Raw genomic sequence first — 72089 nt, forward strand, 5'->3', positions numbered from 1 at the left:
TTTTAATCTTATGGGAGAGGAAATGAGTTAACGCTTTCAACCTGACCGTCAGAAAGCAAAGCAAAGGTAGTTTCAGTCATCTGGGATTGAGGGACAGATTGCGGGCGCGGATGAAACGCGCGCTGGAGAAAGGGGGGAGCGCGCGGCTCGCACACAAAGGCGAGGAGTTCCCAGGCCTCCCGCGGCCCTGCCCGGGGACACCGCAGCGGCGCGCCAGCTGCCTGGCCCCTCTGCTGGAGGCTGGGAGAAGTTAGTCACCCGAAACCCTAGCCTAGCGGGCATCCGAAAGCGACAGCGAAGAGTCTGGGGAATGTGGAGGGAGGAGATTGGTACCGGGAGCGCAGGGAGAGGGGGTGCACGGGAAGCCGAAAGCCCTCGGCTGGTGGATGCTGCTGCAAGGTCTGCGAGGCCGGCGCGCACCGGCCTGCAAAGAGAGGGGGGAAAAAACTTGCGGCAGGAACTTCCTACCGAGGGAAAGAAAAGCAGGCGAGAAGGAGGCAGGGAGAGACTTGAAACGTCTCAGTAACTTGAAAAGCACACCAAAAACACCCTTTCTGGAGATGAGGTAAGCCGAGGTTAGCCAACCCCATTGGTTGTGAAATATCAGACAAACCCCGAGCCGCTGTGGCTTTAAATGAAGCCAAAGAAATCTGTTTTGCTTCCTCAAATACTTTTTTCTCCTCCTTCGCCCTTGCTCTCTCCCTCCCTTCTTCCACCTCGCCGGGTGCCTTCCTCCTCCGCGGTCGCCCTTTCCTCGATTAACTCCCCCACCCCACCCCAGGCCCGCCCTCCCCCATCTGATTAGGCGCGGACCAGGAAGGGTGGGAGTGGTGGGGGAAGCTCTCCCTTTAAGAGGCAGCTTGCAATGACGAATTGTTGAAATTGCCATTGCAGGATGGCATGCCGCTATAAATTCATTGTTCCACCTCCTCGCATCTTCACAGCGCTCGCGCTGCTCTCGGCGCTCGCAGCGGCAGACTGGGGATGACGGCGGGCAGGAAGACACTGCATCCGAAGGGACCCAGACACGCCGCTTCGCTGGCTTGCCGCAGGCCGCCCCTGGCATTTTTGTTTTAGTTTTTCTGCCTTTTTTTCCTCTTCTTCCCTTCCGGCCGGTTCCAGTAGAGTCAAGGAGACCCCCAAATAAGAAAGGAAGCCGGTTCCGGACCTGGGAACCCCGCGGCTGGCGGGTCGGGAGCAGCAAGGAGCCTGGAGGAAAGCATGCACCAGTCGCCCGCATGGTGCGCGGCACCTTCCTGACTTTTCTTGGTGCCCCGATCCTGGTCGTGTTTGGGTTTTCCCCCCTTTTCTAGTACTTGCTGAATATCCGCAACCCGGCTTTTTTTTTTTTTTTTTCCCCCTTTTCTTTCCTCTTCTTTCCGGAGCCCGAATCCAAACATTTTCCAAAGCAACAAAGAAAAGTTCGCACGCTGGCATCGTGGCCGGGACAGGCTGGCGCTGCTACCGGGTTCCCCCTCCCTCCGACACTAGACTCAACCTTGCAAGCAAGTGTATGTGTATCCCCACCTCCCGCCCCGGTAACTTCCTGAGCTATTAACAAATAACCCACCAAGTGTCCCCTGGCGCGCAGCCCCTCCCCGCGGGCAGCGCACTATGCTGCTCGGGTGGGCGTCCCTGATGCTGTGCGCGCTCCGCCTGCCCCCGGTGGCCGCCGGCCCCGCCGCGGCACCTGCCCAGGATAAAGCTGGGCAGCCTCGGGCTGCTGCTGTGGCTGCGGCCGCCCAGCCCCGCGGGTGGCGGGGGGAGGAGGCGCAGGAGCCGGCCGAGCCTCCGGGCCACCCGCACCCCCTGGCGCCGCAGCGCGGGAGCCGCGGGCTCGTGCAGAACATCGACCAGCTCTACTCCGGCGGCGGCAAGGTGGGCTACCTCGTCTACGTGGGAGGTCGGCGGTTCCTCTTGGACTTAGAGAGGGACGATTCGGTGGGCGCCGCTGGCCTGGTGCCCGCAGGAGGCGGACCGAACGCGACCCGGCGCCACCGGGGCCACTGCTTCTATCGGGGCACGGTGGACGGCAGCTCGCGCTCGCTGGCGGTCTTTGACCTCTGCGGCGGACTCGACGGCTTCTTCGCGGTCAAGCGCGCGCGCTACACCCTGCAGCCGCTGCTGCGCGGTCCCTGGGCAGAGGCGGAGGACGATGCGCGCGTCTACGGGGACGGGTCCCCGCGGATCCTGCACGTCTATACCCGCGAGGGTTTCAGCTTTGAGGCTCTGCCTCCTCGCACCAGCTGCGAGACCCACGCGTCCCCGCCAGGCGCCCGCGAGCGCCCCCCGGCGCCCCGCCGCCAGGACGGACGCTGGGCTCTGGCCCCGCAGCAGCTCCCGGGCCAGTCGGCTCCCTCGTCCGACGGGAGTCAGGGACCACGGACGTGGTGGCGGCGGCGGCGCCGCTCCATCTCCCGGGCCCGCCAGGTGGAGTTGCTCCTGGTGGCCGACGCATCCATGGCGCGGATGTATGGCCGGGGCCTCCAGCATTACCTACTGACCCTGGCCTCCATCGCCAACAAGCTGTACAGCCACGCCAGCATCGAGAACCACATTCGCCTGGTCGTGGTGAAGGTGGTGGTGCTGGGCGACAAGGACAAGAGCCTGGAGGTGAGCAAGAACGCGGCCACCACGCTCAAGAACTTCTGCAAGTGGCAGCACCAGCACAACCAGCTAGGGGATGATCACGAGGAGCACTATGACGCGGCCATCCTGTTTACTCGGGAGGTAGGTCCCGCCTGGGTGAGTGGTTCAAGCCCTGCAGTAAGGAGGTAGGTCAAATGGACGGCCTTGTTGACAGCCTTCTTTCTCCCACGAACCGCCTGGCCCCGTGGGTTTGCTGATCTGCCCTTGCAGGAAACCCATGACAGCCTCCCACTGTGCTCGTGTTTTCAGAGTATAGAGTCAGCAACAAGTCAAACCTTAAACGGCCAAGTCGGGTTTAGACCTCAATCCATCAGGTTGGATGTCTCCAATCTGAGATCTGGTACCACAGAGGTGCAAATAGGATAAAATGGGCTGGGCTAGCATGCTTGGGGAAATGTGCACTGTTCCGTGGGGAGAAGGGGAAAGCTGAGTCTGTCTTTGGAATCAGGAGTCATCTACTTTCCAGTGAACCCAGAGGTAGAACTTTGGCTAACCTGGTGGAAAGGGCTATGATGGGTGATTCACTGTAGTCACTCTTATCCACCATCTTCCTCTGTAAATGCCCGACCTTCTTCCTTGAACCTCTTTTGGGACATAAGTCAAAGGAAGACTTTCTAAAGGAAGAATTCATTTTCTCATCTGGCTTTCTAATGGAGTTCTTACATATCCACCTTGGTGGAAACTTGGTTCCTTGGATGGAAGAGACAGGGAGGGCCAGCAGGATATAGAAACCAGTCTTGGAGGTTCCTTAGCAACGCCTTTGCCTGGTTCTTCAGTGCACAGCAAGCACTGCTAGGTTGTCCACAGCTGCCCGTCAAGGGTCACATCCAACTCGCATGTTTGGGTTTTGGATGAATGTTTCTGAAGTCCCGGAGCGGAAAGATCTGGGCAGAGAGTCAAGACATGAAGGAATGTTTTTCCAGGATTTCCCTCTTTTAAGGACAGAGGTAATGGGAGGGGAAAAAATGATCTTTATAGACACAAAGGTTCTGGGAGTAACCCAGTACCTATGTAGACCACCACAGAAGTGTGACATTCGTATACAGAGTCTGAGCTGGTTTTCTGCTGGTTTTGCTAGGAGCTCTGAGCCTCCGTTTTCACAGCTGTCCTCTGATTGGCAGTTTTGAGTCATGCTCTCCGATGTCTGGTAAGAATGGACCTTGATAGCACATTCTTTAAGTGCTTGAGATCCATCCAGGATAGAGGAAGGATTAGAAACTTTGGAATATTATGCAAAATCATGGTACAAAAGGGAACGAACAGAAATAGGACAGGAAATTCAATGACGGCTTGCAGGATGTTTCAGAATCACACAGCTCCACCACCTTATTCTCCTATTTTTACTAAGGCACTCCTGGTATGAAGGAAAAGTGTTGATAAATTTGGAGTGAAGAAACACTTGTGGTTCATGGGGTGGACATAAATGTAAACCACATGTAAATAAAGACGCTGGAGGGCAGCAGTTAGGGAGACGCCGCCAGTACAGGGTGCTTTGCAAGATGGAAAATCTTTCTCTTCATTAAGTGATCTCCTGGACACCATCCTTTAATTTTTCTGCACAACATTAATCTTTAAAACGGAAGAACATTCACTTTTGTAGCCTTCCATATGAAGTGAAGTTCTCCTGTAAAACTATCCCTTTCTTATTTGGTTTCCAGGTCTTTTTTTTTTTTTTTTTGGTAAGCAACTTTCCGTGTCTGGATTTCTTGCTTTGCTACATCACTAGAGGCTGCCAAGAAGGAGGCTTCAGAGAGTTTATGGAAGGAAGTTCTCCAAAGACAGAAGAAAAAATACTTTTGTAGGCATAATACTCCAAAGTGTTCCCATTGAACATAGTCATGGTGCACTTTCATTTTTAATACAAATGCAGATTCCATAATTTTTTTTAAACAAACATAAATAGAAGACCCCATGTCTCCCTAGTTCCTGCCCTATGATTTTCCTAATTGCGTCTTAGAATAAAAAGAAAAAAAGTAAAACTAGTCAGTGATTCTAAATGATTTGTCTGTTGCCTTTTCTGGATTTGATTTGAGTAGTTAACAATTCCTATTTTCCAAGCTTTGGAATATATCAGTACCTTTTAATAGATAAGGAAGGAATAAATTAACATCTATCTTCATTTTAATAAGTACTAGAAGGACTTTCATTTTTCAAGCTAGTCTACACATGGAAAATATTTTACATGGGCCCTCCCTGGCCTCCTTGCCAAGCAGAAGCAGTAAAGTAAATCTCATTTAGCTGGTGGCTGGCTCTCTGGTATATACATATAAGTTGATGAGAACCAAATATTTGAAAAGCATATTATCATGATTATATGCATCTAATTTTAAAAAGCACAATTAATTAAGGGGCTGAGAAGAATATTGCAAGATTCTCACATAGCATTCACTGGGGAGTACTTTAAAATACAATGTCAGTCTCTGGTTAATACTTCAGAGTATGGAAACCAAGGGGAACTAAAGGAGAAATGATCTAAGATCTTCAGTTTCATGGAAATCAGATATCTGGGATCTAAAGAAAAACTTTCATGCCTGTTTTTTTTCAATGAGAAATACCCAGAGTTGGCAACAGGATCCCACTTTTACAACTCTGTTTTGAATGTAAGAAGTACGTTGCTTAGCAGCCAGACGCCAAGCCATGAAATCCATGTTTTGATGGGCTCTGAGCACTGTTCAAATTCTGTGTCCAGATGTCTTCTCCTAAATTGCTTGTTTTTCAGGCATGAAGCAAATGTGTGAGGATATGTTTTCCACCCCTGTTGACTAGCCGAGGCCACTTTAAATGCTGTGTCTAGGAGTCAGCAGAATACTGCTGGTAATTCATTTATCAAACTAACAGACTTCACTGTTAGGACTGTACCCCAGCACTTGGTGCTGTCCTAATTAGAGAAACTTAGCACCAGTCACTTTTTTCTTTTTTTCTTTTTTCTTTTTTTTTTTTTTTGCAAGAGGAGCAATTTTCATCCCGGAGTGGCACTTACACTGGAATTCACACCACTTCTTCCATCAAACAGTAGAAATCCGATCACCCTAGGATTTATTTTTGCCTTCCAGAATCCTTTTCTGGTTCTTGACTTCCTTTTTTTTTTTTTTTTTTTTTAAGATAGTTTCTTTAAAGACTAACTCCTAAACCCATTTTGGGGGCCATGCAATTTTTTTTTAGAGATTAAACACCTGCTTGCTTGAGAACAAAGTGAGAAATTGTTTGTTTAATATTTTCTGCCCTCTGCACCACATCAGTGAAAGCTTGACTTTTTCACGGATTGGAAGAGTTGGATTGAAACTGAACCAACTATCAGACTATGCAATAGAAACAGTTCATTCATTTTCATGAATCATCAGTGTGCCAGTTAACAGGTAATTGTCTGTCAGTTAACACCTTGCTCCTATAATTGGTCTTATTTTTTAAGTATTTTTTATATTGGTGTTAGTTTCAGGTATACAGCAAAGTGATTCAATTATGCAAATACATCTATCTATTCTTTTTCAAATTTTTTTCCCATTCAGTCTATTACATGGTGTTGAACAGAGTTCCCTGTGCTACACAGTGGGTCCTTGTTGGTTATCTGTTTCAAACATAGCAGTATGTACATGTCAATCCCAAATTGCCAGTCTACATTCTGCCTTATAATGCTGTGAGGCATTATAAGGGGGATTTTTACATTGTAATGGGGACTCCACTCAGAATTACTAGCTAGCTTCTTGCAAGGTTATCATAATAAGGGGCCCTAAAAGAAGATTGGGAGCTTGGAAGAGGGAGAAGGATGAGCTTTTTCTTATTTGCTTGTAGGCTAGATTAACTGATTCTATCACACATTTGAGTTCAAATCCCATTTAAACTGACAAGGGAATCATTCTCAAAGAATCATAGCCAATAGGTCAATTCTAACTGGTAGAAAGCTAAATAACTCAGAAATGGGAAGACAGGGAGCGGCTTCAGCTGCTCAAGTTGACATTTAAATAATAAATTATGAATTGAAAATTGCTGAGAGTAGGTCTTAAAAGTTCTACATCACAAGAGACAAACTTTGTGATGGGTGTTAAGTAGACTTACTATAGCGATCAGTTTGCAATATATGTGTCTATTGAATCATTAGTTTGCACACCTGAAGCTAACATAATGTTGTAAATAAATTATGTGCAAATTAAGTAGTTGTGAAGAATATTCCACAAAATCAAAAGCCATTAGATCAGAGACAATAAACCATGACACAGAGGATATATTTCACTGTCGTCTCTCTTAGATTCAGCTCATGCATCTGAGCACCTCCTATTTGTGAGACACGTATTTAGGGAGTTGAAAGGAGCAAGAAAATATCTCATCCCTGCCCACTCTGGCTTGTCACCAAGGGAGAGGAAGCAGATATATGCCTGTTGTTGTCATTTAGTTGCTAAGTCATGTCCAGCTCTCTGTGACTCCATGGACTGCAGCATGCCAGGCTCCCCTGTCCTCCACCATCTCCCGTCATCCACCATTTGAGTTTGCTCAGATTCATATCCATTGAGTCAGTGATGCTGTCTAACCATCTCATCCTCTGCTGCCCTCTTTTCCTCCTGCCTTCAATCTTTCCCAACAACAGGGTCTTTTCCAATGAGTCAGCTCTTCGCATTAGGTGGTCGAAGTATTGGAGCTTCAGCTTCAGAATCAGTCCTTTCAATGAATATTCAGGACTGATTTCCTTTAGGATGAACTGGTTGGATCTCCTTGTAGTTCAAGGGACTCTCAAGAGTCTTCTCCAGCACCATAATTCAAAAGCATCAATTCTTCCAGCACTCAGCCTTCTTCATGGTCCACATCCCACCTCTGTACATGAGTACTGGAAAAAACATTGCTATGACTATATGGACCTTTGTGGCTTACGTGTATATGTATGTGCTGTGCCTGCAAGCTAAGTTGTTTCAGTTGATGCAGTGGATTATAGCCTGTCCATGGGACTCTCCAAGCAAGAATGCTGGAGTGAGTTGCCTCACCCTCCTCCAGGGGATCTTTTCAATCCAGGGATCAAATGCACCTCTCCTACATTGGCAAGCTTGTGCTTTACCACTGGTGCTCCCTGGGAAGTTCACATGTATGCATATATCACTCTACTATTAGGAAAGCTCTAATAATTGCTGCACCTGAGCTATAAACAAAAGCCGAGAAAGGAAAGAGAAGGGATCTTTATACAGGCTTTATTGTAAATGAAGAATTGAATTGGTCCTCAAAGGATGGATAGATTTTATTTGGATTCAACCAGCTTTTGTTGAGCATTTCATAAGATGCTATTCATAGTCATAAATCATTTAAAAGTTAATTCTTTCAACAATCTGCATGCATCTGATCCTGTTATCATTTGACAGATAAGGACATGCATAGAAAGAGAAACAGAGATAAACTTCTCCCAGTAACAGCTGACAAATGGCTGAGAGGGAAGTTGTCCTATTAAGTAGTCTCTAACATAAAAATATTACAATGAATTTATGCAAACATTCAATATATTTCCAATAGGCAAAGAGGGATTCAGAGGTTTGAAAAGTGGCCCTTTTCCTAAGAATCCTAATGTAGGAAACAGAAAAGGAAGTAGATGATTGTTGTACAGTGTGATGATGTTTTAATAAATGTGGTCATTAAATGTCATGGGAGTACATTAGAAGGTAGCCTAACCCATCTGAGTTCAGTTTGTAAGAAAGAGGAGAATTAACCAGATCCATAAGGAGGATATAGGCATTGTAGAAACACCACATTAATTCTTGGAGTTGCCCACAGGCAGCATGGCAATCCCAGGAAATATGATAAGGTTTAGGTATGAAAGAAAGGACAGGGGCTTCCCAGGTGGCGCTCATGGTAAAGAACCCGCCTGCCAATTCAAGAGACACAGGAGACACAAGAGACTCAGGTTTGATCCCTGAGTCAGGAAGATGCCTTGGAGGAGGGAGTAGCAACCCACTCCAGTATTCTTGCCTGAAAAATCCTATGGACAGAGGAGCTTGGCTGGCTACAGTCCATAAGATCACAGAGAGTTGGACAGGACTGAAGCTACTTAGCACCCAGCACGACATCAGGATGCTAAAAGGTAACTTACTGTAGCCTATAGGTAGGGATCTCACAGGAGACAAAGGACCCTTTAAAAGCCTTAAGTGATAGGAAGGAACAATGAAAGGAGTGAGAAAGAGAGGACAGCTACTTGAGACATTTGGGACTCACTATGACCAATCTGATGTGGCAGTGAGAGACAGGCAAGTTAATGAGGTCACCAGGTGTCTTATCCATCACTTTCAGCTTCTTTTCTGGAATATCAGTGTTTCGTATGTATTGCACTGCACCTGTAGGTTATTGAATCTCACCAGACATGCCATAGAGATAAAGACTATGCTTCCCAGGTGGCTCAGTGGTAAAGGATCACCTGCCAATACAGGGACTGCAGGAGACATGAGTTGATCCCTTGCTTGGAAAGATCCCCTGGAGGAGGAAATAGTAACCCACTCCAATATTCTTGCCAGGAAAATTCCAAAACAGAGTAGCCTGGTGAGCTCTAGTCCATGGGGTCACAAAGAGTCAGACATGACCAAGAGACTAACACTTTCACTTTTTTTTTTTTTTTTAACATTGTCAGACATCTTTTCATCCCTCAAGATCCAGTGACCTCCTTTGAGACACCTTCATTGATTTCCCCAAGGAGAGTGTGTCATTCCTCTTCTGAAATCCCTCAATAGTCTGTTCAGTCTGCCCCCCTCTTGACATGTCTAAATCATGTCACGTTTCTTAACCGTTGAGATCAGATCTTGTTTCATTTATTTGCTATACTGTCAGCACTTAGTACAGTGTCTGGCAGGTTGTGACCACACAGTAATTGTTTTAGGAATAAGTGTACCCAGGTCCCTTGGTCCCTAATCCCGCAGGGCTCGCTGTGTTTTGTGTCACCTAGCTATGTCCAGAAGCGCAGATGGAGATTGCATAACATGGGACATCGTCTTGTTCGGCTTAACAGACCTAAATAATGTAGTCTCTGCTGAGGTCCACATAAGACCCTCTGTTATTGGGGGATGCCATTTAGATAGCCAGAGAGGGGACACCTCAAGAATCAGATCCAGGGAAACTTCCCCGGCGGTCTAGTGGTTAAGACCTCACCTTCCAAGGCAGGGGGTGTCGGTTCGATCCCTGGCCAGGGAACTAAGATCCCACATTCGTAGAGGCCAAAATACCAAAACATAAAACAAAAGCAGTGTTATAACAAATTCAATAAAGACTTTAAAAAGGCTCCACATCAAAAACATCTCAAAAGAATAGGATCCCACAGGAAAAATATGAATTATGATGAATAAGCATGTATCTGAGTTATACTGATGGCCATAATATGTACCACACCCCTTTCTCCTATCAATAATTCTCCTTCATTAAGAACTGGGCAGGCAGATAGGCAGACACGCAAGGCTGCATAAACCCTCTTCTCTGCCCTTGCCTTGAGCTCCAGGCTTGTCCTCATGTGTGCGCTCAGTGGCTCAGTTGTGTCCAACTCTTTGCAACCCCATGGACTATAGCCGGTCAGGCTTCTCTGTCTATGGCATTCTCCAGGCAAGAATACTGGAGTGGGCTGCCATTCCCTCCTCCAGAGGATCTTCCTGACCCAGGGATCGAACCTTCATCTCCTGCATTGGCAGGCAGATTCTTTACCACAGAGCCCCCAGGGAAGCCCAAGCTTTTCCTTATCAGAGGTAATATCTGTATAAATATTTAATAGAAAGTACTTTTACAAACACTGGAAGAAGCAAAGCTGAGCATCTCTTCACCACGACTGTCAAGCACTTCAACAGCAACGACCAGCCGATCAACAATAGGTAGGGGTCTAGCTGAAAAGCCATGAGAAACCCAGACAGCGCATTACAAAGCAGAGACGTTACTCTGCTGGTCTTTCCAGTAGTCCTGTATGGATGTGAGAGTTGGACTATAAAGAAAGCTGAGTGCTGAAGAATTGATGCTTTTGAACTGTGGTGTTGGAGAAGACTCTTGAAAGTCCCTTGGACTGCAAGGAGATCAACCAGTCCATTCTAAAGGAGCTCAGTCCTGATTATTCATTGGAAGGACTGATGCTGAAGCTGAAACTTCAATACTTTGGCCACATGATGTGAAGAACTGACTCATTTGGAAAAGACCGTGATGCTGGGAAAGATTGAGGGCAGGAGGAGAAGAGGGTGACAGAGGATGAGATGGTTGGATGGCATCACCAACTCGATAGACATGAGTTTTTGTAAACTCTGGGAGTTGGTGATGGACAGGGAGGCCTGGTGTGCTGCAGTCCATGGGGTCGCAAAGAGTCAGACGTGACAGAGCGACTGAACTGAACTGAGCTGAAGTTAACTGAGTTAGTTAACTCCAGATTTCCCCTTACAAAGCACTCTGCCTTCATTCTGGCTGCTGTTCTGCTGATGTGATCAAATCCGCTCTTCTCTGCCTCCATGTTGCCTTCCTTCCCTCAGCTCGTTTGTGCTGCCTGAGAGACCAGTCTCCCCTACATCGCTTGCTGTTACTTGCAGTTTGCACATTCATGTCTGCTTCGTTCCTTTTCCCCACCCAGTACCAATCACTTTGATTTTCCAGGTTGTATTAGCCTCTAGGCACCTGCATTTCAAGGTAGCATCTTTGCTGGCTCCCTTCTCCCCGCTCCGTCTGCAAGTATAGGTCTGGGACACTGTGAGTCCTTCTAAACTCCATGATGAATCACAGATACTGCCATATTCATGATATTGTAAATGGCCACCCCTAGTCACCATGTCAGTGACCTCTCTGTCAAGCTTTCCCTGGTCTTGCTGACCATTTCAGCTCTATTTTAGGTACAGTGTCCCAGTCCTGTCCCCCAGCCAGGGACACCCCAGAAGCCCACTGGTTAAATCTCTGCATGCTCTTGCAACCCTTACATTGTATTAAATTTTCCAGTGCATCATTGTCTATACATATCAATATCATGAAATCAATACTGTTTAAAAAGAGCCAGATGTCCAATCAGCAGATGAATGTATAACAAAGCTGTGGTACATATACACAATGGAGTATTACTCAGCCGTTAAAAAGAATTCATTTGAATCAGTTCTGATGAGATGGATGAAACTGGAGCCGATTATACAGAGTGAAGTAAGCCAGAAAGAAAAACACCAATACAGTATACTAACACATACATATGGAATTTAGAAAGATGGCAATGACGACCCTGTATGCAAGACAGGAAAAAAGACACAGCTGTGTATAACGGACTTTTGGACTCAGAGGGAGAGGGAGAGGGTGGGATGATTTGGGACAATGGCATTCTATCATGTATACTATCATGTAAGAATTGAATCGCCAGTCTATGTCTGACGCACGATACAGCATGCTTGGGGCTGGTGCATGGGGATGACCCACAGAGATGTTATGGGGAGGGAGGTGGGAGGGGGGTTCATGTTTGGAACGCATGTAAGAATTAAAGATTTAATTATTTTTTTAAAAAAAAAGAAAAGAAACCAAGATCTTGGGAATAAAATGCGCTCAGAGATAAAAATAAAATAAAATAAAATAAAATAAAATGAATCTAAATGAAAGAGTAAAACTAACCATTCAATAAGTCATTAAAAATCTATCAGATTTAAAAAAAAATAAAATAAAAAAATAAAAAGAGCCATCTTTAACATAACAGATATAACTTATCTTCAGATTTATACTGACTAAGCAGAAAAATCCTTGTCAGCACTCTAATTCATTTGACTCTTATGTGGATACCTTTTGTGATTTTCATTCCTTTAGTACCTCCTACCTCCAGTTTTGAAAGATAGATGAATGGATGAACAGACAGGTTGATAGGTAGATATGCTATTGTCTCACTAGAATACTTAATCCTGCTCTGAATTAAAAAAAAACAAAAACACCTATAAACATCAAATAAGCTTTGGACCTGTAAATGTTGTTATAAATTATCATCAGAAAATAGAGTCGAGTTTGATGTGTTATATTCTTAATAATTTGATGCACAAGTTCAGTTTTAGTGGATTGGAGTGAACGTTGGTTCACAGAGAAGTACAGGCATTCATTGTCAGTCTTGAGGAAGACACCATTACTGGGCTGCCATGATTTGAAACTGCGTAAGTAAAATGGAAAGGTTGACAGTTCACATAATTACAGTTACAGAAATAAAGACTGTGGCTATGCAGTCAAGGGGTTTAATCAATGTGATTTTAAAAAAAAAAAACTGCTTTTGTTCATAATTTTGTCACATGTACAAATTTCCATGGCAAAGGGCCAAATGCATTTAATGCAATTCAAGGATGACAAGGAGGGTTGATGGGCTCTAATGAGCAATTGATTATCAGTAAACAGAGAGAGATGAAGAATCCACAATAAACTCTGTGTAGAACAAGAGGTCATTTCCATTAGCTGTGATTCTTCATCCAAGCTTATTAATGAAATAAAGTGTAAGAAGGGGAAACATTTCTTAGATTTTGTCATTTGAAGATAATAACTCCAAACTTTGAAGGTAAACATAAATCCTGGTTTAAAAAAATTTGCATGTGCAGAAATAACCTACAGTGTCCAGCAATTCACTTAAACCATGACCCGGGTCTTTGGTCTTAAAGCTACTAAAATGACCAGAGGAAAAAAATGGATTAAAACATGCATTCTACTATACAATTATCTTAAAGACCGATTGTTATGCAAACGTGTGTTCTAATTTCAATTTTAAAAACTACTAATTTGTTCTCAACAGTAGTAATTTGACATCCCACAGGATGGCATATGAGGATATCCAGCAGACTTTGGGAGGCTATTGTTGGTTTGGTGACTCGATTCACCAAAACTACTTGGCTGAGATTTCCACTGTCTGAAGTTGTAATGACATGGCTGCCACAGTACAGTTCATCACAGCTGGGATCTCATGTGGAAGACAATAAGGATCTGAAAAAGTACTAGGGAGATTGTAGCGTATATCTTTTAAATATTATTCACCTTGGCTGGACTTCCATGCAGCAAAATAGAGAAGAGTTGGAAGAGTGTGTAGACATTAACTAGGCGGCATTGGTTATATAGTAGTAACATCTCCTGTTGGCTTCCTGGAGTCTGTTGCAGTCTTGTTAGCATACAGCATATTAAACATGTGTGACAATGTTCAGTAAGGCAAAAACCCACATAAGATAAACATCCTTTCTCTTCGTCCTGGTAGAATAAAAATATTAGCTTATGTCATCAAAATATAAATGAACAAAAAATAAAGGTGTGTGAGGTCTACATTGCATCTGACTATATGTCAGAATTCACCTTCGATTAGGCAAATGTTTGTTGAGTTACCATTGAAAGTCAGACATTGTGGTAGTTCAAGACACAAAGATAATAACTGCAATAGAAAGAACAATTTCAATTAGTAAACAGTCATCTTTCATAGTAATCAGTATTTTATAAAACTCTTCTGCTGTTATTCACTTATGGCTTCTTTGATAGAAATATACACACTCTCAATTCATTTTCGTTGAAAACAGGAGTCAAATACAAGAAAAGCTAATGTCCATTAATATTCAAATAACATTTAGTGGAAAGTTTATCATTACAAATCTATATCATACATTTTGGCTTCTATTTTCTGTTTATGCTTCATAATTTAAAATTGTCTTGTTGGTGTCTCTTTCATCTAATTTGACCATCTTAACCATTAGTAATGGGCTTCCCTTGTAGCTCAGCTGGTAAAGAATCCTGCAGTGTGGGAGACCTGGGTTGGGAAGATCCTCTGGAGAAAGGAAGGGCCACCCACTCCAGTATTCTGGCCTGGAGACAGTCCATGGGGTCGCAAAGAGTCAGACACGACTGAGCGACTTTCACAACCATTAGTGAGATGTGATCATGTTCTCCTCTGAGAAACTCTTGTAAGCTATACAACTTCTTACCAGACAAATGCATACATTCATTTGTGTAAATACAATATATTACAGGGGCTTCCCAGATGGCACTAGTGGTAAAATTCTGGCTGCCAATTCAGGAGACTCAAAAGACTTGGGTTCAATCCCTCGGTTGGGAAGATCCCCTGGAGGAGGAAATGGTAACCCACTCCAGTATTCTTGTCTGGAAAATTCCATGGACAGGGGAGCCTGGTGGGCTACAGTCCATGGGGCCACAAAGAGGCAGGCATGACTGAGTAACTGAGCACCCACAATATGTTACCTATATTTTCTGAGGATTGATCGGATTGAGAAACACTACATTAAACGCTATGGGAAAGATTGTATACATTTCTGAAGAAACAATCTATGAAATTACCACTGGATTTGAAAATTGAGATGATCTTTTGAGGAATTACCCTCATACCTTAAAACTTAGTTTCCTATCCAAATGACTGAGAAATTTATATTCTTCCATAAATAGGTGGCAGAATTGCAGTGTTGCCCCTGTGATGGAAAATAAATTATTACGTTTGACTTCTGATACATTTAACATGAATTTAGGTCAGAATATTAAGACTTTCTTAAGCATGACCCTATGTGAAAATGATTCATAACATACGTGCCTACATTTACATGATACAGCTTTGTTAAGACTGTGGCTACTTTTGTACCGGACAAGCCACAGTCCTGGACATCTTTTAAAATGTAATTGAGTCCCATCATCTTTCTGTGTTTCTGGGGCCCGGAGAAGCTTAGCAGAGTCAATGCCATTAGTTTGTCTTTGGACCATTTCCAGAGCTGAGCAGGTGATACCATAAACAAATCCCAGTGTTGACATTTGGAGTGAGCAAGTGGTTCTACAAGGTGGCTCCTTCTGGATGTAAATTGACTTTAATGATTTCTTTCTTTCTCCTGGGCAGGATTTATGTGGGCATCATTCATGCGACACCCTGGGAATGGCAGACGTTGGGACCATATGCTCTCCTGAGCGCAGCTGTGCGGTGATTGAAGACGATGGCCTCCATGCAGCCTTCACCGTGGCTCACGAAATTGGTATGCAGCGTCTTTTCTCTTCCCTGGCCAAATCAAACACTTGTAACAGCTGCAACAGGAACCAGCATACTTGGCAATTAATTCCAGATTTCTCCTGGTTCGGATAACCCTTGGGGATTATATTTGTTTATATTTGCCCTTTTAGGGTTAACTCCTAAGAGGGACGGAAACCAAAGTTAGGCACACGTGGTGGAGACTTCCTTTCTGTTGGTGCCATTTAAAAGTTTAAGAGAAACTTACTACTGCCACTGTCTTGTAAAGTGTCCACCCAGGACCTGATGAGATAAAATCTGTCACAGTTGACAATGGAATGCAGAGATGTTTGTCTTAGAAATTACTCTGTGGACTCATCCAAGGCAAATCAATTTACACAGAAATTCGTCAGGTTTTATTCCACTGTCAGTGATACATCGACTCCTGGCAAAGGTAATCAATAGCTTATGGTCACCATTCCAGTCTTGTTTTTAAGAAGGAAAGCAAATGAAACAAAACCTGTCACCAGGGTTGATTGTAAAGTGTTCCTTACCTGGTGACATTAAGAAACTCATTTCAATCCTGAAACTGGAAATGTTAGACTAAATATGACAAATATCCCAGCAATTAGGAATATGTGTTTTGTAATCACTGACCGAGGCTACTAGACATATGAGAAGTTAATTCACTATTTAGGATTAGATTTTAGAATTAGATACATCTGGGCTCAGTTCTTGCCAAAGTACTTTCTGCCTGTGTCCTGTTGGTCTGATGATTTAAACTCTGAGCTTCAGTTTTCATATCTGAAATATAGAAATAATAGTGCCTGTTTCATTGAATTAGTTCAGGGACCAAGTTGGGTAAATTATAGATACCAGCTGTTATTTGTATTCATATGCACTTCTGTTTGCTTTTTAATTAACTAATTGATTTACTTTTTAAATGTATCACCTTTTAGCATTGTCTTTTTGGGGACAAAGTATGGTGCAAATTATTGTACATTTTGCTGTATTTTATTAAACAGATGTAGTTTTCTTAAGCTAACACAGTAATTTTAAAGTAGAAATTAAAACTTTTCTTGCACTTTAGTAGGCAAAGAACATTTCACAATGTGCTGATTTTTGGCCACTATGTTTTCTTTGGGGACTTAATTTCACATCAAAAGTGCAATCGCATAAGTCCATTTATTAGAGCAGTAAAATAAAAATCAGTAGTTAAGTTCCAATTAATATGTATTAATCATGATCTTAATTTTCTTAACTGATACTCTTCTTACCACCTAAGCAAAAAAAATAATAATAATAATAACATCTTAATGTAAATAACTGTCCAATAGCATCACTGATCACAATCCGATTTAACACTTTGTTAATTGAGCCTCTTTAGCTTCGAGATGGACTCCCAGCTCCATCTCCATGTTCTCAGTTTTATCTCAGACAAGAGATTCAGACAACGAGTCCCCATTTTTTCTCTAGAAGGTAGACCAATAATGAATGAGACGGCTCTCTGGTGACTGCACTGCTGTTGCTGCTGCTCAGTCGCTGGAAGACCTCATATGGCTGCAAATATTTTTAAAACACAGCTGCCATTTGAACTTCAGGACTGAGATTGTGCCTTCACCTATGTCTCACTCTTGCCTATTAAACTGATTGATAAAAATACAGCCTAACATCAGTCTTTCATCAATATTTATTACATATATATTTATGTGCACAAGCGAGGAAGTGGGAGAAACACAAGAGCCACTCAAGGCAATATTCTGATTTTTCAGCAAAGCTAAGAAGAATTAATTCAAATGCTCAGAAGCATTGTAGTTACCCAGAGATGATTTTAAAAGTACACCTGTATTTAATCACCATTATTCGGAATTGGAGAAGTTCCATAAGGAAAGTTCTAAGCCCTGGCAGGCAGATGCTGGTTAAGGAATGATGAGGGATAAGCAACAAAGTGGAATTGTGGCATCAACCACCATAAGCCCTAATACTGACCTTCTAAAAAAGAGAGTTCAGATTCCACGAAGGATGGGCTTTCTTCCTTCAATCCTCTTGTTGTTGTTCAGTTGCTAAGTTGTGTCCAACTCTTTGGACCCCATGAACTGCAGCACGCCAGGCTTCCATGTCCTTCAGTATCTTCCAGAGTTTGCACAAACTCATGTCCACTGAGGCAGTGTTGCCATCCAGCCATCTCGTCCTCTATCACCCCCTTCTCCTCTTGCCTTCAATCTTTCCCAGCATTGGGATCTTTTCCAATGAGTCAGCTCTTTGCATCAGGTGGTCAAAGTATTGGAATTTCAGCTTCAGCGTCAGTCCTTCCAATGAATATTCAGGGCTGAGTTCCTTTCAGATTGACTGGTTAGATCTCCTTGCTGTCCAAGGGCCTCTCAAAATTCTTCTCCAGCACTGCAGTTCGAAAGCATCAATTCTTTGGCGCTCAGCCTTCTTTATGGTCCAACTAGTGATCTATTTTCACACATTGACAGCATCTGGGAGGTTTCTTTGTAAGAGAACCACAGTGGCAGTAAATGCAGCTTCTTTGAAGTTTCATGGACCCTCAAAGCAACCGAATTGGAATGAAGAACCTTCTAACACCACCTTTCTCAGCCCTCCTGAGTTCCTACACCAAGGGATTACACGGGCAGATACAGCAGAGAGGTAGGAAGCCAGATGCTAACGAGAACAGGTGTTTTATTAAAACTGCTTACGTACAATAAGAACATTTCTTTCCTTAAGGGGACATGGTTCTACAAGAGAATAATGTGGGAGAAATGTGGGTTTCTCTGCCAAAAAATCACACCTAAATCTTTGCTGTCTGACTACACTCCATGTTCCTTTTAATTTCTTGATTGGACCATTTCTATGTACTTCTTTAGAATTCTCTGTAATTTATTCTCCAATAAAACAGTGCCTACTTCATTTCTCTTTATGTGTCACATATGGCCTAATCTGAGAAATGTAAGGTCTGGGGATAGGGGAATATGGGTTTAATTTCCCTTTCATAAGGAATCTGGCTTTCATTCATTTTGTTTTCTAATTGCTTTATTATTCTTTAATTTCACTTTTCACCTAAATATTGCGAACACGTGTTATAAAGTATGAGCCTTAAAAATTGTAGCAAAGATAACCTTACAAAATGTTTCCTAATCATCTGTATACAATTACAGAGCTTTGCCTTTGCAGCCAGTGTGCTCTTGGGTCATGGAGTTCCCTGTTCTGTTTCCAGCGCTTTATTTTTAGGTTGTTGTTTTTAGCCATCAGCCTGAGTTTACTATGCTCTGGATTCTAATTCTACTCTGTTCTTCTATGTAATTTCCTCCCTTTTTACTAGACATTTACTACTTTCCAGATCTGGAGGTTATATCCAGGCTACATATGGTGATAAAGTGCCGCTGTGAAACCTCAGTTTTGCCAGAGTGTTTTGAATTTGCTTGAGTCTATTCCAAAATGAACAATTTGCTTCGTCTGTATGGTAAATATGTTTCTGTGCACAATACATAAGCTGTGGAGAAAATTTCCAGGATGTTCCCATGATTTTTCTACTTTATTTCATCTATCAGCAATGAAAGGTATAATTAAGAATCAGTTCAGTTCAGTCGCTCAGTTGTGTCCACTTCTTTGTGACCCCATAGACTGCAGCATGCCAGGCCTCCCTGTCCATCACCAACTTCCAGAGCTTGCTCAAATTGATGTTTATCAAGTCAGTGATGCCATACAACCATCTCATCTTCTGTCATCCCCTTCTCCTCCTCCCGTCAATCTTGCCCAGCATCAGAGTCTTTTCCAATGAATCAGTTAGTTCTTTACATCAGGTGGCCAAAGTATTGGAGCTTTAGCTTCAGCATCAGTCCTTCCAGTGAATAATCAGACCAATTTCCTTTAGAATTCACTGGCTTGATCTCCTTGCAGGCCAAGGGACTCGCAAGAGTCTTCTCCAGCACCACAGTTCAAAAGCATCAATTCGTCAGCACTCAGCTTTCTTTGTGGTCCAACTCTCACATCCCCACATGACTACTGGAAAAACCATAGCTTTGACTAGATGGACTTTTGTTGGCAAAGTAATGTCTCTGGTTTTTAATATGCTCTCTAGGTTGGTCATAGTTTTTCTTCCAAGGAGCAAGTGTCATTTAATTTCATGACTTCAGTCACCATCTGCAATGATTTTGGAGCCCAAGAAAATAGTCTGTCACAGTTTCCACTGTTTTCCCATCTATTTGCCATGAAGTGATGGGACTGGATGCCACTATCTTAGTTTTTTGCATGTTGAGTTTTAAGCCAGCTTTTTCACTCTCCTCTTTCATCAAGAGGCTTTTTAGTTCCTCTTTACTTTCTGCTATAAGAGTGGTGTCATCTGCATACCTGAGGTTATTGATGTTTCTCCCAGCAATCTTGATTCCAGCTTGTGCTTCATCCAGCCTGGCATTTAGCATGATATACTCTGCATGTAAGTTCACTTTTATTAACTGGTTTAGCTTCTCATGGTATTCTCTAGTCACTTCCTCTTTCTATACAATAAGGGTTTAAAACACAGTCTTGAGAGTTGAACATAAAATTTTTTTGTTCTTTTTTAATAATTTATTTACTTGGGTCTTAGTTTCTTGGTGCAGGATCTTTCATCAGGGTCCACAGGCTATGAAGTGTGCAGGCTCAGTAGCTCTGCAGACATGTGGGATCACAGTTTCCCAGACCAGGGATCCAACCCACATCCCTTGCATTGTAATGTGGATTCTTTAACCACTGGGTAATCAGCAAAGTCCCCCAAAGGTTTTGTTGTTGTTGTTCTTTTACTCACTTTTACTTGCTCTTTCACTCAGTCCATTGAAACATGTCCCTACATTGAAAATTATCATGTAAGACAGAGGCAAGCCTTAAGTCTTTATCTTGTACTTTTTCTGTCCATGATGTTAAAGTCGTAATGAAGTGACTTAAATGAACAGTTTTGAGAAGTGAGGCTTCTTGTGCCACGTGTGAATGGGAATACTTCTCTTTTCCTGCTTTCCAGTTCCTTCCTAACAGAAAGCTAGATTTTGGAGACACAGTCCACTGGTGTCAATACAGCTTCCTGGAAAATAGATTTTGATGCATCTAGACACTGTCTAGGCAGTAAAGAATTGCCTTACTGCCTGCCTTCTTGCCATCTTATAGCAAGGTCAACATCGAGTAAAGTGTTAGGATCTTTGAGAAAGTTTTTTAAACTATCAAGAGCATGGTTCCCATCCCTGGACTATGGGTGGAGGTAAGAATGTGACTATAGTGTTTTACAGTCCAAATGTGAGCTGTAGCAAGTTTCAAGTGAATGTAAGTTTACATTTAGAGTTTATGTTTTTAACTTGTCAAACTTTTATTATGGGCTTGTAATAGTGATTTCACCTGCTGCACACATGGTTCTCCAACATAATAATTTTATTGATGTTGGGCCAGCCTCTAATGTGCTAGGGGAGCCATCTGATTTTATTTAGACTCATGAAATCCGTAGTTTGCAAACAGGCTGAAGCTCTGCCTTAGAGTGGTTAATTATAAAATGTGCTAAGTGAATCTCTTCATCATGAAAGACTCCAAAAATGCTTCCTAAGCTAAAATCAGGCCCAAAAAGAGTCAGGGCCAGAAAGTCAGCTGGAAACTTAGGAAGCGGTGGAAACACAACAGTATGGCTGCCTGTGTTTTGCTGAGGTCTGAGCGAGTGCTCTGGTTCTGCTGATCTGCGTGTGACTCTGCCCCCGCCATCGATTAGATTAAACGAGGCCATGTTTTGAAAGGCTGCAGAGGCCCTGGAAACACCATAGACCAAAGCCAAGTACACAGAATCAGATGTCAGGACCGGCTGTGAGATGTGAGGTGAAAGGAAGCCAGGATTAAACTTGGTATTTACCCTCAAAACCCATAGCTTTAATCAACATGAACTGAGCTTTTTTTTTTTCTGTCCGGTTTGGAGCAGTGCCATACTGTGTCTTTCTTGGCCCCTAGATGAAAGGTGGGAATAGGTCTATGCTCCGTGTCCAGAGGCAGCATTGAAAGATGTAGTTTTAGTATCAGTTGGTTTGTTTTGAAATCAAATCCCAATTCATATTTCTCTAGGGAAAGCCTGTGGGTTGTCTGCCATGGGTATGGAAAGCCAACAAGTTGAAGGTAATATAAAATAAATATATCACACACAATGTGTAAATTTTTTTTTCCTTCTTAGGATTAGAAAATTTCCCCTTGTCTCCCAAATTGAGTGTCTGATTATCAGACATTAATAATCTAGTGTCTACTAATCAGACACTAGTAATCTAGCATCTGGTAATCAGAATTTATCAAAAACTACATAAGATTAAACTACTTGTAAGTTAAAATTATAACAAACCCAAGATATCAGTGAGAACAATAAAGTTCAGTAACAATCACTGGGCCTTTATATTTCTCAGGCACATTTTCTAAGCACTTTGCAACTTTTATATCCTCTAAGCCTCACAAAATCCCATGAGGTGAGTACTATTAATGAGTCACCCAAGAAAGGAGGATGCTGACACACAGAGAAGTCTCTAAACTGATCTAAGGTCAACAACTAGGTATACTGCTTGGGGAAAAGTTAAATCCAGTTTATCTGGCTCCAGAGCCCAAAATTTGGACGCTATGCTAGAATGGCTTGTTAGGGTCCCTTTTGAAAGATAGTCTTGAATTTGAATCAGAAGGATATTGACACAGCTATTTATAAGGTGAAAAAAATTTGTTTCCTTCCTTCTAAATTACATCACTGATACAACATTTAGCATTTGTGTTTAGGGCTTCCCTAGTGGCTTAGATGGTAAAGAATCTGCCTGCCAATGCCGGAGACCCAGGTTCAATCCCTGAGTCAGGAAGACCCCCTGGAGAAGGGAATGTCTACCCAGTCCAATATTCTTGCCTGGAGAATTCCATGGACAAAGGACCTTGGCAGGCTACAATCCGTGGGATCACAAAGAGTCAGACAGGTCTGGGTAACTAACACAAATGTTTTTAAATGGGAGTTTAAGAGTTTTGTCTCTTCTCTTAAGGATTTGCATTTGAATAGATGTGTAGGATCCAATTATTGGGGCTCCTGGTTTCCTTCACCAAGGATTCTAGGTCCTGATCCCCTGTGAGTTTTTGACTCCCTTCCCAACCCCTGGCAAGACCTTCCTGAACCTTAATAATCCCAGCTGGAAAATTAGGTAAAAATAAAAACATGACCTCATTAAGAAACAGATGCTTCATGAGCAAGGCTTTCTTAAGTAAATACATGACAGAGCTTTTTCTGACATTTTTTTAGGATGTGATGCTATGGCCCCTTGCCTATTGGCCGGTTTGGGGTCAGGACACAAGAGCTTGAAGTTCTGTTTAATTTACAGACCAAAGTTTAGAAAAACAACCAGATTTCCTTCCTGAGGTTAATATTATAAATCAGCCCTGGTTGTACAGTAATACCTGAGTTGAATAAGAAGCTAAACCAGCATTTTCCTGTAATGTGTCTTCACCAGGGTGTCCCTTATTTTGGATTTTCTGACACCAAATTCATGCGTGAATTTAAGGAGGCAAGATGCTATTTAAAATCTATATTGTGAATATCCAAGATGAAATTGATTTAATGAAATTCTGCCTATGTACCAATTTTAAAAAATGATTGTTGTCCAAAAAAAATTACCAGGTGACTAATAGTTTGCTGTTTCTGAACTAACACTTATACCTCAGACTCTTACCCTACAGACTTTGCTTTGACATAATTTACCCGAAACTCATTTCCTCCACATAATTCAAATAAACTCTTCCCTGAGGTTACTTTGTATGATGGGCACTCATTAGCAGGACTGTCACGTTTATGACATGGTTTAATATCTGTTAAGAATAGATGGGTATTTTCTACAGAAGCCCTTATAATTTACACCTGGATTTTTACTAATGATTTCAAACATCAAGATACAGTTGTAAGGGCTGCATCACTCGGGAAAATAATGAATTGGACCCCCACATCACTGTAAATTTCACTCTGACTTCTGTAATACTTTTTTAAGAAATTTAGTGTATGAATGCCATTAACAAACTCACCCACTGCCTAACAGTGTTTGGTCTGTAACTGTGTTGGGATTTTACGTGAGAAGTGGCTCCCAATTACATCACTCAAGAATTAAAGATTCACAAAGAAGGATAGCATTGTAAATAGGGTGCTTAACTTAGTTAAGGCAAACAAACCGCTCTTCAATCTTTTGCACGTCTACTGATTACAAATGGTTCCATATACAAATGCTAATGCTTCCCTGAAGCAAGACTTTGGAACCTCTCCTTTAAACCTGGATCTTGAATTGTGGTCCTTAATCCATATCAGCCTTGCCCCCTCACTAGGATTTTTCACATCCTGTTTTAGTAAAGGAGCTTGGTAGAACTTCCTCAAATCTCTTCCCTTACCTTTCAAAACTGCCTTGAATCTTGAATTCACTCTTTTCCCATACTTGGCCTAGAGAAAGAAGTATCTGTGTCTTTCTAAGGGAAAGAACTGCCTTTCTCTGTGACTTTCTGGATCCTATCTCCCGGACTCCTCCTCGATCTTGTGCTAAGTCACTTCAGTTGTGTCCAACTCTGTGAGACTCTATGGACGGTAGCCTGCCAGGCTCCTCCATCCATGGATTTTCCCAAGCAAGATTACTGGAGTGGGTTGCCGTTTCCTATTCCAGAGGACCTTCCTGATGCAGGGATTGAACTTCTATTTCCTGCATTGACAAGCAGGTTCTTTACCACCAGCTCCACCTGGAAGCCCACCCTTCAACTAACTCTGGTTTGCACTGCTCAAAAAACTCATCATAAAAAATCCTTTTGATGAAAACAGTACATTATTTTAGGAGATGTCAACATTTTCTCTGACACTGTTTTATCCTCTGGGGCACATGTGTTTAAATCTCAGCTTCACTAATCCTGCTCAAGGCTGCTTGTGGGAGAAGTGATTAATCTCTAATCCATGCCTGTCATTTTGCACATCTCATTGGATGATTTAGGAACAGATTCTCACTGGAAAAGGCCATCGGTGATATCATGATAAATTCTGGTCAAGCCCTTCACAACATCTACTTAAAATGTGTTGTTGTCAGTTGCTACAGAACATTCGAAATTTCCTAGGTTCCAGGCTTTTCTCTGTTAATAAGCATGTGGTTTCTAATGTGAGTGTCCCTTGAAAATAACTTATGCTTTTATTTGTATCTTGGCACTCTAGGGCTCAAAGACACAGGGTGATTTCAGGCTGACGTTAGGTGTCCTAGCTTAATGATGAGGGGAATCACATTTGAGAATGCCATTTCTTTGGCTGTCCGCAGACTTTAGTATGCCTGTCACGTCTCTCCTGAAGACTGTCCAGACATCCCGCACATTGTTCTTCCATTTGAATCCCTCTCCAGCTTCTGAAGGGAAGTCACATGGGTCTCTCTCACTGTGCTCTGGATCCAGCTCCTGTGGCACTGGCTGCCTGTTTCTCTGGATGCTGAAACGGTCTTCACATCGCCCGTGATTCTCCTTGTCCTGGGGAGAGCATTCCTCTCCCAGCCAGCTGACAGGCTTTCTTCACGGAGAACAGAACATTCATCCTCGCTCCAAGGAATCTGTCTCTCTCAGTTGACCCGCAAGCAGTCCCTTTCTGACTGACTCTGGGAGATCTTATAAAATTCACTTCTCCATTCAGCTCTTGCCAAAGTGGACCTCCGATTTGTTCATGTCCAGAGTAGCTGTCTTTTCTAATGACCATATACCTGTGTCTTCAGCAACAAGTTATCACTTGGATAAATTAGCAATTCAGAGGCCAAAGAGTCTGGCAAAAGATTCATTTAAAAAGACCAGAGCTTCTTAAAATAAATTGCTTTGCTTTCATAATTGATATTTAGCACATAGGCATCACCATTATGTATAAAAGAAAAAAATAGAGGTAGTTTCCTCGGCCCCTCAAAGTGAATTAGGTGTCTACCATGTGGCTTGTATTTAAATGAAATATCTAAAGTATAGCATCCAGATGAAGTGAGTATCTCTTGAGGCAATAATACACATGCATATGAATAGTATTTGGAGGAAAAGACAATTATTCCATTGAAAGTGCTAGTCACTTAGTCGTGTCTAACTCTTTGTGACCTAATGGACTGTAGTCCACCAGGCTCGTCTGTTCATGGAACTTCCAAGCAAAAATACAGGAGTGAGGTAGCCATTCCCTTCTCCGAGGGATCTTCCCAACCCAGGGATCCAATCCGGGTCTCCTGCACTGCAGGCAAATTCTTTACTGTCTAAGCCACCATTTCTCCATTAAATAAATATAAATGTCTTATGAAATAGAGTGAAAAAATCACACTTTTTGAAGTATAAAACCTAGATTCATAATACAGAGGTTCCCTTGGGCCACTTTCTCTACTATGCCGGGGGGAAAAACTCAAGTGTGAAACCTCCACACTAATCCCACAGTGTTCACTGATAAACTTTTCTACATTCTCAACAAGTATTTGATGTACTAAGTGACTTTTAGCAGTTTTGAATAGGATGTGAATGAAAGGTACTATTTTTCTGTGAGTGCGGTGAAACTCAACATACCACCCAAAACTTGGACGAGCTCCTGCCAGTCTTCTTTTGCATATTATTTGGAAGATATTTTATGAACTACGCTGTGAGTTTATGCTGCTGACCAAATAGAACGTGAGTGGTGGTAAGAGGGTTTCCCGCAGAGAACTAACTAGCTGAGTAAATGCTATTGAAGTAAATAACTGTATAAATAGCATCAAAATGCAAAGCTTAGAAGGTCACTGAGCCCTGGCCACTTAATTTCAACCACAACAGCAACCAGCTGCTCAGTGGACAATTTTATTATGAGGTGTTAGTGATTTAACAAGTTGGCCCCAAGTAGTTGGAATTTGGCGTGAAAAATTTCATCTCTGTTGGGTTTTACTGCTGCACACTGGACTTTTTCTTGGCAGAATGGCCAAAGTTCCTGCCTTTGGTATTCAGGAACCCAAGGAGAATGCAGTAATCACTTTTCTATGGTATTTTCCACTTTCTTTTCTTTTCTTTTCTTTTCTTTTTTTTTTTTTTGGTGGTTTGTGTAGGGTTTTAAAAAGCTTTGCAAAAAACACTACTAGAATGTCTTGTTTACTATTTAGAATCTCTCCAATGTGAATTTTACCACTGAAGTATATGCACCACCATGTAAACTAGATAGCTAGTGGGAAGTTGTTGTATAACTACAGGGAGCTCAGGCTGGTGCTCTGTGATGACCTAGAGGAGTGAGATAGGAGGGTGGGAGGGAGGCTCAAGAGGGAGTGGATATATGTGTGCTTATAGCTGATTCACATTGCTGTATGGCGGAAACCAACAGATCATTGTAAAGCAATTATCCCCCAATTTAAAAAAAAAAACTAAAAAAACCCACAGTATTTTAAATGTGTTGTAGAATGTATTATACATTTAGACTATGTGAAAAATTAATACCATGTAATAAAAAAAATTAGTCACATTGTAAGAATGGGCTTATGTACTCTGTGGAATAATACCTAGGATGGTAGAACGGGGGCACCAGTATGGGGTCACAGAGAGTGTGTTTGGTAAACTTAAGCACAAACACCACCTGAGTGGTTTTAGACAATCACTTCCCTTCTTAGCATTTGTTTTTCTCTCCAAGGGCTAACACTTGGTGAGAGTCCTATTGGTGCTTCAGACATTTCTGAAATGCAAATAGGTATATCCTCAAGATATACCATTTACCTGCAGAACTAGTGAACATTCACAACTCACTGAATAACTAAAAGAAATGAAAGAGTGAAGCAAGCTAACATTTGCATGAAACCAGGAAGTTACTAAGTTCACTTCTTTCTTTTCTCTTCTAGTCATCTCTTATTTGGCTACCTATTTATGTGGCTAAGAAAATGGAAGTCCCTGACCTTCAAATACCATGTATTAAGTGTTTGTAACTTGCAGAACATTGAGTTAAATATAGATTTTCCAGCAGTGGCTGGTGGAGAGTGGTGGTGGGGGGGGGGGGGGGGGGGGGGGGGGGGGGGGTAGGGAATGCTCTCTCATCTCATGGGGCTTATAGTTGAGCACAGAAGATGGAAAATTAACAAGCATTCAAAATAATATGTTGTGAGGACTATGACATAATCCCACAGTTGCCTTGCAAATTCTAGATTCTAAATAAGGTCTGTTTCTACATATTCTTGAGCATGTGTGATCCAGATGGATTATGGGAACATCTCGTCTTGTGTAATTTTTCAGTTTTCCCCAGAATATTCACCAAAAGTGACCGCTCTGATGACATGCAGCTTTAGTTTCCCTAGGGGGAGTCCAGTCTCTGTGTGAAAAAGCAGTTAAAATGAACTCATGTACAATTGGGAAGAGAAGAGTCAAGTGCTAGTTTAATTGTCACAGAAAAGTAGATGTGCAAATATCACTCATTATTTGCATTTCATCTATCCTGTCTTTTAGGACATCTGCTTGGCCTCTCCCATGACGATTCCAAATTCTGTGAAGAAAATTTCGGCTCCACAGAAGATAAGCGCTTAATGTCTTCCATCCTAACCAGCATTGATGCATCCAAACCCTGGTCCAAATGCACCTCAGCCACCATCACAGAATTTCTGGATGATGGCCACGGTAGGTACAGTTCCACAGGCTCAGAAACAACACTTCATTGTATCCTCCTGGTGTTCACCTTGCCCTCCAAGACAATAGTTGCCGAGACAGTGTCAGGAAAAGGAACAAGGGGGTCTGTCTACTGGTATGGAATGCCAACATCCTTGGTGGCATTATAGCCATGGTATTTTTTGCTTTTGAATTGCCAAGTTCAAAGAGAAGCAATGTGGGAGACCACACAGAAGGCCTCGCTAGTGCCCTGAAAGCCTGGCTTTTATTCCCTCTTTCACCACACCAGCCTCCTGTGAAAATGTTGGCATATATCTCATTTCCCTGTTATTAATAGGACTCTCAGAATTATTTGTTACACGCTTATTATAAAGGTATGGTTAGAATGTAAGTGACAGTTCTGTCAGATTCTCTTTCTGGCAGCATAAAACCAAGAAAGGAAGCTCTATAGATTCACTACAAGACTTGGCTTCACCCTGGCAGCCCGTTTTCCTGAAAGTGGAGTAAAAGCTTCAGAAACAGAAATAGAAAATCAATCTGAACTGTGAGAAAACAGTTTAAGAACTTCAAAAGAAAATGTTTGGCTTTATCCTCTAAATGGAGTTCAAGAGCACAGCATACTTTATTAAGGTCTATTAAATCTAGGATTAGTGCTGTAAATTCTATCAAAATACCAAGGAAGTCACAGTTTTTAGAAGTAATAAATTCTGGCCCTGAAGTAATCTTTGAAACAAGCTATTGCTAATTTCCTAGCATCCCTGTTACCTTAAAATACTGGAAACAGGCGAATAGATGAGATAAATTTGGAAGAGATTTTCAGAGACCACAGAGTTCAAGTTTCTTATATTACGTGTGTGCGTGCTCAGTCACTTCAGTCCGTTCCTACTCTTTGACACTATGGACATTTTTGCGACCCTTTGGACTGTAACCCACCAGGCTTCTCTGTCCATGGGGTTCTCCAGGCAAGAATATTGGAGTAGGTTGCTATTTCCTTCTCCAGGGGATCTTCACAACCCAGGGTCTGAACCCACCTCTCCTGCATCTCCTGAGTTGCAGGTAGATTCTTTACCCTCTGTGCCACCTGAATGGACACATTCCCATTCCTTTTTCTTTCTAAAACTGATGGTTGAAGTACATGGGACAGAAGTTCTTTTTTTTTTTTTTTTAAGAAGTTCTTGATCATGATAATTGTTCACAAATTTATCTTAGGATATGATTCAAAGCTGGATAAAGAGAATCTGGGGTAACTGTTTCCCCCTAGTTCCACAGCAATTATAGCTTGATATTTTTGTAATTTCTTAGTGAGTTTGCCATCTTGAGCTTTGGCTACATAATTACAAGACAATTAGTAAATTCAGTTCTTTTCAGACAAAAGGAAATTCTACTATATAGCCTTTTGTTGTCTTGTCGCCAAAATGTTCACAAACTCATTTTTGCTATGTTAATAGTGAATTGATAATGCTTTAGCTCCTTTCGACTATTTAAATTTCCTGTTCCTGAAAACAGTACCTACCCAGCTTGCTTTAAAATTTCTCTTAACACAAAATAAATGTTCTTTGTTAGTTGAAAAGATGGCCTAATATCTCAAAGATTTAGAAACAATTTCAAGAATCGATGTGTTAGGTTTATCCTAGACTAATAATAAAGTGGTAATTTTCTGTTTAGTTAGCTCAGTTTAAAATGCTAAGTAAAAGCAGAGAGTCCTGAGATGAATGCTTACCTAATTATCTGCCTACCTACATTGATCAAGTCCATATCTAATAACATTTCTTCTTAGGTGGAATCTTAGTTTCTACTCTTATTGTTACTTTTACTGTTTTTTTTTCCAGCTTTTGTGAATATGGAATAACATTAAAATTTTATTTTAGAATCCCACATTACACATTCCAAAAGGTTGAGCTAAACTTTGAATCACTAAATGAACAGATTTAGTTGCTAAGGCAGCAAATACTTATGGCTAAAATGGGACCAACTTTTTTTTTTTTTCCTGTATAAGTATTAGGTCAGCTAATTACAATGCTGTGCAAAATCTTGTTCTTTATTGCCATATTTCTGGAATGATTCATTTATTTCATGTTTGTGGAATTCATGATTTTACTTTCCATGCAGTAAAGATGCTTCCAGTATTGTTTTCACTTTCTAAATCTCATTTCTGTATTTAAAAGAGTCTACACTCAGATTTTTAAAATTTTTACAACACATTTTATACGTCTTTCTGCATCTGCTCCAAAGGATATTCTGGTAGATAACCACCACACTGTACTTTTACTATAATTAGATCTCATTCATTTGCACCGAGAAAATCTTATCTAACTTTCCTATCTATATGTTAAGTAAATAAATAAATTTCATTGCCAATATTTGTTGGAGAGGAAATTCTCTTAATATAGTCATTCATTCATTCATTTCATCAAAACCTAGACTCTTTCACCTTTGAATGTTGAGTAAGCAGTTTTGTGTTTTAGCTAACCCTTCAACCCCCTCTGCCCACCAAAAGAAAACTGATTTTATGATGAGGGTCTAAGAAAGACACTGTAGCTGTGACACAGCGGCCAGATCAATTATATTCATTTCAAACCTAACCTATGCATGCTCAGTCATGTCCGACTCTTTGCAACCCCGTGGACTGTAGCCCACCAGATTCCTCTGTCCATGGGATTATCCCAGCAACAATACTGAAATGGATAGCAATTCCCTTCTCCAGGGGATCTTCCCGATCCAGGGGTCAAACCCGAGTCTCCTGTGTCACATGCGGATTCTTTACCGCTGAGCCACCAGGGAAGCATTCATTGAAAAACAGATACAGAATCGAAGCTACAATACTCTATGTAGCACTGTCATTTAAGCGTCACTTTAAACCTTAATAACTTTTAGAGTGCAACCAAAAACTGACTTAGGTCAGTTCAACTGAGAGTGTGGTGACAGGAATTAGTCAGCGGGATTTTGAGATGGTGGCCGTTCTGACATTTCAACTTCAGAGCTTAGGAGAGAATCAAGGGGACTGTCAAAGCCCAAGGCAGTGGAAAGATAAACAAAAGCAAACAAACACACATCTTTGTTAGAAGACTAAGCTGATGTCATGAAACCATATCATCAAACCTTCCTTTTCCATCTACTATTTGCATGCAGAGCCCATTCGTTCACATGCAGTAGGAATGAAATGTTTCTGTTTTTCTGTTCTGATTTTCTAGGCCACTAACAATTTAGGGCTTCCCTCATAGCTCAGTCGGTAAAGAATCTGCCTGAAATGCAGGAGACCCGGGTTCGATTCCTGGGTTGGGAAGATCCCCTGGAGGAGGAAATGGCAACCCCCTCCAGTATTCTTGCCTGTAGAATTCCATGGACAGAGGAGCCTTGTGGGCTACAGTCCATGGGGTCACAAAGAGTCAAACACAACTAAGCGACTTAGCACACACACATGCAGAGTACCTAGAAAATCCATTTATATAATTGCTTACCTGTCTCCTTCCCACCTCCAGCAATGCTGGAGAAATGAGTTCTTAGGGAACAATTTAATTTGTATCATTTGTTTTTAAAATTATTAGCCATAAGTAGCTAGACATGTGTAGCACTCTACCACTGCCAAATTTAAATTTATTAATATTGAGTGCTTTCTGATGTAGTTCCAACAAGAAATGCACAGCAATTAGGTTATGACTGACAATTCAGTTTGCACACTCTAAAATAACTGGGCCTGCAAATTTCTGATTCAGAAAGGAAGAAGTCATGTCTTATGGGGGATCCACAACCCCAGCCTGGCCAAGATACTTGTAACTTTCTGCAGTGTTTATACAACCTAGCTCTAGGCAAATTGGCTTAGGAGTATGATCCTCAAAAATAAAGGTAAGCACTGGCAGAGAAATTGCTTAGCAAAAGCAAGTTATTAAATTTCCTTTCTCAAATGCTTAATAATCTTGAAGCCAAAAATAATAGCCGTGTCCTCTGGATCACTGAGTCCCCAGTGCCAGGTGATGAGAAAGGGCCACTGCCAAAGCAGATACAACTCAAGCACACCCAAGACACAGGCTGCTAAGGAAAAGCTATAGACATCTTTGAAAAATTCATATTTAAAGAACTAATTTGCAGCCTCTTACTGAACACACAACTTTGGAGAAAAAGTGGTATTAAAAAGCCATTCTCTTAACCCTTTGTAAGTATAGACAATAGAGGTCGTAATACGATCTTAACATTTGGTTTTTAAGGTCATATGAAATTCAAAGCCCTCTATGGTAGCCTCTTGATTTTTCAAAGTAAATATGTTCTTTAACAGAGTCTGCAAGTAAGACATGAATTTTAAGTCCACAGTGACCTGTTTATAAAGCTAATTTTCATCCTCAAATACAGAGAATTTTTAATCAAAATTTCCCTGGCATAACATCTGCTAAACAGTGTACTAATGCTTCTCACAGTTTCACAAACAGATCTCATGAATTACTTTGAATTACTTTGGCACAGTAATGACTGTGCCTTTGTCATTGCCCAAGTTAGTTTAAGGGCTTCTCTAGTGATTTCCCTTTAGCTTAGATGGTAAAGAATCTGCCTGTGATGCAGGAGACCTGGGTTCAATCCCTGAGTCGGGAAGGTCTGCTAGAGAAGGGAATGCAATCCACTCCAATATTCTTGCCTGGAGAATCCCATGGACAGAGGAGCCTAGACGGCTATAGGCTGAGCAACTGACTACTGAGTCACTGACTCAGTGGTAAAGAATCCTCCTGCCAATGCAAGAGATGTAGGTTTGATTCCTGGGTCAGGAAGATTCCCTGGAGAAGGAAATGGCAACCCACTCCAATACTCTTGCCTGGGAAATCCTATAGACAGAGGAGCCTGGCAGGCTACAGTTCACAGGGTCACGAAAGGGTCAGACATGACTTAGGGACTAAACAACAAGCAACAAGTTAGTTTATCCATCACTGAACCCATGATGCATCAGTGTCTCTTTTAATGTTAGACATTCAAATAAAGACCTCGAAGAAGAGTTGCAAGACCAGGGAAATGATGATAAAGAAATGAGTGTTATAAGGGTTCTTTGAATGAGTTTCATTAAGAATATTAATTTATTTCTCCTAGGCAAAGAATATTTGGGCCACTGTGTGTGTGTGTGTGTGTGTGTGTGTGTGTGTGTGCGCGCATGCTCTACTTGGTTTGCAGGATCTTGGTTCACTGACCAGGGCTCCAATCCAGGCCCCTGCCAGTGGAAGCATGAAATCCTAACCACTGGGCCACCAGGGAATTCTCTGTTTGGGTCAATTCTTAATTTCATTGTGTGTATTGAAAAGGAAGAGAAGACAGAAATAACTACAGTGCTAGAAATGGGGGAGGGTGGGGAGAAAAAGAACAACCAACCTTCATCTGATAATTTTCATTAATCATTAATATGAAAGATAGTGACACCAGTCAGATATTAAAAAGAAAGATTTTTCTGCTCCATTTCCTGGAGACCTGGCATACCTTCCATCACCCAAAAGTGTACTTTATGGCCATGGGATATGACCACATTATTCCCTTTATTTGTTCATCGCAAATCACTAAGTCTTATTTTTTAAACTTTTCACCTTACTTAAAGCATTTAATTTAACATGGATAGCGAAAACAAATTTGCAATATGCACACATTTTCATTGTCTTTACACAGAATGTTAAGACAAAAGGAAAGAAGGAAGGAAAAGAGATGAGGAAAGAAAAGGGAAAACGAACTTGGCAATTTTATGGAGCAAAATAGACAAAACGTTGGCAGCGAAGTCCAGATAGGATTTCAGGCTAAGATAAATCTTAAAATACGTGAAGATTTGGTTGAGAATAAAAGTAATAGAGATTAAGAAAAGTCAGCAATAGACTGAACACTTTTAGAGGTCAATATAAATGGTATTAAAGACTGGTCAATTTCCTTGCTAACACCTCCTCAAATTGTACACATTTTTTTTAGATGAAAGATGTATATCCAATCCACTGTTACTCAGATCTTAAATATTTCATATCATGAGCTTCAGAATCAAACTGTATTTTGATTTTTTTATTCTTCTTCCCTGGCACCAGTCTGCCATTTGGTAGTGCTGTCTATACCTATTTTATCGCCAAACAACATGTCAACATATAGATGAAATTGACCGACTGTAGATTTCAGTGTTATCAGAAGCTAATGTTGCAACACATCCTGATGCTGAGAACATTAAAGTCATAAGTAAAAGGCATATCTGAATAAAGCTTTTTTTTTTAAGCAAGAACAGCTCATCTCCAAATGACCTCTAAGGGAAAACCACAGAGCTAAATATGTTTGGGTTTTTTTAATAGTCAAGCAAATCTGTTATGGCTCAGTGGGTAAAGAATCCACCTGCCATGCGGGAGACACAGGAGACACGGGTTCGATCCCTGGGTCAGCAAGATTCTCCTGGAGAAGGAATTGGCAACCCACTCCAGTATTCTTGCCTGAAAACTCCCGCAGACAGAGGAGCCTGGCCAGCTACAGTTCAAAGGGTGGCAAGCAGTCAGACACGACTGAGCAGGAGGCATACATGAGCTTAAACAAAGACGTACCACATCCTGAAGCCTCCTTTGTTGTAAGTCAATTTCCAATTGCCTTGTCCATTTCTTTTCACGAGTCATCTGCCAGGGAGGTTGAAAGGGTGTCAGTGATGTATCCCTGGGGAGGTGATGCGTTGTTTTGGCTTGGGGAAAAGCACTGTCGACCCACGCCACAGGCACCCACGCATGTTAAATACTTCCCAGCTGATATTTTGTTACCCAGTGTTACAGTCTGTGATTTTCAGTGAAAAAAAAAAAAAAAAAAGATTCGTCAAACAGTACTTTTGAAGATCTGGAAAGCATTCTTGATGCCTCAGAAATCTGTTGACGGTCTTCTACCATCATCAATCCACTAAGCATTCTCTGCTTTACACAAGGCTCTTTTTTATGTAGCAAGGAAGATAATGCTTTTCCTCGAGTCCAAAGGGCCTCATCTCACTTTATCTTCTAAACAAAGCTTAGTGAGGTTTTACTACCATTCCTTCTATTGACTTGCTGTTGATGTTTTTCTTTTAACTTGATGTTTTCCTCCCAAAGTTCTATTTGGCTGGATAGGAGGTTTTAATGCTTTTTCTGGCCTGCCTTAAAAAGCTTTACCTCTTCAAAAGTTCTGGCTTAGAAGTTAAATAGGAACTTTGCTCTTTATTCATTTTCATATAATGCCTCCATCACAGATTGACAAATTTCAAGGTATTCGCTTTGAAGAAACTTGAGTGTAGTTGTAAAAACATTTGCAGTGTACTTAAAATGTGCTGAATATTCCATTTCTCAGTGGAAAATAGGATTTAAACATGGTTTTCTTTTGTTGGATAAAAAGAATAACTCGAAATAAATCTGAAATGTTAAATATGTTGGGCATAGTACCAGTATGATTGTTTTATGTTTTTCTGATCACCCCTTAATAGCTCTGTGAGCTAATTTTGCCCCTCCAGTGTCACAGTGAGAAAATCAACATTTCATAGATCTTGAAAATAAATTAGGGACGGTGAACTAATTTGGCCAAGAACACTCAGCCATTTAGTGTTTTGCCAGAATTAGACTTTAGACCAGGTGTTTCTACCATTAGGCCTGGTGTTACTGTTTAAAGGATTCGTACACATGTCTGCCCTTTAGCAATAAAATAAGCAGCCTGTCCACATGGTAAGCAGAGTCAGGTTTGTATATGATGAGAAGAGCAGGGTCTGAGCACAAAGCCCTAATAGCTATGAAATCTTAGGTAACTGATCCTTAGGTCTTCAAGTTCCTCGGTTTCCTTATCTGCAAAATAAAGAAAATAATACTTGAGTTGACCAAAAATTCTGTTTCAGTTTTTCCATAACATCTATGGAAAAAAACGAATGAACTTCTTGGCCAACACAGCAGAATCTGCTACGTAGAATTCTCATAAAGATTGAATAAACTGATACATTTAAAGAACTGAAAAGAGTGTCCAGCTAAGTCACTTCATTCGTGTCTGACTCTTTGTGACCCTGTGGACTGTAGCCCACCAGGCTCCTCTGTCCATGGAATTCTACAGGCAAGAATACTGGAGTGGGTTGCCATTCCCATCTGCAGGGGATCTTCCCAACCCAGGGACCAAACCTGGGTCTTCTGCATTGCAGGTGAATTCTTTAACCTTTTGAACCACCAGGGAAATCCAAAACGAGTGTCAGTGTATAACAAATATTCATCATTTTTAGTGTGTAAATAATCAGTGTGTCAGAGAAGGCCATGGCACCCCACTCCAGTACTCTTGCCTGGAAAAACCCATGGATGGAGGAGCCTGGTAAGCTGCAGTCCATGGAGTTGCGAAGAGTCGGACACGACTGAAGTGACTTAGCACGACACTCTTTTCAGTTCTTTAAATGTATCAGTTTATTCAGTCTTTAGGAGAATTCTACATAGCAGATTCTGTTGTGTTGGCCAAGAAGTTCATTCGTTGCAATTTGTTGCAAGTTCGTTCAGTAGCAGTCAGTGCGTAAATCCTAAAATCAAGTAAATAGAAAAATTCTGAAACTGATAGACAATATGTAAGCTCCTATACAAACTGAGGAAATTAACGGAGTTAACTCACTCAGAAGGAACTTCTTAGGGAAGCTTTCTGGGGAAGGCGAGGTGTATTTTAGCTTCTGAGTTTGCACCGTCTGTGTGTCAGCTTCTGCTGAGTCCCCACTCCCTGTCTGATCCCCCCATCACTGTGTACTCCAAAGACCCAACAAATACCAACTGCACTCAACAACCAACACAAAGAGGAGAAAAGGAGGTGAAGAGCGACAAAATGGGCTCAGTCCCAAGTTATCAGAGATATTTTCCTTTCTCTTCCCACTGCTCCAATGCGTGGTGCCTGAAAGCTCCTCATTAAAATTATTTCAGTCTAAGAGAAAGACTTGACTTATTTTGCTTCCTTCAGTTTATCAGGAGCCCTTGAGGGGTGGATCTGGGTCACTTTTCTGTATTTCCAAATATCTGGTATGTTTGGTAGAACACGGTACATGCTAAGCAGACGCTTCCTGAGTGCAGCAATGACCAGTGTTCTTTATTTATGGAATTAATGGAAAGGTAACATGGATGGGGGATGAGTGCATGAAAAAGAGGTAAGAACTTGGGTTGGTAGTGGACAAAGGGGCATAGAAAGGGCGCAAGGACAAACTCTGTTTCTCAAAGTTGTGAACATAGCTTTATTGTTATTGTGGTTTTTGCTGTTGTAACACCTAGGTGGCACTAGTGGTAAGAACCCACCTGCCAGTGCAGGAGACAGAAGAGACACGGCTGGATCCCTGGGTCGGGAAGCTCCCCTGGAGGAGGGCATGGCAACCCACTCCTGTGTTCTTGCCTGGAGAATCCCATGGACAGAGGAGCCTGGTGGGCTACAGTCCATGGGGTCGCAAAGAGTGAGACATGATTGAAGTGACTTAGCACACAGCACACACATTGTTATTATACCCACTTTCTGATTTCTGCTAGGTCCATCCCAGTTTCTTTTAGTCCCCTTAGCACGATGGTTATTTTCAAAACTAATTATTGCAAAATTTCATTTAATCAAATAAAACTCACTGCCATCATTATGATACCATCATTATGGATACCTGAGGGCACATCATCCATCAGAAATCCTGGTGGGTGTTGGCGAGTTCATGGAGGTGCTCAGCCTTGTCCAGAGAGTCCCCTCGCCAGGGATCTGTGGATGCAATGTGTCTCCACACCAGCCGGAGTCTTGCTTCTTTAGATCCATCATTTTCAAAGTTGGAAACAGAAATGCAGAACAGTGGCCAATCTTGGTTGTTCTTGTAGGTAACTGTTTGCTGGACCTACCACGCAAACAGATTCCAGGGCCTGAGGAGCTCCCGGGCCAGACCTACGATGCCAGCCAGCAGTGCAACCTGACCTTCGGACCAGAGTACTCGGTGTGTCCGGGCATGGACGTGTGTGCCCGCCTCTGGTGTGCCGTGGTGCGCCAGGGCCAAATGGTGTGTCTGACCAAGAAGCTGCCGGCCGTGGAAGGAACGCCATGTGGGAAAGGGAGGATCTGCCTGCAGGGCAAGTGTGTGGACAAAACCAAGAAAAAATATTACTCGGTAATTGCTTTTCTTGTCATGCAAGCCCCGGAGCCTCAAGGGCTGAAGTACATTCCTGTGACATATGGAGGGGACTGTCCCCAAAAAGCTCTGTTTCCTAGTTAAAATATTTTTTCTTGAGGGATCTATTTAACACTTCCTCTTTTACCTGCAGGAGTCATCCTTAGCTGTCAATTACTGGAGAAAATGTCAGTCTCGGGTTATACCCAGTAATAAATAAGTAGAGAGCCCAGATTCTGTCTCATTGAGACCACAAGTAGGGCCCCTAAGTCACCACTTGGGAGTTTGCTTTCAAACTGCTCTTCAAATTATTGGAACACATTTGTTTAAATTCAGGAAGGGAATCATAGGAGAGCTGACAGATGGTCCTCAGGCATACTTGGTCAGCTCCAAAATGGTCCTGTTACCCCTCATGGTGTGCCTGCTGCATACTTAGTCACTCAGTCCTGTCCGACTCTGTGCAAACCCATGGACTACAACCCGCTAAGCTCCTCTGTCCATGGGATTCTCCAGGGAACCCACTGGAGTGGGTTGCCATTTCGTTCCTCAGGCGGTCTTCCCAACCCACGGATCAAACCTGGGCCTCCCACCTTGCAGACGGATTCTTTAACCATCTGAGGCAATAGCAAGTCATCTAACGTCAGGAACTAAAGTAGCCACACCTGCTCCAGGAAGGCACTGGACCTCCCTCTCTGTACACCCAGTCCAGCTTCAGGTCAGCTCCCACCACCTTCATTGTCAAGCAAAGCCCTGGTTCCTTCTCACTTGCAACCAGAGAAGGCAATGGCAACCCACTCCAGTACTCTTGCCTGAAGAATCCCAGGGACAGAGGAGCCTAGTGGGCTGCTGTCTATGGGGTCTCACAGAGTCAGACATGACTGAAGCGACTTAGCAGCAGCAGCAGCACTTGCAACATTTTCAGAGTCCCTGGAAGACCTTTGCTATGTGCTCATTGCTTGTTCCTTTCAAGGCTTACCACCCAAGCTACCAGTCTCAGATACCCTGACACAGACACCATGAACCATGCAACCAGAGGAGGTTCTTCAAGAATGTCCTTGACAAAAGAGTTACTAATATTTTTCTTTTGGCGTCTCGGCTTCCTGCTGCAGTGTTTCCAGAGGAATCAACCTGGGATGTCATAACAGGGCTCTTCATTCCCTGTGGTGTTGGTCCATGTGATTGGGTACTGTTAGTATCTGTCCTGTTTCCTTTCTACTGGGTGTTATGAAGCCAAGCTTGGGTCAGATATGTTTACATGTGACAGATGGGCTGTGTGATGTCTGCAAAGGGACTGCAGAACTTGAGCGCTCAAGAGGGAGAAACGATGGGAGAGTAATGAACCTGGGATCATGCAGCTTCTTTAGCATCACACAGTTCTTTAAAGATGCAGAGTCAGAGTGGATACGAAGTGAACCATGATTCGGTGGTGACTGTCAGAAATACACAGAAGGTCCTTGCAGCGTGCTCAGTACTTCAGGTGAAGTACTCAAACCCTCTGGGCTTCTCAGGTGGCTCAGTGGTAAAGAATGCCCCTACCAGTGCAGGAGATGCAGAAGACACAGGTTTGATCCCTGAGTCAGGAAGATGCCCTGGAGGAGGAAATGGCAACCCACCCCAGTATTCTTGCCTGAATAATCCCATGGACAGAGGAGCCTGTGGTGGGCTACAGTCCATGGGGTCACAAAGAGTTGAACAAGAATGAGTGACCAAGCACACACCCATTCAGATCCTCTAGTGCTGGGGGGCAGGGGGCCGAAAAGGTGGATTGTTTAGAATTGGAATCACGTTGCAACTTTAGAGTGTTCAACATCTGTGACCATGTTAAACTCAGAGATGATCTTGTTTTACCTGCGATGAGATTTCCACCGAGTCATTGCATGCAAGTGATTTCTAAATGTACATTTTGAAAATTGTCCACCCTTCTGAGTAAAATATCTCCTGTTTTCTATTTTAGACATCAAGCCACGGCAACTGGGGGTCCTGGGGGTCCTGGGGCCAGTGTTCTCGCTCTTGTGGGGGCGGAGTGCAGTTTGCCTACCGCCACTGCAATAACCCAGCGCCCAGGAACCACGGCCGCTACTGCACGGGAAAGAGGGCTGTCTACCGCTCGTGCAGCGTCACGCCCTGCCCTGCTAACGGTACGCTGCTCCCAAGTGTCAGCAACGACCATATGTGAAGCATAGTTTGTATTCTGGGGCTTCTTTGGTGGCTCAGTGGTAAAGAGTCTGCCTGCCTATCCAGGAGACATGGGTTCAATTCCTGGGTCAGAAAGATCCCCTGGAGAAGGGAATGGCTCCAGTATTCTTGCCTGGGAAATCCTCTGGACAGAGGAGCCTGGTGGGCTACAGTTCATGGGGTTGCAAAAGAGCCAGGCAGGACTTGGCAACTAGACAACAACGATTTCATTCTAGCAGTCGTCAACAGGAGAGACTGAAGAAATATTCTGTTAATCTTCTTCTGCACTGTTCCACGAGTGTGTAAATCAGGTACAAATACATGAGTGGTTTTTAAATTATTATCATAAACAGTTGAGTATTCTAGGAGTAGGAAAAAATAATTGCTTGTGGATAAAAATCCTTCAACGCTGGTATGTCAAGAGACTGTAGAAAAAAAAGATTTAGCATCTTCTCCTTGAGAGTATTTACATGAATAAGAACGTATCTGAGTTTCAGAACAGAGTAATAATGTGCTTTTTTTAAATTTTTAGATAAATCTTTTCGTCATGAGCAGTGTGAGGCCAAAAATGGATATCAGTCTGATGCAAAAGGAGTCAAAACGTTTGTGGAATGGGTTCCCAAATATGCCGGTGTCTTGCCCGGAGACGTGTGCAAACTGACCTGCAGAGCTAAGGGCACTGGCTACTACGTGGTGTTTTCTCCAAAGGTAACTGCTCACAGACCATCCAGAAACAGTGGGTGCCCTTGGCGGAAATTATTTGGTAGAATGGAGGCTGCACATACCAAATGTAAACAGTCATTATTTGAGGGGTGGCTAGATTTTGGAAGGTTTTATTTTCACCTCTGTAATTTCTGTGTTTTCAAACTTGCTACAATGAATCAAAAGGATTTTGTAAACAGGACAAGTAAATGTTTTAAAAGCTATTTTTTGAAAAAGTGTAACTCTGTCAAGAAGATGAGTTGTGACCTTAACTTCAAAATAGTATTCCTTAGGTACATTTATAATTTGTCGTGTCTGACTCTTTGCAACCCCATGGACTGTAGCCCATCAGGCTCCTCTGTCCATGGGATCCCCAAGAATACTAGAGTGTGTTGCCATGTCCTTCTCCAGAGGATCTTCCCTACCAAGGGTTCAAACTTGCATCTCCTACACTGGCAGGCAGATTCTCTACCACTGAGCCACCTGGGAAGCAAAGATAAATATAAAGGATACTTAAAGTTTGTATTCCCTACTAGATGGAATGACTGCTTCTCAAAAGAATACTTTTTTCATATTTTTAGCACAAATTATATTTGTAAAGGGGACTATAAAACAAGAAAGTTTTCTATTTTTCTATGTTTTATTGAAGAATTCCATTGGTGATTCACGAAGCAGGATGTCAACATCATTATCCCTGACCGAGACTTTAAAATGTCCTGCACTTTTAATATGAATCAATGTCCTTCTAGATATACACATAATAATTTATGTATGTGAAATTATCCTTTATTTTCCAAAGAAGAGCATTTTCTAAATTACTGAAGTTTCAGTTCTCACAATCAACATTATGCAATGGCTTCAGATACTGTTTATCTAATTTGTAAATAGATGTGATATTTAAAACCACCTCTGTAACAGATCTTCAGATATTTATGACATATTATTGAAAAATAAGTTAATGTCCCAGTTATGTACATTTTAAAACATTTCATCTTTTATTGCAAAATATTACATTTTCTTTAAAAAATATTATATAAAAAATAAAAGCAAAAACCATCATCTGGAAATATAATCATCCAGAGAGTTGTTAACCTGTTGAGGAATATCCCACCCCAATTAACACACATCCACATATTCATATACTCACAGACATATATGACAAGAGTTTTGTTTATACACAAATACAAAATATGTACATTTATTTGTATAACTATGTATATTACTTACATGCACAAACCACTAAGAGATCATATATATATACTATTTTATAACTACCTTTTTCAATATATGCTAATTCTTTTTTTCAAAAATATGCTGTCTCTTCCAGTAAGTACTTTTCTCAGACTTCCCCAGACTCATTTTTTTACACAAATTTGTCTCTGTTTGGGGCTTCCCTGGTAGCTCAGTTGCGAACGCTGAGTGGGTTTGATCCCCAGAGGAGGGCATGGCAACCCACTCCAGTATTCTTGCCAGGACCGTCCCATGGACAGAGGAGCCTGCTGGGCCACGGACCATGGGTTTGCAAAGAGCTGGACATGACTGAAGCAACTGAGCATACGTGCTCTCATCTCTATTTCAGCATCTCACCATTTCACACAATAGGGAAGGCTTTCCAACATGACAAGGCTGTGCGTGTCCAGCGTAGATTTTCAGTTTTATGACAGTAATAACAAGTATGCAACCAAAAAGGATGCCCACATTCTTGAGCCTGCCCAAATCCTGCTCTCCCTCTCTCCACACAAGTGACACATACTGGGTGAAATATTCTATCAATAGAAAGACAAGACTACACCATGGGGACTTATCGCAGAACCCAGAAATGAAGATGAGAACCTTGGGTCTCCTAACACATTCAGATTAAGCTCTAGAGAGAAAGAAGAAAGAAAGGGCATAACCCTGATTTATCCCAGTTCTTCTTCCTACCAATACGGCAAAGATTTTCTACTCAACACTCCTGGAAACTATGGCTTTTTTGCGACGGGTGGGGCAGGGAGGGGGGGGCATTGTTTATTTTTCTTTTTTTGGTTGTTTAGTTTCTGATATAAAATCTACTCCAATCAAACTTAAAAGTCCCAAATTAAAACTTGATTTTATCAAAGAAATCATGTACGCAGAGCCAGTATTTCCCACCGCTAAGGTGTTTCTCGTTATTCAGGTGACCGATGGAACAGAATGCAGGCCATACAGCAATTCCGTGTGTGTCCGGGGAAAGTGTGTGCGGACAGGCTGTGATGGCATCATTGGCTCGAAGCTGCAGTATGACAAGTGTGGCGTCTGTGGAGGAGACAACTCCAGTTGCACAAAGGTGGTTGGAACCTTCAATAAAAAAAGGTAATGTGAGAGAACCACCCTTAACTGACCTGAACAAGACTTTCAGTTCAGTCACTCTGTCGTGTCTGACTCTTTGCAACCCCATGGACTACAACACACCAGGCCTCCCTGTCCATCACCAACTCCCAGAGTTTACTCAAACTCATGTCCATTGAGTCAGTGATGCCATCCAACCATCTCATCCTCTGTCGTTCCCTTCTCCTCCTGCCTTCGATCTTTCCCAGCATCAGGATCTTTTCAAATGAGTCAGTTCTTCGCATCACATGACTTTAGACTCTTACAAAATTGATAAAGGAGGACTCATTACATCCTAAGCTATCTGTGGGCATGTTACCCACCAGGGTTCTTGGCCTCCTCCAAGCAACAGAAATTGACTACAGGACATACAAAAAATTCAGGAAAAGCTTTACTGGGGCCCATAAAAGGGGAAGCAAAACAACAAGCAACATGTTCCCTTGTTTGCTCGCTCCCCTGAGGAGGGAGAGCTCATTCTTTATACGGGATGAGGGTAGAAAGGGGGACCTAGGTATTTTGCCCACCCTTCTGGTGGTATGACTCAGAGGGTAAAGAATCTGCTTGCAATTCGGGAGACCACAGGTTCTATCCCTGGGTTGGGAAGATGCCCTGGAGAAGAGGGAATGGTTACCCACTCCAGTGTTCTTGCCTGGAGAATTCCATGGACAGAGGAGGTTGGTGGGCTATAGTCCATAGAGTTGCAGAGAGTTGGATGCCACTGAGCAACTAACGCTTTCACTTTCTGGTGGTGTTGAGTGAAGGGGGGCAGGCACAGTACCCTGCTTTTTGCTCCATGCTCTTCAAAAGTGGCAGTTGGGTTTTTTGATCTCTTCGTATTTTGGGGGCCCAGAATTTGCCCCAGCTACACACAGTCAATCACACATGCAGTTAATTTTTAACCCCATACAGTTTCTGTGAGTTTTGTTGCTGGAGGAGAGGTATGTCCGGGTACAAGCATTGCAGCGCTGCAGCAAAGCGTCCCAGGTCCCAGGCCCATCTCAGAGGAGGTTTGGCCAGCCTCCCCTTATTAATGCTTTATGAATATGAGAAGGGAAGGCAAGGACGTGAAACGGATCCCGACTGGAAACTTGTGGCACCTCTCAAAGCAGATGGAATCACAATGGCCATGGCTCCAGGTTTTGTAGAGTGTGAAAAAGGCAAAGAAAAAATCTGTGACATTCCACTTGAGCCGTACCTTGCAGATCTGTTATTCCTGAAACACAATTTAGGAAGAGATGACTGGTTTCCATCTTAACTACTTTTTTTTTTTAAACAAACAAATTCTCTTTGGCCTGTATTTTTCTTGAGAAAACATTTCTCAAACCAAAATGTAAGTGATCTGCAGTGGTGTAGAGGGCAAGCCTGTTTTTGAGTGCACTACCCTGGTTTCTATCTACTCTATGAAGCATAATATCTGTTTCCTGCTCCCTCTCATGGTCCTTGATTACACTCTTGCTTTAAAAAATGTAAGTTTAGAAAGTAACCAGTTTCTGGCATGAAATATTATACTCTCAGCTAGGATGACTGAGTCAGCTAAAGAGTCTGCAGGAATGCAGAATTGTTTTTCCTCTTCACCAAGACTATCCTTACGCTATGTGGTATTGGTCAGATGGGGCTTCCCAGCTGCCACAGTGGTAAAGAATCCGCCTGCCAATGTAGGAGATGCCAGAGACACGGGTTTGATCCCTGGGTCAGAAAGATCCCCTGGAGCAGGAAATGGCAACACACTCCAATATTCTTGCCTGAAAAATTCCATGGACAGAGTAGGATTACCGTTCCATGGTAAGCTACAATCCATGAAGTCACAAAGAATCAGACATGACTGAGTGTGCACACACACTCACACACATACATTGATCAGGTACATCTGTATTCTTGATGTATGTGCTATGCTGTCTGTAACTGGAGAGGAATATACAAGCCAAGTCAACAAGAAGCATTTCTTAATACAAATTGCATGCCATGGTAATGTAAAAAAACTAAAAGTAACCCTTGATATGATAAAAAAAATGTATGGCTTGAGAATTTATTCCATATTAAAATATTCATTCCTAATCTTGTTTGCTAGTGATATTATAATTATTCATCTAATGGTGTTGGACCATGTGGGTCAAAAAGCCTGCAAGTCCAATTATATTCTGCATTTCAGTATATTTCAAAGGTGCAGGCACCTTAGAAAAGATCCAGTCTAATGCTTGCTTTATAAATGATGGATTTGGAACTCTAAAGTTTAAGATTTACACAGTTTTACATGACTGAGGAATGCCAAAGTAGAGGCTATAGTTTAAATCATAAAAATAGGATGCACAGGCTATTTGTTAAAAAAAAAAAAAAAAGGAAAGAGAGAGAAAGAGAAAGAGAAAAAAAAAGAAGGAAGGGAAAAAATTCAGAACCGAAAGAGAAATAAAATTATTTTTTAATAGCTTATGTACTATATGCTATGTATTCTTCCTACATCAACTTATAAGACTCTTATAATGCTGCTGCTGCTGCTAAGTCGCTTCAGTCGTGTCCAACTCTGTGCAAGCCTAAGCTAGATTTAGCTTTTAGGTTTTTTATGTGTTTACAGCAAATAAATACGTATTTGCTGTCACACAGAAAGATAAAGGTATTCATGATAGCAACAAGCAGGATGCACCATAAATCCTTGCAAACTGATTTGACCAAGATTAGAATATGTGATGCAAATGATCTGTTTGAGTATCCTGAATAAGTTATCTTGACATAGTTCACTGATAAAAAGGAACACTGATCTTGGAGCTGGAATATTTGCAATCCAGCTCTGACTTAGTAATTCCCTAGTCACATGGTCTCGAGGAATCACTCACCTTCTTTCCTATTAACAGCCTTGAAAGTAAAATGTTTTTATTTTTTAATATAAATTAATTTATTTTAATTGGAGAATGGAAATAATAGTAATTATCTTGCAAATAAATGTTTCTGTGAGGATCAAATGAGATTATGCATATTAAAATATTTCACTAAGTTCAAAAATCTTCAGGAACATGATCCTAATTTTAATTCACTCCTCTCAATTTTCTTCATGTCTCTAAAGGGCAATTCAGTCCTTCTAACTGCCTGGGTCTAAAACTTTGAGCCGTCTTTCACACCTGACGTTCTGTCACACTACACATCCATTCATCTGCAGATCTGCTTAGTCCTACTTCCAAGGTGTGTCCCAGAATCTGGTTGGTTGCCCCTCACCACCAGGAGGACAAGCGCCACCATCCAGTGGTCATCCTCTTGGGCTGTATCAATCCCGCAGTCCTCCCAAGGGTGGCTTCTCAGCCCATGGGTCTTCATGGTCTCTTCTTACCTGAGTCAGACGGTGGCCTTCCTGGGCTCAACTCTTCAGTGGCTGCCAGCTCACTTAGAGTCAGTGTACAAGGCTGTTTTGTAACCTGGGTGATGCCAAAAGCTTTGGTCCTTGCCCTGCTCTGAGTCTCTTCTTCCCTGGCCTCTTCTCTTGTTCTGCTCTAACATCCTGGACTTTCCAACTTCCCAACGCTCTTCAAACAAGGCAGGCAGGAGCATGGGCACTATTTCCTGTGCCTGGAACAGTTTTTGACAATATAACCGATGTTTCCTCTAGAATTCCTTTAAATGTCTGCTAAGTATAACCCCCATCGCCCCCAGGCAGTCACTTCCTTAAATGAATTGGAGGGTCTCTCCCCCTTCCTCCTTGTTCCACTGTCTTCTTACTCTCCTCTCTTCTCCTCAGCTATTATCAACAGATATAGTCACATAATTTTGTTTGGGGATCTAACTCCCCCATGCCTGCTAGAATGTCACTTCCATGACAGCATGTGTAGTATGTAAGAATGCATGTATTCCTTCATGGCAGGTGCTCTTCCTAGTACTATGGAGAAAGCCCTGGACACAAGAAGATTCCCTTTGCAGATAGGTTCATCTGTACCATTTTTCTAGATTCCACATATATGCGTTAATATAATATTTGTTTTTCTCTTTCTGACTCCATTCTGTATAGACTCACTAGGTCCATCCACGTCTCTGCATAGGGCACAATTTTGTCCCTTTATATGGCTGAGTGATATTCCTTTATATATAGGTACCACATCTTCTTGATTCATTCCTCTGGACATTTAGGTTGCTCCCATGTCCTAAATAGGAAGGAAATCCAAAAAAAAAGGGGATATTTGTATAAAGAAGAAAGAAGATTCCTTGCCCTGCCATCCACACTTCATACTTCATACTTACATGAAAACAGCTGCATTCAGTCATGGTGACCAAGGAAACTGGTTCATGCCCAGAGTTTAAATGACACCAATCAGGGTGAAGGAAAACAAATAAGGAATAAAAGGAAATCCTATTTTACTGAAGCATCAAGAAATCAGCACACGAATCTTCATACTGCCCAGTGCCTTGAGCTACTCAGTCTGGAGACCTGCACGGGGCTGAGTTCCCAGTGATTCTCATGAGTATGAGTCAGACTCCAAGAACAAGGATTAAAAAAAAAGTCTGTGCTGTCTGTTTCTCTCAACTGACATTCTTTACTTTCTTGACCCTCTGTTTGGTATCACTTAAACTCTGAACATCACCAGAACATATTTTCATTTAACTGTTAGTAAGTTCAGCTGATTGAGCTAAGGGTTCCATGCACAGAGATGTGGTGAAAGGAGCAGAAATTGGGAGTCCAATGTCCTAGCACTGCCACTGGTTAACTCTAGTGAACTTGGGCAAATTACTTTAATACATCTTCCCCGATGATAGGCTTTTTTTTTTTTTCGAACATGTATTTGAGTTTTGTTTAGATTTAGCAGTGTAATTCATTTACACATTGAATTTTTCTGCTTTCCCTTTTTTAAAATTTATTTGTTTTTAATTGAAGGATACTTGCTTTATAGTATTATGTTGGTTTCTGCCAACTATCAACATGAATCAGCCATGAGTAGACATATGTCCCCTCCCTCTTGAACCTCCCTCACCATCCCACCCGTCTAGGTTGTTACAGAGCCCCAGCTGGAGTTCCCTGAGTCATACAGCAAATTCCCATTGACTAGCTATTTTACACATGGTAATGTATGATTTTGTTGTTGTTGTTGTTCAGTCACTAAGTCATGTCCAACTGTTTGCGACCCCATGGACTGTAGCACACCAGGCTCCCCTTTCCTTCGTTATCTCCCGGAGTTTGCTCAGATTCATGCCCACTGAGTTGGTGATTCTAACCATCTCATCCTCTGCCGCCCCCTTCTCCTTTTGCCTTCAGTCTTTCTCAGCATCAGAGTCTTTTCCAATGAGTCAGCTCTTCTCATCAGGCGGCCAAAATATTGGAGCTTCAGCTTCACCATTTGTCCTTCCAATGAACATTAAGGATTGATTTCCTTTCAGATTGACTGGTTAGATCTGCTTTCAGTCCAAGGGACTCAAGAGTCTTCTTCAGCACTGCAGTTTGAAAGCATCAGTTCTTTGGCGCTCAGCCTTCTTTATGGTCCAACTCTCACATCCATACATGACTACTGGAAAAACCATAGCTTTGACTAGATGGACCTTTGTCGGCAAAGTGATGTCTCTGCTTTTTAATATACTGTCTAGGTTTGTCATAGCTTTTCTTCCAAGGAGCAAACATCTTTTAATTTCATGGCTGTAGTCACTGTCGACAGTGATTTTGGTGCCCCCCCAAATAAATTCTGTCACTGCTTCCACTTTTTCCCCTTCTATTTTCCATGAAATTATGAGACCAGATGCCATGATCTTCATTTTTTTAATGTTGAGTTTTAAGCCAGCTTTTTCACTCTCCTCTTTCACCCTCATCAAGGCTTTTTAGGTAAGATGGAATATTTTTCTCCTGGCTTTGTTTGAAGCCATTGTAGAAACATCTCATCTCTTACTATTAGACACTTAAAAAAAAAAAGAAAGATCCTGTAACAGAATCTAATCCAAAATGTACTACGTAAATAAAGTTAATAAACCAAATTGAATAGGTAAACCATATCATCAGCATTGCATCTCCTCTCTTCAAGACAGTAAGAAGTTCTGCCACCTGCCTGGCCATCACTGTAGATCAGATGCCCAGTACAAAGGGGCCTTCCTGGGACTAAGCCTTCTTTTCAACTCAGAGGAAATGCCTGAGTGGGAAACACACTTGCATTTTCCATATATGGATCAGTTGCCCCATATCCTCTAAACTTGAGTAAGAATTTGAAAGTAAATAAGTAAATTTCATACACATTAGTCAAACTGCACACGCAAATTATTTGTTTATATTTAAATAGCTAGGAACCTAAACATATGGAGACACTAGTATAATTACTTAGAGAGACAAAGATTTTGGCAAAAGATGCCTCCCCTGCACTGTTGTAATGCCTTGGTGCTCAGCTAACTTTCATCCTAGCCTTTTCTGCAAACCTATGGGTATCAGAGATACTTATACCTTTGCCCACTTTCCTGAGCAGAAGATGGATCGTTAGAAATCTATCTCATTTATTGCTCATCATAAAAGCCTCAGTCAGTCCACCATAAAGTTTTGCAAACCCTAGTAATTCTGGGAAATTTGCTAAGGCATTAATGTTTCTTTCTTTCCCCCCTTTTGATACCAGTAAGCTGTGGTTACTCAGTTACAGAATTTTATGTTTTATTTTCTGTCCTGCCCCAGCAAATCTAGAGTGTTAGGTAGAAACAGAATCAGAGCCTCTCTGCTGCCTCTGGTCTAACAAATAATTAAGCCCATGGTTTCTCAATTAGTATGCACATTTGAACAGTGGGGGAAACTCCAAAAGTACTGCTCCTTCTGACCCAAAGATGAGGATTTAACTGCCCTGGATTCATATTTGCAGGCTTTGAACTTTTTCAAAGATCCCCCTGTGATCTTAATGTGTATACAAGCTTGAGGAATGTTAATTGAAAGATTTCTGTGAGATTAATTGAGGGTAGGTTTGTGTTGGTTTCTGTTTACCTGTATCCCATTTTGTGCCAGAAAGAACATAGAATAGCTTTGTAAATTTTGAACATCATAATAAAAATGTATACAGGACATCCCTTCATGGTTTAGTGGTTAAGACTGCGCTGTCACTGCAGGGGGCAGAGGTTCAATCCCTGATCAGGGAACTGCAATCCCTCATGACTCATGGTGTGGCCAAAAATAATGAGAAAATTTTAAAAATAAAAAAAAATCCTGTTGTTTAAAGAAATGTATACCATATAATAGTCTAACTATAATTTTATCTTGTTACAAGAAAACCAACGTTTGAAACTAATTTTAAGCTTTAATAAATTGAAAATTTTAAATTTTAATACACTAAAACTGCACTAAGATAAGGTGATGTGCAAATGTTAATCATTCAGTTAGTGTCTGACTCTTTGTCACACCGTGGACTGTGACCCACCAGGCTCCTCTCTCCATGGAATTCTCCAGGCAAGAATATTGGAGTGTGTATCCATTCCCTTTTCTCCATTCCCTTCGATACCCACCCAGGGATGAAACCCCGGTCTTCCACACTTTTAGAGAAATTCTGTTTGTGCATCTATTTGTTAAGTCTCTTACTTATTTTTTTTTCCTTCCTCCCCCCTCCCCCCCCCCCCTGCCCCCACCTCCTCCCCCCTCCCCACCCCGGCCCCTTTCCTTCTCTCTCCCGTGCCCGACATCCCTGCTTCCAGTAAGGGTTACACTGACGTCGTGAGGATCCCCGAAGGGGCGACTCACATAAAAGTCCGCCAGTTCAAGGCTAAAGACCAGACCAGATTCACTGCCTACTTAGCCCTGAAGAAGAAAAACGGTGAGTACCTGATCAATGGCAAGTACATGATCTCCACTTCGGAAACCATCATCGACATCAACGGGACCGTTATGAACTACAGCGGTTGGAGCCATAGGGACGACTTCTTGCACGGGATGGGCTACTCGGCCACCAAGGAAATTCTCATTGTGCAGATTCTTGCCACAGACCCCACGAAAGCCCTTGATGTCCGCTACAGCTTCTTCGTTCCCAAGAAGTCCGCTCCAAAAGCAAACTCTGTCACCAGCCAGGGCAGCAATAAAGTGGGCTCGCCCACCCCGCAGCTGCAGTGGGTGACAGGCCCCTGGCTTGCCTGTTCACGAACCTGTGACACGGGCTGGCACACCAGGACGGTGCAGTGCCAGGACGGGAATCGGAAGCTGGCGAAGGGATGTCTCCTCTCGCAGAGGCCTTCCGCCTTTAAGCAGTGTTTGCTGAAGAAGTGTTAGCCCTGTGGTTACAACCGTCTGCCGGGACGACTGAAAGGATGGCTCGTGGATGCTGGCGTGGCGAACACAGGGTCCACCTAAAGCGCAGAAAGTCACACCCTGCGATGTCATTGTCAACGAGGAGTCCAATTATGGGCAGAATCTGCCCTCAGCGACCAAAATGAAGGTGTGCACTGCTTCGTGGGACAGTGGTGACCTTGGAACGTGGAAACACTTGCGAGTTCTTGAACATCCCCTGGGCCAAGGAGATTGCAGAAACATGGATGAATGTAGAATCAGGGGACATTCGAAGATGGCAGAGCAGTCTCTCCCTCGTCACCTACCTCTTATAGAATGTCTTCAAAGGCATCATAATCATTTTCATGCATATTATTTACACAGCAGCTTATTTTTATTGTTTGTAAATACATTCTTCCTTGGTATGTCACTTTATATCACTTGGTTCTATTAAAATATATATATATATATATTTCTATAAAAAAAAAGAGTATTTGACCAAAGTAGGTCTGCAGCTATTTCCACTCTTTCCAGTTTCCAGAAAGAGCTGTGGATGTTTTACTGGAAATTAAGAACTTGCTGCTGTTTTAAAAAGAGTTAGTTATACGTTCAGACTAAGGGAGATATAATTTTTGTCAAAAACCATTTTGACAGCAAGCATCTTCTGAGAAATTCTGAAAAGAAAATAAGGTCTCAGTGTATCTAGTCATTTAAATATACGCAGGGGTCCATTTATTTAAATCACTAACTGCCTGTATTTTTTCAGGCAGCCAGACAAATTAATGTATCATGAGGAGGTAGGAGAAGTGTTTGTGTGTGCATCAGTATTCAAAGGTCTGAAAATTAATTTCCTCCTGTTAGAATTTAAAAGTAAAAACAAACAGAAAATACCTGCTTCACCATATTTTCAAGTTATATTTTCACAACTGCTTTCTCTCTCTGTGGCTCCTATCTGATATCTCACAATATGTCGTATCCATACAGAACACACAGCAAAGTTTTCAATCATGTACAACACTGGTATACCTCTTACCAGCAAGCCTTTATAGTACGTTTTGTTTCCGCTCGTTTGTTTGCTTTGTTCAAGGGTTCTGAACCTATGATGTTTTGGACTTGTTGACTTGGTAGTCAGCCACATGTAGAAGTGGTTATCATTAATGTGGCTAGTACAAAACAAAAAAGAAAAAGGTTAATATTAACAAGACTGTTTCCACACCATGGGCAATAATTCTTTGCATTATTTTTTAAATCCAAGTATACTGATACTGTTAAGATTGTTCCCAGTTAGGAAGCATTTGGTTGTACCAGTGAGTGATGAAATGTGATGGCCTTTGCAAAGTTTGCTCTTATTTCCATAGCCTGTTTAGGTAGATTGTGAGTTGGAATAGTTAGACATGAAAAATTTTTCCAGTTACCTGCATAGAAACTTCATAGGCAATAAACCACATCCCTCTATGCCATGGTTCAGAAAAACTAAAATATTTTATTTTATTTGGTTTTTCTTTGTGAAATAGCACAAACAATTTGCTTTTATGAAATTTTCTAATAATCCTACCAAGTGTGCCCTATTGTTAGAGATTTGCTTATATGGATATTAGGGAACTACTATTTGAGTTTTCTTAAGCTCATGAGAGTTTATTTTTGTCATAACATATTTTTAATATAAAAGAATTATGTAATTGATCTTGCTATAGCACATTCATTTCTGTAGACCAAGGAAATGAATGTCTCTGTGTTTCAAGTATTTTCGCAAGAAATCAAAAGTGTTAACCATCTTTTGGGTTTTTGTAGGCTGACTTTGCTTTAGACGTGGTCCTTTTTCGTAATTAAGAAACAGTGAGATAATGGAGGCCTGTACAAGACTGGTAACCTCCATTTGATGAAGGTACCAGATATGAGGCACTGAAAGCAAACCTGTTCATATCAGTAGAAAAAAATAAAAATAACACTGATCATTTGACTATGCTGAGAGAATTAACAGACCAGCTTTACTTTTTCCAATATTCAAAATAACTTGAATCAAGTAATTCAGCTATGGCAATTTTTTAATCTTTTGTGGTTGTATTGGCAGTAACATTAAAAAATAATTGAAGAGCAAACATGATTGTCTCCTATTCTGCTTCTCCATACTGTATTCATAGATTTTAAAATATGATTTATCAATGATTCCAATTTTCCCCAAATACCGAAGTTTTACACTTCTCGTAGGAGCAATCCTAGAGACTTTAAAATAAATAAACCACTATTCCATGCTTCTATCTAAGGGGTTTTTTAGTTTTGTTTTTTTTTTTTTTTTCTTGCATGGGTATCAGTAGATTGACTAAGGAATGTATGTCTAAACTCCTGAGAAAATATAAACTGGAAACTGAAATTTAGAGAAATGGAGTGTTGGGTAGACACAGAGAATGATGAGCAAAGGGAAAATCCTCACTATATGCAAAGTAATTTAGTTCAGTTTCAAGTTGTGTTATGCCTTTATTTTTTCCGTAGTTGCATCTTGAATTAAGAGTATAAATTTCCTAAAAAAAAAAAAAAAAGAGTTTAAAAGAGTTTGTCTGAAAATGCTCAGGTTAGTAAGAATCTAATCACACTCACAAAACTAAACACTCCAGATTGTTTCAGTAGCTAAAAGGGAGCCCCAAACAATAAAACATTTATTTCTTCTGGAACAGAAAATGTCAAATGAAGCCCTACCTTGTTGTTTAGAGGTTTAAGGACATTGTTTTAATTTATTCAACCAATTCAATTTCCTCTGCCTTCCTGTGGAAACAGTTTAAGCACATTAAGAATGAAGGGGTTAATCACAGACAAAAAAAGTTGCAGCACTGAAAAAAAAAGTAATTTATTGTTTTTGCAACTGGTATGTGAATTTGTGTGATAAAATTATTTATTCTTATTTAACAAAAATATGTGCAAATTCTTCTATATTTAAGATGTTCTGCTGTTGTCCTACTTTTTAATTTATGCTTCATGTTTGTGTATAAAGTACACTTTGTGAGTTTACATAATATATGGCACTGGTTGCTTTTGTATTTTTTTTTTACTGAAAGCTTTCTGTGTGAAACAGGTGTATATGTGTATATTCCTCATGTATTCTTATTCTGATACTGTCCCTTTCCTTTCTAAGGACATTTTAAGTTTAATCTTCCGTGACTAGTAGTGTTCATCACTTGTAGTTATGTTAACAGGTCTTTGGGTTCCTAATCTTCCCAAACCTCAGCTAAGAAACACATTTATTCAAGGAACTAAAGTCTAAATTTAAAACTAAAGTATATAGGTAGCATGGAAGCTTCGAGTAGAATCTAAGACAATTCAGAATCAGGTCCATACCCTTTCACTGACAAACTTGGACAAGGAGCAGTTGATATATCACAACCTCCAAATAATATCAGTGATAATAAAGCAAAATAATGCCTTCTGCTGCTTTAGAAACCCTTCTTAACATTAATATCATTTCCTTTCAGCATATAAATGAGAGTAAACAAATCAGATTTAAATGATTTAGATGTTCATAGTCATAACTGTTTCTGTAGTCACAACTGTTTCTGGATCTCCATTGATATGATATGATGTTTTACTATTACAAGTTAATCTTTTGGAGGGATAATAGGATTTGGGAAAGCACCTTTGGACACACAGTTGATCAGATCAGTCTTTGGTTCTGATGTTTCTCCCCTTGGCTCCTTCATTAACAAGGTCATTTTAATGGTTTAGGAGAGGACAGCAGCCAGATCCAAAGAAGTTCAGGACTTGTGCTATAACTTAGAGTTCACTGTGAAATAAGATAGAACTTAACAACCGCTGGATTTTGCTAATAGTTTATGGCTGAGTATGAAATCTTATCTGCATGATCAGTGACTATTATTAATCTATTAATAGTCAAACTTGAAGTCATAGAAACACCTTATATATATTTTTTAACATTTCAAAGTTACAAAGTAATCTCTGAGTTACTGTTTTATTCTACATGAATGACCTTGACAACAGAAATGGCCATTCAAGTGCAGGGTCAACGAGATCTATCATATAGAAACACAGAAAAGGAACTTTTATGTTTTATCTATTATTTTTCTAATTTGACAACAACCGTAGTTTTAGGTTATCAAACAGGTAGACCAACTAAGTGGGTAAATCAACTAGCCCGCTGAAAAATACAATCTTTCTATTAGCTCCCTGTTAGCATGAACTACGGTGCTTCCTTTGTAGCTCAGCTGGTAAAGAATCTGCCTGCAATGCTGGAGATCTGGGTTTTGATCCCAAGGATAGGAAGATCCCCTGGAGAAGGGAAATACCTAGTCCAGTATTCTGGACCGGAGAATTCCATAGACTGAATAAAATCCATGGAGTCGCAAAGAGTTGGACACGACTGAGTGAGTTTCACTTTCACTTTCACTAGCATGAACTACAGAAATGACTTTTTAAGTTACAGCTCTTAAACACATCAATCTATACTGCATACTGAATGTTCTATTCAATTAATATATGAGAACATATTGAAACACCAACCCATGTATCAGTGATTCAGAAAATGAAAATATACATAGTGTTCAGATCAGGAAAGTATTCCATCTGGCTATCCTATTGCCATGATATCATAGTTGTCAATGCAGATTTTGTAGAAAAGATAAAGGAATGTCTTGTTAGAAAATGTTGGTTTTAAAATGGAATAGGACTGAAATATACATATATATATATATACGTTAACTTACACTCTCTTAATGTTCTCATACTAAAAGTAAGTTTGCTGTCTGTGGTGCATATCTCACATCTCCACCAAGTGGTCCATGTGCACTGCCATAGGTCAAGTGAAAAAAATAAATAATGGCCCATCATCCTATTGCGGGTTCGATCCTTGGGTTGGGAAGATCCCCTGGAGTAGGAAAATGGCAACCCACTCCAGTATTCTTGCCTGGAAAATCCCATGGGCAAAACAGCCTAATGGGCTACAGTCCATGGGGTTGCCAAAGAGTCTGACGTGACTGAGCACACCCACACACATCTTCCTATAAGGCACTGCCACAGCAGAATGATCCAAGTCTAACACTGTGAGGACAACTGTGATTTATAAATAAAACAGGGAATTTTTTTTTTTTTTTTTTACTTTTCCTTTGGCACATCCAGTGAACAATTGCAATCTTTGTCAAGGTGCTAGCACTTTCAGTGACCCAACTGCCAAACGCAGTATTTCTGAGTTACTATTTTATTCTACATGATTTCTTGGTCTACAAGAAAGAAAGAGCTCTTTAAGTCTTTTTGTCAAGGCTGGGCACAACTTGATAATCAAAGTTTGGGAAATTGTACCTAATGGTCATTCAGATTGGCAGGGTTTAGTGACAGAAGCTCCATGTCCATTGAGGATATTTAAGGTGACATCCACACTTGAAAAGCATCAGGTCACCATAGCCCAGTTTTAGATGAGTCACATTCCATCATGTACTAAGCCATCAGCATTCCTTTCAAACAAACTTGTTTCAAGTTTCTTATACACAGAGAAACTTTTGTGTATATTTGGCTGGACTTCAAGTTTTGCAGTATTTTAGGTCTGTACACTTGGCTACTCTATCTCCATCTTTTCTGTAACAATTCACAACGTATTAGAAACATTTCACCCCATGCTGAGTATATCTAAAATAGAGTGTCATACTGTGTGACTTTGTGAAACTAGACTTCGGATTAAGAAATTTATATTGTCTCTGGATGGTATTTTTGCATTACACACTCCAGCATAACATAAATGTAGGAGTTGACAAATACTGCTTACATTTTAATAAGCTCGTTCATCAGAGGAAATCATGCATGTGCTTTGTAAACAGACTGCAAATAAGTAAACAGATTTCAGGAATATGTTGGATTTGATATGAGCAGTAGCCACAGATATTTGATTTCTATATTAATGTCTGTGAGTCAAGTCAGGTAATAAACCAAAATAGGTGTAGAACTGATATTTTTAAGTCTTGAAAGATGCTTTCAACACAGAGTAAAATATTGAAGATTTACATGCTGTATACAAGCAGTAAAATGTAAGCTGCTTTTTACTCTCAATTTTCCAGAAGTGATGGCATTTTTTCAGTAAATATAATGCTGTTGGAAAAAAAAAAAAAAGATCTTGGAAAACTAAGACGGGTCTTGTTTACAATGTCTCTTCAGCTTTGGCATATTTCAAACCTGAAACAACTATTGGAAGCATTACTGTGTTTTGTAGCCTACCTTCCACAACAGCTCTGTTATTCAGGTAAACCACTTGAAATGAGATGTTTGGGACCTTTACTGTAATAGTTTTCATTAAGGAACAATATCCTATTTTGTAAAGCATTTCCTTATGTGTGACTTTAAACTGTAAAATTAAACATTGGTTTTGTGGTTTCAGTGGGCATAATAAATGTAAACTGTAAAATAGGTTAAAGTATGTACGGCATATAATGTGTTTTAGAGGTAGAAACTACTGTCTATTTATTCTTAATTTTCTCATAATAGGAATAGGACCAAGCTAGGTCTTAATGAAGCCCCAGGTTCTCTATAATTTCTACCATCTCTCATTCACTTTGGCACAGGCCTTTAATACTTTGTCTATCTTAAACTATAATGACCTTTTGCTTCAAGTTCTTCTTACTAGAGTATCAGCCCCTACATCTGTCTAGTATCAAACTTCTGATGTTAAATTGGAACCACAAGCAACATAACCTACCTACTTCAGCCTTACTTTTACAAAGATAAATGTATTCTAGCTATAAAATTAAAGAGCCAAAATAATAATGCATGCATGGAAATTTAAAAGGCATTAACATTCACAGTCCATGGGATCGCTAATAGTCAGACACAACTGAGCGACTTCACTTTCACTTTTCACTTTCATGCATTGGAGAAGGAAATGGCAACCCACTCCAGTGTTCTTGCCTGGAGAATCCCAGGGACGGGGGAGCCTGGTGGGCTGCCGAGTATGGGGTCGCACAGAGTCGGACATGACTGAAATGACTTGGCAGCAGCAACAAAAGGCTATTTATTTGGTATCAAATTTATAGCATTAAGATTCTGAAGGACATGAATTCCTTCTAAAACTGAAATCATTACTAGTTAGTGTACATTGCAAACACTGAATTTCTCTCTCTTATCAAATAGTATTTCAGAATTGTACTTTAAATTTTCTTCTTGGTAGGATGTATAGTGTTGAAAGAAATAATTTAAAACACTTAAACATTTAAAAGTCTGGTATATTGTAATTTAAGATTATTGAACACCTCTTTGTGTCAGGCCCAATAGTAAATATCTCACAAACTGTCTCTCAGATTTTCCACCCCATGAGCCTTAGGACATTGGTCTTAAGATACCAACACTGCAGATGGCCCTCAAATCATAACAATTGTCGTGGTCATCTAGCTGCCGCCAAGGACCAAGCACTAGTATAATAACCGTAGATATTTGTCATCAGTTATTGGCTTCTTAAAGTACTAGGAGTCTGAGGGAGGGGTTGCAGGGTGCATGGAAGAATGCGTGAAATTGGGGGGGTGGTGAAGGGGAGAATTTAAATGACCTAATGTGTGGGCCTTTGAGTAAAAACAAGAGCGATCCTAAAATTCCAATTAAAATGGCATGGAAACTGTGGAGAATTGGGCAAACAGTGAGAATAGAGACAAGAGCTTAGGGTGTACAAAGAACTGTTGTTTAAGGAGAGAGAATTTGATTTAGAAAACCAGTAAATGGCTGGAAGGGGAAAAAGCACCTTGGTATTTAATCTTACAAACTCCTTCACATTAATATTGAGCTGGTTCAGGCAAAGTAGAAAGTGTAAAAGTGGTCTGGAGGGTACTTTTTAGATTAGGAGTAAAATGAACAAAGAAGATGGTTCAAAATGGAAATATAGGCATGTGAAAAGTCCAAACCATCTTTAATTCCTAGATTCTCTGGGGTCTTTCTTTATACATTTGGCTGGCCAAAAAGTTCTTTCAGGTTTTTCTGCAAGATCTTATGAACTTTTTGGCCAACTCAAAACATATCTTGAGAGCACAGCCTTTTTGTTTGTTTCTTCACTGCCATTTCCTCAGCTACCCTGAAATTACCTGGCAAAAATAAATACTCAATAAGTACTTGCCAAATGAAGGAAAGAAGGAAGAAATGGATAGCAACCAAGTAGATAATCATCACTAAAAGGATTCAGAAAATGATGAAAGATATCTTAGCAAGTGGGGAAAAACAGGTAATGAAAATATTTTAAACAGGGAGTTCTGACATTTTAGACAAAAGGACAAGGATGTAAGGAAACCAAAGCGGATGGATGGTAGCTCCTTAGCTCCAAGACAGATCTTTAGTTCCTAGGATGACATGTTGTAAAAGAAGTCTAAAGATGTCCCTCCATAATTCCCATCCCTCGATCATTCAATCAAACACTAATCCAGATACTGCTGTAAAGGCATTTTGCAGATGTAATTAATGCTACTACCCTCTCTAACTCAAGAGAGGAAGGTTATCTTGGGTTAACCGGGGGTGGGTTGGAGGGTTCAAAGCAATCATATGAACTCTTAAAGGCAGGAAAGAAAGGCAGAAGGGCAAGTCAGAGAAATTCCAAGAATGAGAAGGATTCCATGCATGACTGCTGACTCTGAAGATGGAGAGAGGGAGTCAGAGGCCAAGGAATGTAGAAAGAGTCTACAAGCTGAGAATGACCCCCCAGTTGACAGCCAGGAAGAAAACAGGCATCTTAGCTCTACACCTACAAGATACTGGCAATGGCATGAAGTTCAGAATCAGAGTCATCCTCAGAGCCTCCAGAAAGGAAGGCAACTCTGTTGACACCTTGATTTCAACCTGGTTACACTGAAACCAGAGATCCAACTGAGCCAAGCTGAGCCTCATGTTTTTCAGTTGGTAAGTTATGTCTGGCTCTTTGTGATCCCATGGACTGCAGCACACCAGGCTTCCTTGTCCTTCACTATCTCCCTGAGTTTGCTCAAACTCATGTCCATTGAGTTGGTGATGCATGGCATCAAACCCTCTCATTCTCTGTCGCTCACATCTCGTCTTGCCCTCAGTCCTTCTCAGCATCAAGGTCTTTTCAATAAGTTGGCTCTTGGCATCAGGTGGCTAAAGTATTGGAACTTCAGCTCCAGCATCAGTCCTTCAGATGAACATTCAGGGTTGATATCCTTTAGGATTGACTAGTTTGGTTGCCTTGCTGTCCAAAGGACTCTCAAGAGTCTTCCCCAGCATCACAGTTCAATAGTATCAATTTTTCAGCTCTCAGCCTTGTTTACAGTCCAGCTCTAAGTCTAAATATCTATCATTATCTCACCATAGAACTGTGAGATAATAAACTGGTGGTGTTTTAGGCTGCCAAGTGTATAGCAATTTGATATGGCACTTATAGAAATATAGTGTGGAGTATTGGAAATGCTCAGTTTAGACCAGCTTAGACAGCTCTATGAAGACCTACAAGACCTTCTAGAACTAACACCCAAAAAAGATGTCCTTTTCATTATACGTGACTGGAATGCAAAAGTAAGAAGTCAAGAAACTCCTGGAGTAACAGGCAAATTCAGCCTTGGAGTACAGAATGAAGCAGGGCAAAGGCTAATAGAGTTTTGCCAAGAGAATGCACAGTTCTTAGCAAATATCCTCTTCCAACAACACACGAGAAAACTCTACGCATGGACATCACCAGATGGTCAACACCAAAATCAGATTGATTATATTCTTTGCAGCCAAAGATGGAGAAGCTCTATACAGTCAGCAAAAACAAGACCAGGAGCTGACTGTGGCTCTGATCATGAACTCCTTATTGCCAAATTCAGACTCAAATTGAAGAAAGTGGAGAAAACCACTAAACCATTCAAGTATGACCTAAATCAAACCCCTTATGATTATACGGTGGAAGTGAGAAATAGATTTAAGGGACTAGATCTGACAGACAGAGTGCCTGATGCACTATGGATGGAGGTTCATGACATTGTACAAGAGACAGGAATCAAGACCATCCCCAAGAAAAAGAAATGCAAAAAAGCAAAATGGCTGTCTGGGGAGGCCTTACAAATAGCTGTGAAAAGAAAGGAAGTGAAAGCAAAGGAGAAAAGGAAAGATATACCTTTTTGAATGCAGAGTTCCAAAGAAAACCAAGGAGAGATAAGAAAGCCTTCCTCAGTGATCAGTGCAAAGAAATAGAGGAAAATAGAATGGGAAAGACTAGAGGTCTCTTCAAGATAATTAGAGATACCAAGGGAAAATTTCATGCAAACATGGGCTAAATAAAGGACAGAAATGGTATGGACCTAACAGGAGTAGAGGCTATTAAGAAGAGGTAGCAAGAATACACAGAACTGTACAAAATGATCTTCACAACCCAGATAATCACGATGGTATGATCATTCACCTACAGCCACTCATCCTGGAATGTGAAGTCAAGTGGGGCTTAGGAAGCATCACTACAAAAAAGCTAGTGGAGGTGATGGAATTCCATTGAGCTATTTCAAATCATGGAAGACGATGCTGTGAAAGTGTTGCACGCAATATGCCAGCAAATTTGGAAAACTCAGCAGTGGCCACAGGACTGGAAAAGGTCAGTTTTCATTCATATCCCAAAGAAAGGCAACACCAAAGAATGCTCAAACTACTGCACAATTGCACTCATCTCACACGCTAGTAAAGTAATGCTCAAAATTTTCCAAGCCAGGCTTCACCAATATGTGAATCATGAACTTCCAGATGTTCAAGTTGGTTTTAGAAAAGGCAGAGGAACCAGAGATTAATTTGACAACATCTACTGGATCATGGAAAAAGCAAGAGAGTTCCAGAAAAACATCTATTTCTGCTTTATTGACTATGCCAAAGCCTTTTCCTGTGTCGATCACAATAACTGTGGAAAATTCTGGAAGAGATAGGAATCCCAGACCACGTGACCTGCCTCTTGAGAAACCTGTATGTAGGACAAGAAGCAACAGTTAGAACTGGACATGGAATAACAGACTGGTTCCACATAGGAAAAGGAGTTTGTCAAGGCTGTGTATTGTCACCCTGCTTATTTAACGTCTATGCAGAGTACATCATGAGAAACACTGGGCTGGAGGAAACACAAGCTGGAGTGAAGATTGCTGGGAGAAATATCAATAACCTCAGATATGCAGATGACACCACCCTTATGGCAGAAAGTGAAGAAGAATTAAAGAGCCTCTTGATGAAAGTGAAAGAGGAGAGCGAAAAAGTTGGCTTAAAGCTCAACATTCAGAAAACGAAGATCATGGCATCTAGTCCCATCACTTCATGGGAAATAGATGGGGAAACAGGGAAACAGTGACAGACTTTTATTTTCTTTGGCTCCAAAATCACAGCAGATGGTGAATGCAGCCATGAAGTTAAAAGACGCTTTCTCCTTGGACGGAAAGTTATGACCAACCTAGATACCATATTCAAAAGCAGAGACATTACTTTGCCAACAAAGGTCCATCTAGTTAAGGCTATGGTTTTTCCAGTGGTCATGTACGGATGTGAGAGTTGGACTGTGAAGAAAGCTGAGCACCAAAGAATTGATGCTTTGGAACTGTGGTGTTGGAAAAGACTCTTGAGAGTCCCTTGGACTGCAGGGAGATCCAACCAGTCCATCATAAAGGAGATCAGTACTGGGTGTTCATTGGTAGGACTGATGCTGAAGCTGAAACTCCAATAATTTGGCCACCTGATATGAAGAGCTGACCCATTTGAAAAGACCCTGATGCTGGGAAAGATTGAGAGCAGAAGGAGAATGGAACGACAGAGGATGAGATAGTTGGATGGCATCATCGAACCAATGGACAAGGCTGGGTGGACTTCAGGAGTTGGTGATGGAGAGGGAGGCCTGGCGTGCTGCAGTTCTTGGGGTCACAAAGAGTTGGACATGAGTGACCGACTGAACTGAACTGAACTGAAAAGGTTTAGACCATTAAGCAGAATGAACAATGAACAAGGTTAGGAACTAGTTCTTGGGATTATAGTATAAGAAGGGGGAACACAGAAAAACACAGACTCTGACTTGCTAAAACAGGTACAAAGGCTTAAGATGAGACCCTTATCTAAGCTCTTTGACATGGAGTCACTTGGGCTGCTGGAAAAGTGGTCTACATATACACCTTGACTCAAATACAGGATGAGCTAAAAACTTGATGGGAAGTGAGAATCTGTAGCTACAGATTAGAACAAGCGAAAACAGGTTGAAAACAGGGGCAGAAAGGATAGGAATTCATGAAATACAGAAATCTATTGCCTGCAACCTTGTTCTCCAAAATGCAACTAGTAAATCTTTTGTTGGCAATAAATCAGTGAATAAAAGTTTTGATCAAATAAGTCAAAGTTTTAATAAGGATGTTCTGAGTATAAATTGCTACTAATGAACCATCCCCACATTTTTGTGGTTTTAGACTACAGTGTATTGAACCTCATGATACGGTGAGTCAGGCCTCAGTTAAGTGATGTACCTGCCTCACATACCAACTGGAGTTATTCGATGAGATTCATCTGTAGCTGGACTGGAGGGTCCAAGACAGGTTCACTCACAAGTCTGGCATCTTGACAAGGACAACGAGAAGGTCAGGTTCAGCTGGAGCCCTCCTTTTTCATGTAGTCTCAGGGCTTCCCCTGAGGAAGGATCTTTTCAGCAGATTGTGGTCAGTCTTCTTACAAGGTGGCTCAGAAGGCCAAAAGTAGATGTTTCTAGATAACCAAGTAGAACCTACCTGGTTCTTGAGGCCAAGACTCTGAAGTCCCAGAACACTCTTTTTTAGCACAACTAATTAAAAATTTCACAACACAGGAATCAAAAACATTTGTAGATCTTTCCTTGATTCTTCTAACGTTGAAAGATTATACAATACGCTATTCCTCGCAGTTATCAATCTTTTAAAGTTAACTTTTCTTTGCAACCATGTCATTTCCACACAAATAAATGGAGGCTTTCATTTAAGAAAAAAACAATGCTTAGAATTACAAAGACATAATAGTTAACAATTAAGTGGAAATCATTACCCTTTATATTCGTGTGAGTACAAAACCAGTGGGCTACAGACAAGAAGTCACATAGTCTTGTAATTAACTTGGTATACCAGCCCAGACTCTAGGGAATCTTTCTGGTTGGGTGGGAAACATGAATTGATTTTTATTGTTTTGCTCTGTTTCGGTTTTGTTATTGTAGTTTTCCCACTATGCATGCTTTTCCCTGAAAAAACATGTCAATGTGTCTGAAAACTTGTTGAAGCTCTGTGGACCAGGACTGTCTGACTTAAGCAGGTCTTAAACTTAATATTGCAAAGAAAGTTTAGAGTATCAGCTGTACATGTGGAATTAAGCAAATAATAAACAAATATTTATTTTCTAAAGTATATTAAGCCAGATGTATACAATAAAATTGTTCAATCATCTGCAGTTCATTTCATAAGCAAGTAAAGTGACCCCATGGACCAGAGCCCACAGGCTCCTCAATCCATGAAACTCTCCAGGCAGGAATACTGGAGTGAATAAGCTATTCACTTCTCCAGGGAATCTTCCCATATCAGGGAGTGATCCCAGGTCTCCTGCATGGCAGACAAATTCTTTACGATTTGAGCCACTAGGAAAGCCCCTCTAATTAGAAGGATGAAGACTTCGAAATTGGGCTGTTTAGGAAATGTGAATAGCACCTTAATTTGTCTCTATTTAGTACAGACAACATCAAGTTCTAGTTCCTTTACAGTGATAGTCCTCACTCCTAATTTTATTAGTTCTTATGTCATTGGTCCTACAAGAAGTTAGTGTGTGTTAATCACTCAGTTGTGTCTGACTCTTTGTGATCCCCTGGATGGTAGCCCACCAAGTTCCTCTGTCCATGGAAATTTCCAGTGGAGTGGATTGCCACGCCACTCTCCAGAGGATCTTCCCAACCCGGGGATTGAACTGGGGTCTCCCACATTGCAGGGGGATTCTTTACCTTCTGAGCCACCAGGGAAGTCAGAGACTATGGTTGAATTAATATAAATCTATCAACACAGACTTTTAAAGTCATCTACTTCTGAAAATGGGCAGGGATTTGTAGAAAGGACAACTTGTCTGTTGCATTTTTCTCCTAGTGAAATAATAAAACTGTTTCAGTACTTGTGGAGTATTTCTGGAGCCCACTATTTTTGTTTTTATAATCCACTAGAGTCCTGAAACTTCTTTGGATTTTGACACTGGCAATACACCAGTATATGATCTCAAGAGACAGAGTTTGACATGAAATCCAGAACTGTCATAGAAGATGCTATTTTTTTTCTTCTCTTTCTCTTTTTCTGTCTGTTTTTTCATCTTCTGGTACTACTTCAGAGTCATAGGAAGACAGAGATCTCTCCAAAATAGGCCCTTTCTGGTTGTTTTCATTTTCTTAGAAATAATTCTCTAAGAGAAATTTTCTTTTAATTTCTCATCTTTTAAAAAACCTATATTGTATACGAAGTTTAAACTTCTTAAGCCAAATATCACTTTAAGAACCTGATTAAAACTGTGGTTTGCTTCTAAGGGGACGTGAACACAAATATTATACACAATTACTAGAGAATTCATGGAACTTCGAAGCTAAACAAAAAATTATAATGCAACAGAAAGAAAAATAAATGTTTTAAATGGAAATCCTCTAATAAACAACTTTTTGCAAGTGAAAAACTTTATTTATTTTTAATTTTTTTTTTTTTACTTTACAATACTGTATTGGTTCATACATTGACTTGAATCCACCACAGGTGTACATGAGTTCCCAACCCTGAACCCCCCTCCCATCACCCTCCCCATATCATCTCTCTGGGTCATCCCAGTGCACCAGCCCCAAGCATCCTGTATCCTGTATCTAACCTAGACTAGCGATTTATTTCTTACATGATGGCATACATGTTTCAATGCCATTCTCCCAAATCATCTCACCCTCTCCCTCTCCCAGAGTCCAAAAGTCTGTTCTTTACATCTGTGTCTCTTTTGCTGTCTCACATACAGGGTTATCATTACCATCTTTCTAAATTCCAAATATATGTGTTAGTATACTGTATTGGTGTTTTTCTTTCTGGCTTACTTCACTCTGTATAATTGGCTCCAGTTTCATCCATCTCGTTAGAATGGATTCAAATGTATTCTTTTTAATGGCTGAGTAATATTCCATTGTGTATATGTACCACTGCTTTCTTATCCATTCATCTGCTGATGGACATCTAGGTTGCTTCCATGTCCTGGCTATTATAAACAGTGCTGCGATAACATTAGGGTACACGTGTCTCTTTCAATTCTGGTTTCCTCGGTGTGTATGCCCAGCAGTGGGATTGCTGGGTCATAAGGCAGTTCTAGTTCCAGTTTTTTAAGGACTCTCCACACTGTTCTCCATAGTGGCTGTACAAGTTTGCATTCCCACCAACAGTGTAAGAGGGTTCCCTTTTCTCCACACCCTCTCCACCATTTATTGCTTGTAGACTTTTGGATCACAGCCCTTCTGACTGGTGTGAAATGGTACCTCATTGTGGTTTTGATTTGCATTTCTCTGATAATGAGTGATGTTGAGCATCTTTTCATGTCTTTGTTAGCCATCCATATATCTTCTTTGAAGAAATGTCTGTTTAGTTCTTTGGTTCATTTATTGATTGGGTCATTTATTTTTCTGGAATTGAGTGCATAAGTTGCTCGTATATTTTTGAGATTAGCTGTTTGTCAGTTGCTTCATTTGCTATTATTTTCTCGCATTCAGAAGGCTGTCTTTTCACCTTGCTTATAGTTTCCTTTGTTGTGCAGAAGCTTTTAAATTTAATTAGATCCCATTTGTTTATTTTTGCTTTTATTTACAGTATTCTGGGAGATGGGTCATAAAGGATCCTGCTGTGATTTATGTCAGAGAGTGTTTTGCCTATGTTCTCCTCTAGGAGTTTTATAGTTTCTGGTCTTATGTTTAGATCCTTAATCCATTTTGAGTTTATTTTTGTGTATGGTGTTAGAAAGTGTTCTAGTTTCATTCTTTTACAAGTGGTTGACCAGTTTTCCCAGCACCACTTGTTAAAGAGATTGTCCTTAATCCATTGTAAATTCTTGCCTCCTTTGTCGAAGATAAGGTGTCCATAGGTGTGTGGATTTATCTCTGGGCTTTCTATTTTGTTCCATTGATCTATATTTCTGTCTTTGTGCCAGTACCATACTGTCTTGATGACTGTGGCTTTGTAGTAGAGCCTGAAGTCAGGCAGATTGATTCCTCCAGTTCCATTCTTCTTTCTCAAGATTGCTTTGGCTATTCGAGGTTTTTTGTATTTCCATACAAATTGTGAAATTATTTGTTCTAGCTCTGTGAAAAATACCGCTGGTAGGTTGATAGGGATTGCATTGAACCTATAGATTGCTTTGGGTAGTATACTCATGTTCACTATATTGATTCTTCTGATCCATGAACATGGTATATTTCTCCATCTTTTAGTGTCCACTTCGATTTCTTTCATCAGTGTTTTATAGTTTTCTATATATAGGTCTTTAGTTTCTTTAGGTAGATATATTCCCAAGTATTTTATTCTTTTTGTTGCAATGGTGAATGGAATTGTTTCCATAATTTCTTTTTCTCCTTTCTCATTATTAGTGTATAGGAATGCAAGGGATTTCTGTGTGTTGATTTTATATCCCGCAATTTTACTATATTCATTGATTAGTTCTAGTAATTTTCTGGTGGAGTCTTTAGGGTTTTCTATGTAGAGGATCATGTCATCTGCAAACAATGAGAGTTTTACTTCTTCTTTTCCAATTTGGATTCCTTTTATTTCTTTTTCTGCTCTGATTGCTGCGGCCAAAACTTCCAGAACTATGCTGAATAGTAGCGGTGAAAGTGGGCACCCTTGTCTTGTTCCTGACTTTAGGGGAAATGCTTTCAATTTTTCACCATTGAGGATAATGTTTGCTGTGGGTTTGTCATATATAGCTTTTATTATGTTGAGGTATGTTCCTTCTATTCCTGCTTTCTGGAGAGTTTTTATCATAAATGGATGTTGAATTTTGTCAAAGGCTTTCTCTGCACCTATTGAGATAATCATATAGCTTTTATTTTTCAATTTGTTAATGTGGTGAATTACATTGATTGACTTGCGGATATTGAAGAATCCTTGCATCCCTGGGATAAAGCCCACTTGGTCATGGTGGATGATCTTTTTAATGTGTTGCTGGATTCTAATTGCTAGAATTTTGTTAAGGGTTTTTGCATCTATGTTCATCAGTGATATTGGCCTATAGTTTTCTTTCCTTGTAGCATCTTTGTCAGGTTTTGGTATTAGGGTGATGATGGCCTCATAGAATGAGTTTGGAAGTTTACCTTCCTCTGCAATTTTCTGGAAGAGGTTGAGTAGGATAGGTGTTAGCTCTTCTCGAAATCTTTGGTAGAATTCAGCTGTGAAGCCGTCTGGACCTGGGCTTTTGTTTGTTGGAAGATTTCTGATTACAGTTTCAATTTCCGTGCTTGTGATGGGTCTGTTAAGATTTTCTATTTCTTCCTGGTTCAGTTTTGGAAAGTTGTACTTTTCGAAGAATTTGTCCATTTCTTCCACGTTGTCCATTTTATTGGCATATAATTGCTGACAGTAATCTCTTATGATCCTTTGTATTTCTGTGTTGTCTTTTGTGATCTCTCCATTTTCATTTCTAATTTTATTGATTTGATTTTTCTCCCTTTGTTTCTTGATGAGTCTGGCTAATGGTTTGTCAATTTTATTTATCCTTTCAAAGAACCAGCTTTTGGCTTTGTTGATTTTTGCTATGGTCTCTTTTGTTTCTTTTGCATTTATTTCTGCCCTAATTTTTAAGATTTCTTTCCTTCTGCTAACCCTGGGGTTCTCCATTTTTTCCTTTTCTAGTTGTCTTACATGTAGAGTTAGGTTATTTATTTGACTTTTTTCTTGTTTCTTGAGGTATGCCTGTAGTGCTATGAACTTTCCCCTTACTGCTTTTATAGTGTCCCACAGGTTTTGGGTTGTTGTGTTTTCATTTTCATTCGTTTCTATACATATTTTGATTTTTTTGATTTCTTCTGTGATTTGTTGGTTATTCAGAAACGTGTTGTTCAGCCTCCATATGTTGGAATTTTTAATAGTTTTTCTCCTATAATTGAGATCTAATCTTACTGCATTGTGGTCAGAAAAGATGCTTGGAATGATTTCAATTTTTTTTAATTTATCAAGGCTAAATTTATGGTCCAGGATGTGATCTATCCTGGGGAAGGTTCCATAGCAATTGAGAAAAAGGTGAAATTCATTGTTTTAGGGTGAAATGTCCTATAGATATTAATTAGGTCCAAGTGGTATATTGTATCATTTCAAGTTTGTGTTTCTTTGTTAATTTTCTGTTTAGTTGATCTGTCCATAAGTGTGAGTGGGTTATTAAAGTCTCCGACTATTATTGTGTTATTGTCAATTTCCCTTTTCATACTTGTTAGCATTTTTCTTACATTGTGGTGCTCCTATGTTGGGTGCATGTATATTTATAACTGTTATATCTTCTTCTTGGATTGATCCTTTGATCATTATATAGTGGCCTTCTTTGTCTCTTTTCGCAGTCTTTGTTTTAAAGTCTATTTATCTGATATGAGTATTGCTACTCCTGCTTTCTTTTGGTCTCTATTTGCATGGAATATCTTTTTCCAGCCCTTTACTTTCAGTCTGTGTGTGTCCCTTGTTCTGAGGTGGATCTCTTGTACACAACATATATAGGGATCTTGTTTTTGTATCCATTCAGAAAGCCTTTGTCTTTTGGTTGGGGCATTCAACCCATTTATGTTTAAGGTAATTATTGATAAGTATGATCCCATTGCCATTTACTTTATTGTTTTGGGTTCAGGTTTATACACCCTTTTTGTGTTTCCTGTATAGAGAATATCCTTTAGCAATTGTTGGAGAGCTGGTTTGGTGGTGCTGAATTCTCTCAGCTTTTGCTTGTCTGTAAAGCTTTTGATTTCTCCTTCATATTTGAATGAGATCCTTGCTGGGTACAATAATCTGGGCTGTAAGTTATTTTCTTTTATCACTGTAAGTATGTCTTGCCATTCCCTCCTGGCCTGAAGAGTTTCTATTGAAAGATCAGCTGTTATCTTTATGGGAATCCCCTTGTGTGTTCTTTGTTGTTTTTCCCTTCCTGCTTTTAATCTTTGTTCTTTATGTTTGATCTTTGTTAATTTGATTAATATGTGTCCTGGGGTGTTTCACCTTGGGTTTATCCTGTTTGGGATTCTCTGTGTTTCTTGGACTTGGGTGATTATTTCCTTCCCCATTTTAGGGAAGTTTTTAACTATTATCTCCTCAAGGATTTTCTCATGGTCTTTCTTTTTGTCTTCTTCTTCTAGGACTCCTATAATTCGAATGTTGGAGCATTTCATATTGTCCCGGAGGTCTCTGAGATTGTCCTCATTTCTTCTAATTCGTTTTTCTTTTTTCCTCTCTGATTCATTTATTTCTACCATTCTATCTTCTATTTCAGTAATCCTATCTTCTGCCTCTGTTATTCTACTATTTGTTGCCTCCAGAGTCCTTCTGACCTCATTTATTGCATTATTCATTATATACTGACTCTTTTTTATTTCTGCTAGGTCCTTGTTAAACCTTTCTTGCATCTTCTCAATCCTTGTCTCCAGACTATTTATCTGTGATTCCATTTTGATTTCAAGATTTTGGATCATTTTCACTATCATTATTCAGAATTCTTTATCAGGTAGATTCCTTATCTCTTCCTCTTTTGTTTGGTTTGGTGGGCATTTATCCTGTTCCTTTACCTGCTGGGTATTCCTCTGTCTCTTCATCTTGGTTATATTACTGCATTTGGGGTGGCCTTTCTGTATTCTGGCAGTTTGTAGAGTTCTCTTTATTATGGAGTTTGCTTGCTGTGGATGGGGTTGTATCAGTGGCTTGTCAAGGTTTCTTGGTTAGGGAAGCTTGTGTTGGAGTTCTGGTGGCTGGAGCCGGATTTCTTCTCTCTGGAGTGCAATGAAGTGTCCAGTAATGAGTTATGAGATGTCAGTGGTTTTGGAGTAACTTGAGCTGCCTGTATATTGAAGCTCAGGGGTGTGTTCCTGTGTTGCTGGAGAATTTGCATGGTACGTCTTGCTCTGGAACTTGTTGGCCCTTGGGTGGTGCTTGGTTTCAGTGTAGGTATGGAGGTGTTTGATGAGCTCCTATTGATTAATGTTCCCTGGAGTCAGGAGTTCTCTGATGTTCTCAGGATTTGGACTTAAGTCTCCTCCTTCTGGTTTTCAGTTTTATTTTTACAGTAGCTTCAAGACTTCTCCATCTATACAGCACTGATGATAAAACATCTAGGTTAGAAATGAAAAGTTTCTCCACATTGAGGGACACCCAGAGAAGCTCACTGAATTACAAGGAGAAGAGAAGAGGGAGGGGGGAGTTAGAGGTGACTGGAATGAGATGAGGTGGGATCAGAAAAGGAGAGAGCAAGCTAGGCAGTAATCACTTCCTTATGTGTGCTCCACTGTCTGGACTGCTCAGAGATGTTCACGGAGTTATACAGAGAAGAGGAGA

At 40.8% G+C, this 72089-nt stretch overlaps 1 protein-coding gene across 1 annotated transcript; it reads left to right on the plus strand.

Annotated features, from left to right (window-relative positions):
* Positions 1-878: 878 nt before the first annotated feature.
* Positions 879-58003, plus strand: ADAMTS5 (ADAM metallopeptidase with thrombospondin type 1 motif 5). Its single transcript, XM_015092381.4, has 8 exons — positions 879-2730; positions 15440-15572; positions 27971-28138; positions 37915-38198; positions 40153-40336; positions 40906-41081; positions 43231-43406; positions 51036-58003. Exons 1-8 carry the CDS (start codon positions 1615-1617, stop codon positions 51601-51603), a joined length of 2805 nt encoding a protein of 934 aa, XP_014947867.3. The 5' UTR covers positions 879-1614; the 3' UTR covers positions 51604-58003.
* The last annotated feature ends 14086 nt before the right edge of the window (positions 58004-72089 follow it).

This window comes from Ovis aries, chromosome 1 (genome assembly GCF_016772045.2).
Source record: "Ovis aries strain OAR_USU_Benz2616 breed Rambouillet chromosome 1, ARS-UI_Ramb_v3.0, whole genome shotgun sequence".
In the NCBI taxonomy this organism is placed as follows: Eukaryota; Metazoa; Chordata; class Mammalia; order Artiodactyla; family Bovidae; genus Ovis; species Ovis aries.

Coding starts and splice junctions, on each gene's coding strand:
- ADAMTS5 (XM_015092381.4), top strand. CDS start 1,615: ATGCTGCTCGGGTGGGCGTCCCTGATGCTGTGCGCGCTCCGCCTGCCC. Junction 2,731..15,439: donor CCATCCTGTTTACTCGGGAG/GTAGGTCCCGCC, acceptor TCTCCTGGGCAG/GATTTATGTGGGCATCATTC. Junction 15,573..27,970: donor CACCGTGGCTCACGAAATTG/GTATGCAGCGTC, acceptor CCTGTCTTTTAG/GACATCTGCTTGGCCTCTCC.